Source organism: Xenopus laevis, chromosome 1L (assembly GCF_017654675.1).
Source record: "Xenopus laevis strain J_2021 chromosome 1L, Xenopus_laevis_v10.1, whole genome shotgun sequence".
In the NCBI taxonomy this organism is placed as follows: Eukaryota; Metazoa; Chordata; class Amphibia; order Anura; family Pipidae; genus Xenopus; species Xenopus laevis.
In genome coordinates, this window is record NC_054371.1 from 6,995,875 (window position 1) to 7,067,963 (window position 72,089).

A 72,089-nucleotide genomic window follows, 5' to 3' on the forward strand; every position below is an offset into this window, starting at 1 on the left:
GAGGATCCAGGACAGGGCTGTATGTGTAGAACAGAGTAAGGGGACTGGCTAATCCAATCCTCATTTTATAGAGAACAGACTGACAGTACAAATAGACACAGGCACCAGCTTTTTACTCTTAAACATGATATCCATAAATATCTGCTGAACAGAGAAGGAATCACAATAATTATCATCTGATTGTTGTACACTCCAGTGACCAAGGTGACTTGGGAAAATAAAGTTTATATAAACCAGATGATAAATATACTATGCTAGCTATACTTATAGTTCAATTTGTAGCAAAGTTTGGAAACACTCACAAACGCAGCTTAACTGCAGTTAGGCTTTTATTCCATTGCCACACAACATGTTTCGGGCACCTGGCCCTTTCTCAAGTGTGAACATCAGATAGTGTAAAAAGACATTTTATAACACCACAGTTGTTAACCCGCCCACCAATTACCAAGTGTGTCATTTATTAACCCTTCAGTCCTTGTTCTTGGCTTAAATGGTTGTTACATAAAAACGTGCCGTTATTTTGTGTCCATTGTGAGAATTGTCCCAGTCCATATTATCTGGGTTTTTTTTTTTACTTTTTCAACCATAGCCAGAAATCACAGCACAATTTCTACAAACTGTAAAAAATCAATATAATTCAGTATAATTCATACATTATTAATAATACAAACACATGGTACTGCTTCACTACTGAGCCTACCACAAATTCACTTAGAGAATTACATGTATATTATTTCTTATAATAACTTTTACTTATCTTACCATTAGCTGGTCTCTAGTAAATTGCTATTCTATACTGGACATCCTTTCAGTATCCGTGGAGGAAATTACAAAATTTGTTATCCCAAGAATGGTGTAATACTCCAGTGGTCATTCATTCCTATTGGGGCCATTGTATTTATCTTTTTAATCCAATAGGCTTCCTTTTGGGTCAAGATTTTTTTAATATCTCCACCCCTGCTGGGCATTTTTATTTGCTCCAGAGTCATCCATTTAAGTTGACTAACATTATGTCCCTTAATATGAAAGTGTCTAGACACACATGTATCAGTTGCAGTTCCCGTTTTAAAGTTTCTTATGTTTCCCCTGTGTTCTTTTATTCTTTCCTTAACTGCTCGAGAGGTTATAGTTCATTATTATTCAGTAACACTTATAGGGATATATGAAATATATTAAATGCTTGTGTTTATTTTTATTTACTCTACACAAATTTTATTTAATATATTAAAAAAAGGACAATTGTACATCTTTGGCATCTTTGAATTTAGTTGTGTGCTAGAAATGTTTTCTGCCAGAAACAAATTGTCAAGTAATTGTGAGAAAAAATGTTATTTTACAGTAAAAAAAAGGGGTGGACAGTGTGGATAGAACTAGTGCTACACAAAAGATATTTTAAGCTCTTTAGTTACTAGGCACAAGTCAAAAATTGAATAAAGTATATATAGAGAATTCTACTTGTGTATGTAGTACAGTGCAACTATATGACTCTGCTGGGACTTGATCCCAGACATCCTGGTTGTTAGTGTTTCTCCTTAACCACTGGGCCATGTAAGCAGCCAGCATGTGCTCCTCTCCCTTCCACCTGCTTCCCTAATGGTGTTCTATCACCCCAGCAGCCTTATTGGTTGTGTGGGGTCAGCCAATCAGGGCTGATTCTACCCTGTATAAGCCTTGCCCTCCTCACAGCCTGTGCCTGAGCTGTTGCATGTCCCTAGCTCTTCTGTTCTTTGCTCTGGCTCCTCCTACTACTCTTAAACATGTTCCTACTCTACTAGGTTTACTAGTTTTGTTCTTAGTCCTGCCCTTGTTCTAACTCCTGCACCAGTCTTGCTTCTGTTCCCTACTTAGTCTTGTTCCCTGTTCCAGTTCTCTTCCAGATTCTTCCTCTTCACTTGTATTGTGCAGTCACCAATTCTCCACCTGCTCTTTTCCAGTCCTGACTCTTCACCCTTGTCTCTCGTCTGAAGCACTTATTCCTTATAGAATCCCTTACAACAGAAGAACAATACAATAACAGACATGGGTCAATACAATCATAAAAATAAATAAATGTACATTTACACTTCAGATCAAGTGCTAACAGTTCATCCAAGAGGAAGGAGGTCCTGACCCATAGATCCTACAATCTAAATGGGTGGATAACTTACAGACACAAATATGAGGATAATAAGTAATGCAGGGTACTGTCAGGCTCTACCTGGGATCAAACTCTGAACTATACACTCACAAGCTCCTGTATTATTTCATTGAGCCACTGGAGACCTTTGGAACCTGATGCTACTGGTATGATTAAAGACCTTCTACCTTATACGTTTGCTCACCTCCTCCTCCTCCTCCTTGCTCTACCAGGTGTTGGTAATTTGCTAATTAAGGGGCTTTATAAGCCTGTTGCTAATGATACCCCGGGGCTTGATCATTGAAGCTCCCAAGCTAGATCCGGCATACTCCTTGTGCCTGTGACTCCTTGTTCCTGTGACTCCTTGGGGCAAATTCACTAAGCCGCGAAGCGCCGAACGCTAGCGTTTGGCATTTTCGCTACTGCGCAAATTCACTAACGAACGCTGGCGTAGTTTCGCTAGTGTTACTTCGCAAACTTAGGCCAGGTGAAGTTTCGCTAGCGACGTAACTACGCAAATTCACTAACTTGCACAGTGTACTGAACGCTACCTTTTACGCTAGACTTCCTTCGCCACCTCAGACCTGGCGAAGCGCAATAGAGTAGATAGGGATTGTTTAAAAAAAAGTCAATTTTTTTTCTAAGTACCAAAAAACGCTGGCGTGTTTTCTACATGATGGCTGATAGGCTGAAAAAGATCGAAAATTTTTTGGGGCTCCGCTTCCTCCCCCCTACATTTCCTGACTCATGGCAACTTACCTAGACAGTGGGCACATGTGTAGGGCAAAATAAAATTTTTATTTGCTGATTTGAAGGTTTTCTAGGCATTTGTAGTGCAGATACGTGTTCCTCCATTGAAATTTGAATTTCGCGCCGTATGCAAATTAGCCTTCGCTAGCGTAACTTCGCTTTATATAGCGAATCAACGCTAGCGCAACTCCGCAACCTTACGCTACCCCTGTGCGCAACTTCGGATTTTAGTGAATTTGCGGAGCCCTGGCGAAACTACGCCTGGCGAAGTGCGGCGAAGTTACGCCTGGCGCAACTTCGCATCTTAGTGAATTTGCCCCCTTGTTCCTGTGACTCCTTGTTCCATGTTCCCTGCTTCCATTTACTATTTGATCTCCTGGTATTTGACCCCAGCCTGTCTCTTCGACCATTCTCTGCCTTCTTCCTGCCCCTGACCTTGGCCAGATTACTGGACTCTCCAAGTTTGCCGCCAGTTCTGACCTTTTGCCTATTCTTTGGATCACTCTTGCCTGCAGCCTGCCTCTGACCACTGAGTAATAAGACTTTTGTTTTTCTTGAAAATAACCAGTTGTGTTGCCTGCAGTTAAATTTAATAAATCTTCCACGCTACAACATGTTTCCTGTGTATCAGCACCTCAAATTCCCGCTGTTTCCATGTTACACAGCACCTAGGCTCTTACCTGTAAGCCAATCACCTGTGGCCGAGCCTGACAGTTACAGTGGTTGCCACTGCTTCATAAATGACTCCCCAAAAGGCAGTCCTTAAGTTCATTTTATAAGAGACTGAGTATAGATTCTTTCTTTAAGAATTCAGGGATGGCATTCCCAATGTAAGGAGATGGAAAAGAGAAAATGTTTAAGTGGGAAATAGCAGTGAAAGTGAAGTGAACATGGAGAATAACAGATACTCGGCCAGGAATGTACAGAAACACAAGGGGTGTAGTGAAATGCAGGTGTAAAAGCCATGATAAGCAGTTTATTCATTATTCTTTGCTCTATGGGAATTCCTGATGAAGATTTCAGCAGGAGAGGGAATAGTTCAGATTTAGATGAGAGGAGAGGAGAGGAATTCTAGAAGTAGAGAATAAGGCTTACTATAATGAAAAGTTAAGGAGGGATTTAGCTTATATTGCCAAAAAGAAGTTATGGGGCAAATTCACTATGATGCGAAGTTGCGCCAGGCGCAACTTTGCCGCACTTCGCCACACTTCGCCAGGCGTAGTTTCGCCAGGGCTCTGCAAATTCACTAAAATCCGAAGTTGCGCACAGGGGTAGCGTTAGGTTGCGAAGTTGTGCTAGCGTTGATTCGCTATATAAAGAGAAGTTATGCTAGTGAAGGCTAATTTGCATACAGCGCGAAATTCAAATTTCAATGGAGGAACACGTATCTGCACTACAAATGCCTAGAAAACCTTCAAATCAGCAAATAAAAATTTTATTTTGCCCTACACATGTGCCCACTGTCTAGGTAAGTTGCCATGAGTCAGGAAATGTAGGGGGGAGGAAGGGGAGCCCCAAAAATTTTTCGATCTTTTTCAGCCTATCAGCCATCATCTAGAAAACACGCCAGCGTTTTTTTGGGACTTAGAAAAAAAATTTACTTTTTTTTAAACAATCCCTATCTACTCTATTGCGCTTCGCCAGGTCTGAGGTGGCGATGGAAGTCTAGCGTAAAAGGTAGCATTCAGTACACTGCGCAAGTTAGTGAATTTGTGTAGTTTCGTCTCTACCGAAAATTCGCCTGGCGTAAGGTTGCAAAGTAACACTAGCGAAACTACGCCAGCGTTCGTTAGTGAATTTGCGCAGTAGCGAAAATGCCAAACGCTAGTGAATTAACGCTAGCGTTCGGCGCTTCGCGGCTTAGTGAATTTGCCCCTATAGGTTTTGACAGTGGTGTTAATATAACATGAGTTTATAGGCATTGTCATGTCTCCAGCATATGCCTGTACCTTGCTTTTGGATTTCCTTATTCCTTTGCTGTGGGCTCCCTCCTATGGACACTTTCTGTAAGTGCACAAGGTCACTTATTCTTCACCCATAGTGCTTTCAGCAGTATTCTGAACTAATTAGGCCACTGTACTGCCACCATGTGACCTAATGCAATGCCTTGTGGGAGCCAGGACTCCATTTTACACCATCCATGCTGCTGAAAAGACACAGTTCTGCATCTCCCTTATGATAGAATTGCTGGTAAGGTAATAGTTGCACCAAAACACTTTGCTGCATAGACATTTATGCCAGTATATATATTTTATGCTGCAGTTATATGTTCGTTTGCATGTTTTTATATAGTTCATTGCAAGCACACTTATTATATTTCTGCTGTTTGTATTACAGTTTCACCTCTTATTCCACTTGCTTATCCAGTAAAATCTACAGACTCCAAGCTTAGTCTCTTCATTGGATTGTGGGAAGGTTTAGCTGCATGTCAAACTACACACTGCCCCAGGGTAATACGTAGCGAGGACAGAACAGTGAAACAGCGCTACCTCAAAGGCGGGATTGAACTGTATCTCACTGCATGCGCAGTAAAACAACAGCCATCACACAAGTGATCAATCCGGCTATGCTGCAAGCGCAGATAACATCACATTATAGTGATCCAGATATGGCCACAGCTATTAACTCATTACAGCTCAGAGAAGCCTCTGCAGCTAAAACAGGCAAAGGCTTATCCAGTGTCGCATTATGTCACAGAAGAAGTCATCTTCACTAGTGACCAGGTCCCAAGTTTCAGGCTCCTCTCAATGCTCATCTGTTACTAATGCTGCCGCCATTGCCCGCGCAAAAGCAGAAGCAGCAAAGGCCAGTGCCGCCTTCACAGAGAGGGAAATGGAGGCAAAGGTAGAGAGTGCATGCTTAAAAGCATCCCTAGAAAAACTGGCCACAGAAAGAGAAGCTGCAGCGGCGATTGCAGAGGCAGAAGCTCTGGAGTTGATTGTGTACCCTGACAGCGAAAGATACAGCAAAGTGCCTGATCTGGAGATTGAACCCCAACATCCACTACAATGCACCAAAGAGTACGTCTACCAGCACTCCAAACAGGATACAGATTCTGTTTCATCACAACAACCAGACCAACATGCTGCTCCAGGGCCAGACCATGGACGTCATACACCTCCAAAGGCTAGCAGCAAGTCACAAGGGCACCAAAGAGACTACGCTGAGCAAAGTGATCCTGCCTACAACACCCACTTCAGCCAGGTACCCAAGCCTAGGGTTAACCCTGCGCCTACCTCCTCAGTTGTGTCACAACGGTATGTCACAGTCCAGCCTAAGAGAGAACTTCCAGACAGGTATGACTATTCAACACCTTCTCACTATTACACTCATCCACCCTCTTATCCTGGTAGTAACCAGGTAACAATGGACTTTGACAAGTTCTTTGCACGATGTGAGCTAGTCACAAAAGGACTTGAAAAGTTCAACGACTGCACAGAAGGCTTTAGTGCCTGGCAATCCTCCTTCCAAAACACTATCAGAGACTTAGACCTTTCATACAGTGAGGAAATCAACCTCCTTATCAAATACCTAGGAACTGAGCCTGCAGAGCATGCCAAAAGGATCAGAGTCATTAACATTAATCACCCAGAACTGGTCTCAGAATGATCTGGCACAGACTTAATGAGTGCTATGGCTCAGCAGAGGTTGTAGAAAATGCACTCTTCAAGAGAATTGATGACTTCCCTAAAATAACCAATAAAAGTTACCAAAAACTTAGGGAATTAAGTGACTTGTTAATGGAACTACAAGTAGCCAAAGCTGAAGGAGACTTACAGGGGCTTGCATTCCTAGACACAGCCAGAGGTGTCAACCCCATAGTACAAAAATTGCCCTATAACTTACAAGAGCGGTCAATGTCACACGGGTCAAAATTCAAAGAAATGCACAATGTTCCATTTCCTCCTTTCACCGTATTCATGGACTTTGTATACCAACAAGCCAAGATGAGAAATGACCCCAGATTTGATTTCACTTTGCCACATACCAACCCTTCAGTACCTAATACTCGCAAAGCAGCAGTAACAGTACACAAAACTAATGCTTCCTCTTTAGATTCCTTTCACAGATCTGCAGAACCTTCTCATGAGGGGACAAGGAAAAAAGACCCTGGGAAGCAGTGTCCTTTACACCAGAAGCCTCACCCCCTTCTGAAATGCAGAGCCTTCAGAGAGAAGTCCATAGAGGACCGCAAAGCTTTCCTAAAGGAAAACAACATCTGCTACAGGTGCTGTTCATCAACATCTCATCTTGCCAAGGACTGTAAGGTCAGTGTAAAATGCATAGAATGTGACAGCACACATCACAACACAGCTTTACACCCTGGGCCAGCCCCATGGACTGTACCTTACACCAAGAGCGCCAGCAAGCATGGCGGGGAGGAAGATAGCACTGTCACAAACACACAAGAAATCACTTCCCAATGCACAGAAATCTGCAATGGTGCCGTAGGAGCCAGATCCTGCTCCAAAATTTGCCTGGTCAGAGTATACCCGACAGGCCAAACATATAAAAGCATTAAGCTCTATGCAATCCTGGATGACCAGAGCAACAGATCTTTAGCCTGCCCAGCCTTCTTTGATGCATTTAAAATCAAGGGCCCAAACACTCCTTACTCTCTAAAGACATGCTCAGGAGTTGTCGAGACAGCAGGAAGAAGGGCATCCGGATATCAAGTAGAGTCCATAGATGGAAAGGTATGCCTACCCTTACCAACTATAATTGAATGCATCCAGATCCCAGATAAGAGATCTGAAATCCCTACACCGGACATAGCTAAGCATCATGTACACCTGAAACGCATAATGCACATAATTACCCGAACTCGACCCTAAGGCTCAGATAATGCTTCTCCTTGGAAGGGATATCCTGCAGGTCCACAAAGCAAGGGACCAGATAAATGGCCCTTACAATGCATCTTATGCCCAGAAGCTAGACCTCGGAAGGGTCAAAATTGGAGATGCTTGCCTTGGAAGTGTACACAAACCAGCCTGCGTAAACAGCATGCTCACAAATACATTAGAGAATGGACGCCCCTCCATTTTTCCACCATGCCACAATCAGTTCTTAATAAAAGAAAAACATTACAGCACCAGCCTCAGACACACACCCCTGCACCTTTCTGATGATAGTTTCACCCATGACAGTGATCAGGATCATTTAGGATGCACAGTGTTCCAGAGAACAAGAGAGGACAACCAATTAGCAATGTCTATTGAAGATAAACTCTTTCTAAAAATGATGGAATAAGAACTAGTTAAAAACAATTCAAACAGTTGGATTGCCCCCTCTACCCTTTAGGCCTCAGAGACAACGCCTACCTAATAACAGAGAGGAAGCCCCAGTACTGTGACCACCGTTTGGCTTCTTGAAAGAGCCCTCAGCTTACTTGGGTGCCACCTGGACTTAACGAGGGGTGCAAGGCGAGATGTTCTGGCTGGCAAAGGGGCACGGCTCTTTAGCAGAGTCTTTAGGCCGAAGGTCACGGTACAGAGGTCAAGGCAAGAGGATGGTCAGACAGGCTGGGTCGAGGCAGGCGGATAACAGAATCGTCAGGCAGGCAAGGGTCAAAACCGGGTATCAATCAGGCAAATGGGATCAGGCAAAGAGTGGTCAAAGTTCAGGCTGGGTCAATATACAGAGTTCAGAGTAGTCAGAATACAGGCAGGGTCAAACACGGATTAACAAACAGATCTAGGCTCAGGAACAGAAAGCACAATGCTACGCGCACCAGGATAACAATCCTATCACGGGCAGCAAGAAGGAAGCAAAAAAGGAAGGTCCCTTTTAAACTTTCAAATTTCGCACCATGCGCGCTGACGTCATCACGCCAGCGTGCATGCGCCTACTAAACCCGGAAGTGTGCGCCGCGTGCTCACTAGGCAGAACCAGGCGCATGAGAAGAGGAGTGGCGGGCGTCCCCGCCTATGGTGCGGCGGGTATCCCCGCCGATGGTGTGGCGGGTGTCCCCACCTCACCACTAGACCACCAGGGTTAGTAATATTCCTTACACGTTTCTCTTCTCTAAAACGCAACTTTCAAAGAAAACCAGAGATGAGAGATCACTTCTTTTCTTTCATGGAAAAAATATTTGAGAATAACCATGCAGAGATAGCACCCACCCTCAAAGACTCAGTGGAATGCTGGTACCTACCAATATTTGGGGTGTACCACCCAAAGAAACCAGGACAGATTAGAGTGGTCTTTGATTCCAGTGCCAAATTCAAAGGTGTTTCCCTAAATGATGTTCTCCTCACAGGCCCTGACCTCAATAATAAACTTTTGGGCATTCTCCTTCGTTTCCGCAAAGACCTCAATAATAAACTTTTGGGAGTTCTCCTTCGTTTCCGCAAAGACTCTTTTGCCTTTATTGCTGACATTCAACAAATGTTTCATTGTTTTCTTGTCAGAGAGAAAGACAGAAATTTCCTGAGATTCCTTTGGTTCAGAGATAACGATCCTTCTAAAGACATCACAGAATACTGCATGAGGGTGCACATCTTCGGCAACAGTTCTTCACCCGCAGTTGCAATCTACAGGCTCAGGTGCTCTGCTCAGGAATGTGAGGTAAGGTACGGGTCAGATGTTGCACAGAGTAAACAGAGAAGAAAACCCTTCACTCGCAGAGGTATTCTGTCCACAATAAATAGCCTGTGTGATCCCCTAGGAGTCGCTGCTCCTGTCACAATACAAGGTAATGCACTTTTAAGAGACTTAACCTGGAAACATCTGATTGGGACACCCCACTAGCTTCTGACAAAGGTAATTTGTGGGGAGAATGGAGAAGTTCCCTAAAGGCTCTCGACAACCATCCATATGCCCCGGTACCTTCTACAGAGGTACAAAGCCAAAGACTTTGTGTGTTCTCTGATGCTTCGGTTAAGGCCATAGCTGCTGTAGCATACCTTAAATCTGTGGATATCTATGGACAATGTCACATTGGGTTTGTTATGGGCAAGGCAAAACTGGTGCCAATCCCAGAACACACTATACCCAGACTAGAACTCTGTGCTGCAGTCTTAGCCGTAGAGCTAGCAAGGCTCATCACAACCGAGACAGGCATAGAACTGAAAGAGACTGTATTCTACACAGACAGCAAGGTAGTTCTAGGCTACATCTATAATGAAACCAGAAGGTTTTATGTTTTTGTCAGCAATAGTGATGGGCGAATTTGCGCCGTTTCGCTTCGCGGGAAAATTCGCGAAACGGCGAAAAATTCACAAAACTTTTTTGACGCCCGTTTTTTGGCGATTTTTTTCTGGCCGAATTTTTGCGGGCGTTTTGCGAATTTATTTGCTGGTGGGAATAGTGCAAATTTGCCGCAAATTTGCACCTGGTGAATAAAGCCACCCATCACTAGTCAGCAACAGGGTGCTCAGAATCAGACGATCCACTCATCCAGGACAGTGGAACTATGTACCCACGGACTGCAACCCTACAGATCATGCAACTAGAGCTGTTGCCTCAAGGCAGCTTAAAGACACGTCTTGGCTCACAGGACCAACATTCTTGTACAACATAGAGCAAACTAATCCTGAAACCGAGACATTTGAACTAGTAGATGCCAACTCAGATGGTGAAATTTGTCCACAAGTGTTTACATGTCATACAACGACCACTGACAACCAACTTAAGTCCAGCAGATTCTCAACTTGGAAATCACTCATCCGAGCTGTCACTTGCTTAACCCACATAGCTCACTCCTTCAAACATACTTCATCTACAAATGTAAGTACCTGCAAAGGATGGCATTACTGCCAGAAAGTCTACACAATAGCAGAACTTCAGAAAGCAAAATATGTCATCATCTGCACTGTACAACAAGAGACCTATTCCAAAGAGATTGACTGTATCAGAGGAAACAAGCCTGTTCCCAAAGATAGAACTTTAAGGAAGCTTCACTCATTCCTTGACCAAACTGACCTATTGAGAGTAGGAGGCCATCTTGCAAATACCTTCTGGGACAGATGGAGAAAGCAATACATCTCTTTTTTTTTTTTTTTTTAAATTATAAAAAATCAAAGTTTATGTAATATACATAAAAAATCAGATTACAGTAGCAAAGTATGGACCCTGGCTGTTCGCTTAACGCATTTTGTGGCGTCCTGCCACTTCATCAAGGCTTTATCTGGCCTTTAATAGATTGAGTGAGAAAGAGCACATGTATAGTAGCTGAGGTTGTTATTTAAATTGATCATATTGCTATATAATACACAAAAGGCCATGAATATCTTGTAAATGATATCCTTATAAATGATCAGTTCTGATGTCATCAGTTATAAACGGTGAGTTCTGATGTCATTTCTGTCACATGACTCACTGAAATTTGTGTATTATAATAAACAAAGTACCCCCAGTTGCAAACCACGAGGACACTAGAAGTTACCTCGGAGTTCCATGACCTGTAGAAAAACACTTGGCCTGGAAAATGCTGTAATCTCTACTTTGCAACCACTTTGCAAATGGCAAACTACCAAGCCCAACCTCAAACCTAGTAATGTTGTTCTGTTGAAAGACTGTCAATCACAGAGAAAAGAATGGCCCATAGGTCTGGTCACCAAAACATTTCCAAGTGAGGATGGAAGAACGGTTGAGGTCAAAACCTCCAAACAACGAGAAACAAAATTGATCTTCAGACCAGTAACAGAACTACCTCTGTGGTGGTTGTGAGCAAATTGCCACTTTGGAGGCTCAAGTTAGAGCACTAGAGCAACAAATTGCAACACTGCGGTCGATTGACAATCTTGAAAGGAGTCTTTTGCTCACTGAGCAGGACCTAGCGGGGTCAGATAGTTTGGGGGGAACAGAACAGCAGCAGGATGTTGAGGCAGCTAGCTGGGTGACAGTTAGAAAATCTAAGGTGGGCAAAAGGAAAATGGAGGCTGATCCGGAGATTATACATCGCAACAAATTTGCCAGATTGTGTGAAGATGATGGGAGTATGAACTCTGGATTGGCAATTCTAGATGGGGCTGATCTCTCTAACAGCCGGGAGACCAGTTTCTCTAGTAGTGGTGGGGGGGAGAGTAGAGTCAGGCCTAAGCAGATTGTGGTTGTAGGGGACTCAATTATTAGGAAAGTGGATAGGGTAATTTGTCGTCCGGATCGCTACAACCGAACAGTTTGCTGTCTACCTGGTGCCAGGGTTCGGCATGTGGTTGATCGGATAGACAAATTATTGGGTGGGGCTGGGCACGACCCAGCTGTCTTAGTGCATATCGGTACTAATGACAAAATAAATGGTAGATGGAAGACCTTAAAGAATGATTTCAGGGATCTAGGCTCTAAGATCAAGGAAAGGTCTTCCAATGTAATCTTTTCTGAAATTTTGCCTGTGCCACGTGCAAGTTTAGGAAAACAGCGGGAGATTAGGGAGCTTAATGCGTGGCTCAAGTCTTGGTGCAGGAAGGAAGGGTTTGGGTTCCTAGAGCACTGGGCTGACTTTTCGTTGGGGTACAACCTATATAGCCGTGACGGTTTGCACCTCAATGGAAGGGGGTCCGCGGTGCTAGGGGAAAGAATGGCTAAGAGGTTGGAGGAGTGTTTAAACTAGGCAAGAGGGGGGTGGGTGAGATAAAGGATTATGGGGAAGCTAGTGTAGACGGGGTAGTGGGGTTAGTAAGGGGTCATGGGGGAGGAGTGAGGGGGGCATACAGTTTACCAGCTAAGGAGGTCCCTCTGTTACAAGGAAAACAGAATAATACTAACTTAACGTATAATTCTTCACTAAGTAATGCACATTTCAAAAGTAAAAGTAGTAACCTCCGCTGTATGCTGGCAAATGCACGGAGTTTGTCAGGTAAAATGGGAGACCTAGAATTAATTGCATGCTCTAAAAATTATGATATAATTGGTATCACTGAGACCTGGTGGGATGAAACATGTGACTGGATTGTGAATTTAAATGGTTACACCCTTTTTAGGAGGGACAGAGGGATTAAAAAGGGTGGAGGAGTGGGTTTGTATGTAAAGCCTGAATTAAAGCCATGCGCTAAAGAAATAAAAATAGCTGGCACTGGTGAGGGTGTAGAATCACTCTGGGTAGAGATTTCGACTGGGCAAAAGGTATCAAAAAGAATTATCATTGGTGTATGCTATAAACCACCTCGTATAAGTGTCGAGTATGAAGCCCAGCTACTCTTGCAGATACAAGCGGCTTCACAGCTGGGTCAAGTTGTTGCTATGGGTGACTTCAATTATCCAGACATTGACTGGGGTAATGGGGTTGCTAAGACAGAAAAAGCTAGTAGGTTTGTAAATATGCTGAATGACAACTTTTTATTCCAGCTCGTTCAAGAACCTACTAGGAATAACTCTCTTTTGGACCTTGTAATAACTAACAATACTGAACTCATCTCTAACATTTGTGTGGGTGAGCATTTAGGGAATAGTGATCATAACATGGTCTCCTTTGAGATTCTGTTGCAGAGTCAATTCTATAAGGGAGTAACTAAAACACTAAATTTCAGACGTGCAAACTTTGATAGTATAAGGGCATCTCTGCAACATATTAAGTGGGAAATGCTTTTCACAGGGTTAAACACAGAACAAAAATGGGAAGTCTTTAAAATGCTGCTTAATAAATATACTTGTCAGTATATTCCACTTGTAAGCAAGGAACGTCGTTGCAAAGCAAAACCTTTTTGGTTCAATAGAAGCGTTGGTGTTGAGGTGGGTAAGAAAAGACGTGCTTTTAAGGCTTTCAAGTTAGCTGGTACAGCCGAAACATTTATAAGGTACAAGGAGGCCAATAAATCATGCAAAGAAGCTATAAGGCAAGCTAAAATTGCTATAGAAAAGGATATTGCAGCAAGAAGTAAAAAAAATCCCAAATTATTTTTTAAATATGTCAATAGTAAAAAAATGAAGCAGGAAGGGGTGGGACCCTTACTATCAGAGGGGGATCAGCTGGTTGATGAAAACAAAATAAAAGCGCAGATTCTGAACTCGTATTTTTCATCTGTTTACACAAATGAAGAACCAGTAAGTGAAGGTTTCCTTCTTAACACTCCCAATTCTAGTAATACAACTAATGATGCATGGTTCACACAAGAAGAAATTCAAAAGAGACTTGAACAGGTTAAGATTAACAAAGGTCCAGGGCCAGATGGTATTCATCCCAGGGTAATTAGCGAGCTTAGCTCTGTGATTGCCAAACCTCTTTACTTAATTTTTCAGGATTCATTGAGATCTGGTATTGTGCCAAGAGACTGGCGAATTGCTAATGTGGTGCCTCTATTCAAAAAAGGATCCCGTTCTCAGCCTCAAAACTATAGGTCAGTTAGTCTGACGTCAGTATTAGGAAAGCTTTTCGAAGGGTTAATAAAGGATAAGATACTGGACTTCATAGCAAATCATAATACTATGAGTTTGTGCCAGCATGGTTTTATGCGTAATAGATCTTGCCAGACTAACTTAATTTCTTTTTACGAGAATGTAAGTAGAGACCTCGATTCTGGGATGGCAGTGGATGTGATTTACTTAGACTTTGCTAAAGCATTTGATACAGTGCCACACAAAAGGTTACTGGTTAAATTAAGGAATGTTGGCCTGGAACATAGTATTTGTACCTGGATAGCGAACTGGCTAAAAGATAGACTACAAAGAGTGGTGGTAAATGGAACATATTCTAATTGGACCAGTGTTGTTAGTGGAGTACCGCAGGGCTCTGTACTAGGTCCCTTGCTTTTCAACTTGTTTATTAATGACCTGGAGGTGGGCATTGAAAGTACTGTTTCTATTTTTGCAGATGATACTAAATTGTGCAGAACTATAGGTTCCATGCAGGATGCTGCCACTTTGCAGAGTGATTTGTCTAAACTGGAAAACTGGGCAGCAAACTGGAAAATGAGGTTCAATGTTGATAAATGCAGGTTATGCACTTTGGCAAAAATAATATAAATGCAAGTTATACACTAAATGGCAGGGTGTTGGGAGTTTCCTTAAATGAGAAGGATCTAGGGGTCTTTGTAGATAACACGTTGTCTAATTCTGGGCAGTGTCATTCTGTGGCTACTAAAGCAAATAAAGTTCTGTCTTGCATAAAAAAGGGCATTAACTCAAGGGATGAAAACATAATTTTGCCTCTTTATAGGTCCCTGGTGAGGCCTCATCTGGAGTATGCAGTTCAGTTTTGGACTCCAGTCCTTAAAGGGATACTGTCATGGGAAAAAATTTTTTTTTTAAAATTAATCAGTTAATAGTGCTGCTCCAGCAGAATTCTGCACTGAAATCCATTTCTCAAAAGAGCAAACAGATTTTTTTATATTCAATTTTGAAATCTGACATGGGGCTAGACATTTTGTCCATTTCCCAGCTGCCCCATGTCATGTGACTTGTGCCTGCACTTCAGGAGAGAAATGCTTTCTGGCAGGCTGCTGTTTTTCCTTCTCAATGTAACTGAATGTGTCCCAGTGAGACATGGGTTTTTACTATAGAGTGTTGTTCTTAGATCTACCAGGCAGCTGTTATCTTGTGTTAGGGAGCTGTTATCTGGTTACCTTCCCATTGTTCTTTTGTTTGGCTGCTGGGGGGGAAAAGGGAGGGGGTGATATCACTCCAACTTGCAGTACAGCAGTAAAGAGTGATTGAAGTTTATCAGAGCACAAGTCACATGACATGGGGCAGCTGGGAAATTGACAAAATGTCTAGCCCCATGTCAGATTTCAAAATTGAATATAAAAAAATCTGTTTGCGCTTTTGAGAAATGGATTTCAGTGCAGAATTCTGCTGGAGCAGCACTATTAACTGATTCATTTTGGAAAAATTTTTTTTTCCCATGACAGTATCCCTTTAAGAGGGATATAAATGAGCTGGAGAGAGTGCAGAGACGTGCAACTAAATTGGTTAGAGGGACGGAAGACTTAAATTATGAGGGTAGACTGTCAAGGTTGGGGTTGTTTTCTCTGGAAAAAAGGCGCTTGCGAGGGGACATGATTACACTTTACAAGTACATTAGAGGACATTATAGACAAATGGCAGGGGACCTTTTTACCCATAAAGTGGATCACCGTACCAGAGGCCACCCCTTTAGACTAGAAGAAAAGAACTTTCATTTGAAGCAACATAGAGGGTTCTTCACAGTCAGGACAGTGAGGTTGTGGAATGCACTGCCGGGTGATGTTGTGATGGCTGATTCAGTTAATGCCTTTAAGAATGGCTTGGATGATTTTTTGGACAGACATAATATTAAAGGCTATTGAGATACTAAACTCTATAGTTAATATAGGTATGGGTATATAGAATTTTAATTAAAAGTAGGGAGGGGTGTGTGTATGGATGCTGGGTTTTCATTTGGAGGGGTTGAACTTGATGGACTTTGTCTTTTTTCAACCCAATTTAACTATGTAACTAACTATGTAACTATGTAACTATGTAACTATGTAACTTTATTGTTGTCTCCCGAAGAAAGTGGTGACATCCATAGATGCCAAACAGGGAGTGTCATGCCTCCAGCCTGTACCTTGCCTTTGGATTTCCTTATTCCTTTACTGTGGGCTCCCTCCTATGGACACTTTTTGTAAGTGCACAAGGTCACTTATTCTTTACTCCATGGTACTTTCAGCAGTATTCTAAACTAATTAGGCTACCGTACTGCCACCATGTGAACTAATGCAATGCCTTGTGGGAGCCAGGACTCCATTTTACACCATCCATGCTGCTGAGAAGACAGTTTGCATCTCTCCCTATAATAGAATCGCTGGTAAGCTAAATAGTTGCACCAAGCACCTTTACAACTGCCAGCACCCCTCAGAGACATTGCTGCATAGACATTTCATGCCAGCTAACATTTGTGATGTTGCATGTATATGCATATATGTTCATTTGCATGTTTTTATAGTTCATTGCAAAGCTTACTCATTATATTTTCTGTTATTGTATTACAGTTTCACCTCTTATTCCGCTTGCCTATCCAGTAAAATCTACAGACTCCAAGCTTAGTCTCTTTATTTGATTGTGGGAAGGTTTAGCTGCATTTCAAACTACACTGTACTGCCCCAGGGTAATACGTAGCGAGGACAGAACAGTCTCCTTTGAGATTCTGTTGCAGAAGCAATTCTATAAGGGAGTAACTAAAACACTGAATTTCAGATGTGCAAACTTTGACAGTATAAGGGCATCTCTGCAACATATTAAGTGGGAATTGCTTTTCACAGGGTTAAACACAGAACAAAAATAGGAAGTCTTTAAAATTCTGCTTAATAAAATGTCAGTATATCCCCCTTGTAAGCAAGGAACGTTTTATTTTTAGTTCAATAGAAGCGTTGGTGTTGAGGTGGGAAAGAAAAGAAGTGCTTTTAAGGCTTTCAAGTTATCTGGGACAGCCGAATCATTTATTAGGTACAAGGAGGCCAATAAATCATGCAATAAAACTATAAGGCAAGCTAAAATTTATATAGAAAAGGATATTGCAGCAAGCAGTAAAAAAAATTCCAAAATTATTTTTTAAATAGGTTAAAAGTAAAAAAATGAAGCAGGAAGGGGTGGGACCCTTACTATCAGAGGGGGGTCAGCTGGTTGATGAAAACAAAATAAAAGCGCAGATTCTGAACTCATATATTTCATCTGTCTACCCAAATGAGGAACCAGTAAGTAAAGGTTTCCTTCTTAATAGTCCCAATTCTGGTAATACAACTAATGATGCATGGTTCACACATGAGGAAATTCAAAAGAGACTAGAACATGTGAAGATTAACAAAGGTCCGGGGCCAGATGGTATTCATCCCAGGGTAATTAGCGAGCTTAGCTCTGTGATTGCCAAACCTCTTTACTTAATTTTTCAGGATTCATTGAGATCTGAAAATAGTGCAGAGAGACTGGCGAATTGCTAATGTGGTGTCTCTATTCAAAAAAGGATCCCGTTCTCAGCCTCAAAACTATAGGCCAGTTAGTCTGATGTCAGTGGTAGGAAAGCTTTTTGAAGGGTTAATAAAGGATAAGATACTGGACTTCATAGCAAATCATAATACTATGAGTTTGTGCCAGCATGGTTTTATGCGTAATAGATCTTGCCAGACTAACTTAATTTCTTTTTATGAGAAGGTAAGTAGAGACCTCGATTCTGGGATGGCAGTGGATGTGATTTACTTTACTAAAGCATTTGATACAGTGCCACACAAAAGGTTACTGGTTAAATGAAGGAATGTTGGCCTGGAACATAGTATTTGTACCTGGATAGAGAACTGGCAAAAAGATAGACTACAAAGAGTGGTTGGTGGTAAATGGAACATTTTCTAATTGGACCAGTGTTGTTAGTGGAGTACCACAGGGCTCTGTACTAGGTCCCTTGCTTTTCAACTTGTTTATTAATGACCTGGAGGTGGACATTGAAAGTACTGTTTCTATTTTTGCAGATGATACTAAATTGTGCAGAACTATAGGTTCCATGCAGGATGCTGCCACTTTGCACAGTGATTTGTCCAAATTGGAAAATTGGGCAGCAAACTGGAAAATGAGGTTCAATGTTGATAAATGCAGGTTATGCACTTTGGCAAAAATAATATAAATGCAAGTTATACACTAAATGGCAGTGTGTTGGGAGTTTCCTTAAATGAGAAGGATCTAGGGCTCTTTGTAGATAACAAGTTGACTTATTCTGGGCAGTGTCATTCTGTGGCTACTAAAGCAAATAAAGTTCTGTCTTGTATAAAAAAGGGCATTAACTCAAGGGATGAAACATAATTCTGTCTCTTTATAGGTCCCTGGTGAGGCCTCATCTGGAGTATGGGGGCAGTTTTGGACTCCAGTCCTTAAGAGGGATATAAATGAGCTGGAGAGAGTGCAGAGACTAAGTGCAACTAAACTGGTTAGAGGGAGGGAAGAGTTAAATTATGAGGGGAGACTGTCAAGGTTTGGGTTGTTTTCTCTGAAAAAAAGCGCTTGCGAGGGGACATGATTAGACTTTACAAGTACATTAGAGGACATTATAGACAAATAGCAGGGGACCTTTTTACCCATAAAGAGAATCACCGTACCAGAGGCCTCCCCTTCAGACTAGAAGAAAAGAAGTTTCATTTAAAGGAACAGAGTAGGGGGTTCATCACAGTGAGGACAGTGAGGTTGGGGAATGCTCTGCCGGGTGATGTTGTGATGCTGATTCAGTTAATGACTATAAGAGGGACTTGGATGATTTCTTGGACAGACATAATACAAAGGCTATTCTGATACTAAAATCTATAGTTAGTATAGATATGGGTATATATCATTTATGTGACAGTAGGGAGGGGCGTGTGTGTATGGGGCTGGGTTTTCATTTGGAGGGGTTGGACTTGATGGACTTTGTCTTTTTTCAACCCAATTTAACTATGTAACTATGTAACAGTTCATTTAAATGTTAACCTTATTATTAAAGAACTTGAATCAAGAACTATTTAGAAACATAATTAAAAACTATCTGGTTTTGATTCCAAATATATGGGATTTTACACTGATTTCTAGTCTATACTAAATGATATAAAATTTGGCAGAAATATACAGCCTATAAGACTGACTTGATGTCAGAACAGCAAATATCTCCACTCACTCCGGTTTTTGCCTTCGATCTTAATGTTTTTTCCCTCTTCTACTTTGCCGGACTTTGTCTCAATTGGTGCTTTTTTTCCCATAGAGCAGTGCTTTTTTACAGAATTCCAGTATCAGTGCAATTTATGTCTATTTTTGTATCTTTTTTTATCAGAGCCAGCTGGGTGGGCATACTGGTGCTTCCCAAAACTTCTACAAGTGCAAACAGAGTGCATGGATTTAATACATGTTTATGAAAAGCTGCTATATCTGCTCATTATTATGTTCCTCCACTAATATTTCTGTGCTTTATTGGTCAATAGAAACTCTTTCCACTCGCTGATAATTCCCCCAAACACAGACATATTTCTATTTAGATTACTTGGAGAAGGAACTTCAATTGTGTCATTTATTATGTAGGTTGTAAGGTTTTGTTTCCAAGTAAATGGGATTTTGTGTTCATCTCATGTCTAAATAAAATTAAAAAACACTTTGGCAGAAATATACAGAATAAAAGTCCAGCACTTGAGGTGAGTATGGCAAATATCTCCACACACACAGTGTTTTTGCCTTTGGTGCTCAGATAGGCCGGGATCATTGTGATCCAAACACTGCAGAAGAGCAGCATGCTGAAAGTGATGTACTTGGCCTCATTAAAACTGTCCGGTAATGTCCGAGCTAAAAATGCTAAAACAAAACTAACAGCTGCCAGAAGCCCCATATACCCAATAACTGAGTAAAAGCCAATAGCTAAGCCCTCATTGCACTGAATGATGATGGTTCCAGGGTAAGTGTGAAGGTCCAGTTCCTGAAAGGGAGGAGAAATGGCCAACCAAGTCATGCAGATTATTATTTGAATGGATAAGCAGAAGAAGACTACAGAATTGGACAGTTTGACTCCCACCCATTTTCTCCATGAGCTCCCTGGCTTGGTGGCTTTGAAAGCAATGTAAACCATGATAGTCTTGGCCAGGAGAGAAGAGACAGCTATGGAGAAGGTGATTCCAAAAGTGATGTTACGCAGCATGCAGGTTATATCCACAGGGCGACCAAGGAACAGAAACACACTGAGGAAGCTCAGCTTGATGGAGACAAGGAGGAGGAAGCTGAGGCTCCTGTTGTTGGCTCTCACAATGGGGGTGTCCCAGTATGAAATGAAAACTCTTAATATTAGTAGATTTATAATGAAAAGAAGAATAGAACTAGATGATATAAACACAGAAATGTGATCATTTGTGTATGAAAGAAAATCTTCCTTGCGCGCAATACAATGATTCTTCCCCTCATTGGGCCACTCCATGTCTGGGCATTTGAAGCAGCTTGTGCTATCTGTAATGATGGAAGATACACAAATTAAGAACAAATTATATTGCTAAAAATATTCTGTAAATATATTATGAATATGAACAAGCTGTAAATGCTGAACTAATAAATAATAATAATAAAAAAGATATGGCTGGACTGGTCAGTAATGTAACTAGGGATGAACAATTTTTTTCTCCGTGTTTCGCCGTGGAAATCAAACCCATAGACTTAAATTGCGTTGCATATAGAACTCAATAGGATATGTATATGTATAGAACTAACAGGAAGTGACATCAGAGTGAGATACCATAAGTGACTACAGCAGTAAAGTACATAAAAGATGCAGTAAAGTTATTCACATTCAAGGTAATGTTTCATTATTACAAAATTAAAGGAACTCATTTGTTAAAATTAGAATTATTTGCTTTTATTGGAAGATGGCTTTCCCTTAATTCTGAACTTTCTGTATAAAATATGAAGTAGAAAAAAAATATTATTTGCTTTTTTAAACTGATCCTGGTACTGCTTGATGAGTGCTATAAAAAAAAACATTTCCCCTGTATTGCTTTAAGTGTATGACGAAATAAATAATGCTGATGCAATAGGAAAATGTTTTCTGTAGAGCCCCTCTTACTATATTGTCAGTCTAAATTGTGATGTATATTTACTGTATATACCGGTTATATTGGAGATCTCTCCCTCAGAACACAAGACACAGTCATAACAGCAGGATTGGGCTGTGGAACTTGGTGCCTTCCTGAAGCCGGGGAGACAACTGTCTGAACATTGAGCTCTTGGGATCTGGAAGGATTAGAATCAAAATGAAGACACAGATCAGCATTACAGCACTAGTTATGTTGTCATGGTGCTTAGCAAGACAATGAAAAAATATTTTATAAGTGTAGGGGACCCGTAAATTAGTCTCCCAGTATTATTTGGCAGGCAGTTCCCTAGTGTTATAGACTCCTAAACTGGGTCCTAAAATACTGTTAAATACAGGAGGGGGACATGTTTACTGATCCTGCCTTTAGTTATGCCCCTGTAGGTCAACCAGTCTCCAGTAGACGGCACTGTGCTAAACTATATGGTCCTGAGCAGCCATGGGCTCAGGGCCATTTTGTTAAGCCCTTGTCTGAGAAGGCAGGAAGGGTAAAGTGGAACCTATGTCTAGTAAGGATAGGCTACTCACCTTAAAAGGTCACTCTAGGAGAGACAGAAAGTCAGACTATTTAGCAACCTGAGGCTCCTACGAGGAGTGTGATATTGAGTACCTGGATACTAATTGCCCAGAGTAGGGACTAAGGGGTATATTTATGGAGATACACCCAACATTCAGCCTTTTTCTTATGGGAATTACGACATCCCTAAGTCTATACACTTAGGGGTATATTTATCAATGTGTGTAGTTGGAGATTGCCACAGTCCTCATTTCTATGGGATTTTGAAAGGTGTATTTATCAAAGGATGAACATTCACTTTCGCCCAATGATAAATACTCTTTTAAAAATCCCATAGAAATAAATGGAGGGATGTAGTAATTCCCGTTAAGGAAAAGGCTGAATGCTGGGTGTATCATCATTGCTGCTGTTTATGTTCTGTTCCCTGTTTGGACTAATACTGATGACTGGTACTTGTGATTGTGAGTATATGCCTATTCATTGTTTCTGTATGTTCCTGCTTGATCTTTATGTACATTCCTTTGTCAATTATTCTGTTCAATGAACACATTTTCTGGTTAAGTTGTAAGAACCACTGGAGCCCAATTATTGTGCACTACTGTACAATAACCTGTCTCTACACCATTGTGAGGACTTACCCTCTGAGAATTAAATTCTCCTCCAGCGCAAAGTATTAAGGTAAAGCTCATAGTTAGAGAACAGTGCCACTCAATTTACTATAGTGTTACATAAGAATAAAATTATTTTGCAGTCTCCTCTATAATGGTACAAAACATTAATGGATTAGTTAAAAATATGTCTTTGTGTGGAACTGCAAGCAAAGAATATGAACTGTACTATAATATAATCTTTGGGTGCCATGGGGGTGTTGGGAAACTTGAGTTGAAAAGGCAAAGCAGTACCTGTTCAAGAAAAATGTGAGGTGGATGCTTAAGTACATAAAGATGGCACTAGGGTATGGTATGGGAAATGACAAATTCTTTTGGTAGATGGGAGTCAGAGCTAAAAAAGCTCAGGGAGACAAGTATTTAGCAAAAGATAATATAGTGTAGTATAGTGTATATTTATATAGCCCAAACTGACCCAACTGTATATAACCACCAGGTGCTGAATTCTCAGTAAAATCAAGCTGTATAGTTTATATTAAAACACCACGTGCATTTTATCTCTGGTGGATACAAATGTTTAGCATTATTAAGCACATATCAATTAACTCAATTTGGTATCCAGCAAACTAACTTGGGTTAAATGATGTGCGCTGAATAATACTAAACATTTGTAAGTACCCACCAGAGAAAAAATGCACGTGGTGTTTTCAGTCTGTGTGGCTATAAACTATACAGCTTGATTTTACTGAGAAAACAGATTTAGATATGCCAGTACTAATGCCATCAACCATATATGGAATAAAATAATGAATTCTTACAGTATTGCTCTTCCATGTAGGTGAGGACTCACCAGTGAGGTACCTAGTCACCAATCCATTAGCAATTATGTAGTTATATATCAAGTGTCTAGTGATATATTCCCCATTTTCATTGAAATAGAAAGTCGGACCATCGGAGGAGTTATACGTAAGTGTTTTTAAGTATTGGTGTAACTGTTAATGATAAAAAATAGAATTTATTAGAATAAAAATTAGCTTAAAAGTACTGAAGTGTTTAATTTTCTCAAGTACAAACCACTCATTGCATATGTATGGCTGTAAAATCTGTGGGGTAAATGTAAGGACTTAATTCTCAGACAGTCACTTGACTCTCCTGGGTAATGCACACACTGGAGGTAGGAGAGTGCCCAGTTGTAGTTAAAGGACCAGTAACATAAAACATTTTTTTTAAAAAAAAAATCGTTAGTATAGGTCGGGCTTGGACAACTCCATCTCTACTGAAATCTGGGAAGCCTGTAACATGGACATGAGTGTGATGAATGGTACAAATCCAAATTTGCCAACCCCTGCAGCTGCTCCTTCTCGTTGGTGCGAATGATCTTGTACTCGTTATTCACCGCTGAAGTTTGAGACAGATCGACTGCTTCTGTGCACAGGTATCCAGCCCCCCTGGAAGCCCTCCTGTAGGAAGAAGAAGGGACATTGCTGCAGGACTGGGAGTGGGACCTATAGCTGATGGTAGTTCTGGAGGAGCTGGTCAGTCCCAGGCGAGCAGTCACAGATACGGCCGCTGCTGTTGGCTGGAGCTGTAGCCCAGAACCCCATTGCTGGAGGGAGATGCGCTCATATAGGTCTGGGCTCTGGGCAGCGGGCTGTACTGCAGGGTGCTCATGTCATAACGGTGCATATGCACTGGGTGCTAGTTACTGGGGCAGGAGCAGTGAGGAGTCTGGTGGGAGCAGCGTGTAGGGAACGTTTCTTGATTTCTGTGGCCACCTTCTGTGGAAGCTGTCAGTAGAATATGGGAGGAGAAATCGAGCACCACACAATGGATCATCGTCGTCACCCTTTTGCCTTTTCTGAAGAGGAAAGCGGAGTTTCTGTAAGTTATTTCTTAATAAAGGCTTCACTATTTTAAAGTTTAATTTGTCTTGGTGTTTTTATTTCATTCTATACAAAGAATTTTTTAATTTTTTTTATGTTACTGGTCCTTTAAAGAACTCCCAGCCGCCACCACCATGACAGAAATGAAGTGGTGTTATCAACAGTAGTTCAGTGAAAGGTGGATAGTTTACAGCCTGTAATAAAGGTGCCTTGCAAATTTGAATAAAGGGGGCACAGAAAAATGACTTACCTCTAGTGCAAACTGTAGAGAGTCCCAGCTGGAAATGTGGGGATAATGACACATAATTAAGGCTTCTAAAATGTGCTTGGGCAGTGCCCGTCCATACAGAGTGTACCTGAATGTATCTGAGTGCTCCATTGATTTACCACAAAGAGTAATATTAGCTCATGAAAAATCGGTTGAGAAAACTTTTTTGAATTTGTACAAAGTGTAATTGTTCTTTTGCTTGTTACATCTATTTGCAATGTAAATAGTTTAACTTAGAAATAAAAAGTAAACAATAAAATCAGGACAGAATCCCTTTAACCCTTTCCCTGCCAAGAGCGTAAGTACTACGTTATTGTAGGAAAACCCTAACTGGCAAGCACGTAGTACCTATGTTCTTGGCTGTAAAGGGCTCCTCTCTGCATTAGCAGTGATTACCGCTTCTATAGAGGACTCTGGTGCTCTCCGAACCCCCTTCGCAATGAGCAGGGCAACCAGAGGGGGAGGTCACATGGGTCCTGCGACATGTCCATCGCAGGACCCTCTTTTGATTATGCAGACACATGTCTGCTACTGTGCTGCATCTCCTCTCTGCCTCCTCCAGCCAGATCTCAAATTTCTGCTGCGTGGATTTTGCTGTAAGACCCCTCATGGCTTCAATGGACCCTCCTTGACTTCAGAACAGTAAGTGGCCTTTATGTTAATTGGTCTGTGTTTCACAGAAGGCGAAAAGACAGCAGAGAAAATTCAAATGCACTCATTTTATTTGGGGTCCGCACATGACAGTTGCTTTGATATATCTATGCATATTGGGCATCAAACTGTTCAGTAGACCCTTGGTGTCAATATTTAGGGTGTTTTACAATTGTATGTATGAAATTAGGTAAGATAAATGCGGCCAATTGCAAAAATTTTAGACTATTTTCAGAAATTCAAAAAACGCTGCCTTCAGTGTAGCTTTGCAGTATGGTAGTTTGGAGTAGAAAGACATTATTAGCAATTTTAGATTCATCAGAATGTGTACTTTCCAAAAATATATGGTTTTCTGGGGTGAACATATATTTTTGTACTTTTGCCCCTTGATAAAATGCTATAAATGTGCTGATTTTGCAGTATCTGTAATTACAGAACTGATAACTCGTATGGGGTGTCTTCGTTCTGGGGCCCCTATACTCCACCTACTTAGCCATACCTATGCATACTGGGCATTAAACTGTTCAGTGGACCCCGGGCTTTCAGATTTAGGGTGTTTTATCTTGGTATGTAATGTGGGAGATACAATGTTTCAGATTTGGAGTAATAAGGAGATTTTGCGGCTTGGTGCTTTGAAGTAGAAAGACATGCATACCCATTTTAGATTTGTCAGAATGTGTACTTTCTAAAAATAGGGATGGGCGAATTTTTTCGCCTTGTTTCGCCACAAAAATGATGCCCATAGGCTTGTATGGCATTGTGCATCAAAAAAATAAAATTAAAAATAAAAAGTTTTTTTTGCCGCCCATAGAATTCAATGGGCGTCAACGTCATTTCGCCGGTGGCAAATTTTTGGGGAAACAAAACAGGTCAAATTCGTCCACCATTCCGATCCCTATTGAGTTAGGCTTTTCACAGGGTTAAACAAAGAATTAAGAAGGAAAGTCTTTAAGCTGTTGCTTGATAAATATACATTCCCCTTTGTAATCAAGGAAAACATACCAAAGCAAAACCTTTATGGTTTGATAAAAGTGTTAGTGTCAAGGTTAGTAAGAAAAAACATGTAAAGATAAATAAAGGTCCATGGTCAGATGGAATTCATTACAGGGTACTAAACAATCTTAGCTCTATAATTGCCAAACCATTTAATTTTTTATGTATTCTTTGAGGTCTGACATGGTGCAGAGAGACTGGCCAATTACTAATGTGGTGAGGATATTCAAAAAGGGATCAAGTTCTCAAAACCACAAAACTATAGGAAACTGGTATTTAGGGATCAGATACTTGACTACATTGATCATCAAAATATGATTGATGATATATGAGTTTGTTTTTGTATAGAGTAATTGCCTTTTATGAGGAGATTGAATTGAATCTCGATTCTGGGATGGCAGTGGATGTGATTTACTTAGACTTTGCTAAAGCATTTGATACAGTGCCACACAAAAGGTTACTGGTTAAATGAAGGAATGTTGGCCTGGAACATAGTATTTGTACCTGGATAGAGAACTGGCTAAAAGATAGACTACAAAGAGTGGTGGTAAATGGAACATTTATAAACTTAGATTTACTCTCCACCGCCAATTTTGATACCAGCGTTAAAGTCAATGGGCACAAACTTTGTAGGATTCCAGAACATGGAAAATGCAAATTCTCACCAGGCGAATTTATTTGCTCATCACTAGTAGGTGGATATTCATAGTGAGGACAGTGAGGTTGGGAAATGCACTGCTGGGGGATGATGTAATGCTGATGCCTTTAAGAGGGACTTGGATAATTTCTTGGACAGACATCATATCAAAGTCTATTGCTATATTTTAACCTACCACAAATAGAATAATAATATAGTTGTTGGTATAAATATATATATTTTATATTAAAATCTGTAGATATGTCAGTATATGCACTGAGGTTTATTTGGAGGGGTTGAACTTGAGGGCCTTATGTCTTTTTTCAGCAAAACCTAACCATATACATGTACAGGTATGGGACCTGTTATCCAAAATGTTTGGGACCTGTGTTTTTTCCAGATAATGGATCTTTCTGCAATTTGGATCTTCATACTGATAATATATTTTTTATATGACCACATTTATATGAGCACAGCCTATTCCAATGAGGGACAAATGGTTATGTGTCAGAGTGTAAGAATAATAAAGTCTAATAACAAATGTCCCTATCATTCTGACTAAGTAATAACCACATGCCCAAGGCAGGAAAGGTGAAGGGAGGGGTGATGTTCCCCATTTATTATTTCTCTTATTAATGACACCCAGTTATGAGAGTCCACTTTGTAAGTTACTGACAGAATTCAGAGAGTCAACAGATACTAGATGAGGCCCCTTGTACACAAGTGTTTTCTTCATTTACTGATTCCTCCCTGTGTCTGCTTTTAACAGATAAAGAATTGCAAGGCTGAGGGACAGTTGTAAGCGGGAAACTATTTTCAGTTCAAATATCTGTAGTTAAGAACATTCAGTCCTCTTCCAATATTTTGGGAGGGTTCAAGCTATATAACGTATGTATGTGTACTCCCATTTTAATCTATAAAAGCCTGTGAAAAGGGAAGTGTCTTTGGCAAAACGATCGTGGGACATTTCGGTGTAACATGATCATTTTCCCAAAGCAAAACCATTATATGTTCTTTGTTAAACTCAATAAACCTCATTCCATTTGAAATAGCCTTATCTCTGAGTTTTGCTTTCCATATAACGAGGTCATAGCAATAAAATTATCAACAATACCTACTAGAAAATCATGTAAACATTAACCCTTTAAGTGCCACAGATCGTAGAATCTACGTTCTGTGGATCAAAGGACCAAAGTGCCACAGATCGTAGATTCTACGATCTCCAGCACTTCCGGGTTCCAGTGCGCAGCGGTTGCATTTAAAACCGCAAGCGCACGTTAGATGCTGGCAGAACCCCCTAGGCAACGAGCAAAACCGGTCATACTCACCGGTCTCCCCACCGATCGTCGCTGGAACCAATAGGAGCGCAGGGCGCACGCAGGGCGCATGGCTGTGATGCGCTCCTGCTGCCCAAATAAATCCAGCCCTCCTGACGCCTCCCCTTTCACTCCTACTGCGCACTTGTGTCTGTTGGAGCCCTCCTGCTGCCTCCCTGCGGTTCTCCTGCTGGTTTGGTCGCCTTGATTGCCTGCCTTGGATTCAGTGAGCTGAACTACAACACCCTTACACCTTTTATTTTACTTGTTTCCTTCTAATCTCTCTAAATTTGGTTTGTTTTTTTTTGAATATTTTTTTCTTCTGTCTTTATCATTTAGCACACTTTTGTACACTCACACACTTACAGGCATCTTTGCCAAGCACACACTCACACTCACACACACACTCACACTTCTACACTTTTTCTTTCCCCTATACTTCTTTTCTTTTCTTTTCTTTCTTTCTTTGCTTTCTTTAGTAGTTGGTTTTTTTTTGCTAAAACTTTATTTCTACTCTTGTTCTATAATTATCTGCTTTATTTTATTGTATTTTTGCAGTTTTTTACCATTTTCATTGTTGCTTTGTGTTTTATATCTATTATATTGCATTTTCACTTTTATTTGCTGTTTGGTGCCTTTACAGTGACGTTGGTGGATCAAGGTTTCTAACCACCAATTTCATTCCAATAGCTGTTATTTTTATTGTCTTAGCTGATTTTTATTATATTTTGTTGTTTTATTCTGCTTTGCCCTTTGCTGCTTGTTTAGTGCCCCCAAAAAAGTTTGCCTTTGCAGTGACGCTGGTTGGTCTAGGTTTCTGGCCCCTGATTTCATTCCAATAGCTGTTGGTTTTTATTGCTTTAGCTGATTTTTATTACATTTTGTTGTTTTATTCTGTTTTTCATTTGCATTGCCTTTGCTACTTGTTTAGTGCCCCAAAAAAAGTTGTGTTTGCAGTGACGCTGGTTGGTTTAGGTTTCTGGCCCCCGATTTCATTCCAATAGCTGTTGGTTTTAGTGCTTTGGGTGATTTTATTCCAGACTGTTCCTTTGCCCTGTTTGCTTGTTTAGTGCCCCCAAAAGGTTCTTTTCCATTTTGGGCACGTGCAGTGTCTTGTCTGTAATCTATTCTGTAGATTTCTGGAAGGAGTTCAAGTTCTAGTTTTTTTTCTTCTTCTGATTGTTTGTATTAGCAGGGGTTAACTGTTGGTCAAATCTTGCTGCCTTCTTTTTTTTCTTCTTCTTGGTGTTTGTATTAGCAGGGGTTAACTGTTGGTCAGATCTTGCTGCCTTCTTTTTTTTTTTTTATTCTTGTTGTTTATTTTAGCAGGGGTTAACTGTTGGTCAGATCTTGCTGCCTTCTTTTTTTTTTTTATTCTTGTTGTTTATTTTAGCAGGGGTTAACTGTTGGTCAGATCTTGCTGCCTTCTTTTTTTTTTTTATTCTTGTTGTTTATTTTAGCAGGGGTTAACTGTTGGTCAGATCTTGCTGCCTTCTTTTTTTTCTTTTTCTTCTGGTTGTTTGTTTTAGCAGTGGTTAACTGTTGGTCAGATCTTGCTGCCTTCTTTTTTTTCCTTTTTCTTCTGGTTTGTTTTAGCAGTGGTTAACTGTTGGTCAGATCTTGCTGCCTTCTTTTTTTTCCTTTTTCTTCTGGTTGTTTGTTTTAGCAGTGGTTAACTGTTGGTCAGATCTTGCTGCCTTCTTTTTTTTCCTTTTTCTTCTGGTTGTTTGTTTTAGCAGTGGTTAACTGTTGGTCAGATCTTGCTGCCTTCTTTTTTTTCCTTTTTCTTCTGGTTTGTTTTAGCAGTGGTTAACTGTTGGTCAGATCTTGCTGCCTTCTTTTTTTTCCTTTTTCTTCTGGTTGTTTGTTTTAGCAGTGGTTAACTGTTGGTCAGATCTTGCTGCCTTCTTTTTTTTCCTTTTTCTTCTGGTTTGTTTTAGCAGTGGTTAACTGTTGGTCAGATCTTGCTGCCTTCTTTTTTTTCTTTTTCTTCTGGTTGTTTGTTTTAGCAGTGGTTAACTGTTGGTCAGATCTTGCTGCCTTCTTTTTTTCCTTTTTCTTCTGGTTGTTTGTTTTAGCAGTGGTTAACTGTTGGTCAGATCTTGCTGCCTTCTTTTTTTTCCTTTTTCTTCTGGTTTGTTTTAGCAGTGGTTAACTGTTGGTCAGATCTTGCTGCCTTCTTTTTTTTCCTTTTTCTTCTGGTTTGTTTTAGCAGTGGTTAACTGTTGGTCAGATCTTGCTGCCTTCTTTTTTTTCCTTTTTCTTCTGGTTTGTTTTAGCAGTGGTTAACTGTTGGTCAGATCTTGCTGCCTTCTTTTTTTTCCTTTTTCTTCTGGTTTGTTTTAGCAGTGGTTAACTGTTGGTCAGATCTTGCTGCCTTCTTTTTTTTCCTTTTTCTTCTGGTTGTTTGTTTTAGCAGTGGTTAACTGTTGGTCAGATCTTGCTGCCTTCTTTTTTTTCCTTTTTCTTCTGGTTGTTTGTTTTAGCAGTGGTTAACTGTTGGTCAGATCTTGCTGCCTTCTTTTTTTTCCTTTTTCTTCTGGTTTGTTTTAGCAGTGGTTAACTGTTGGTCAGATCTTGCTGCCTTCTTTTTTTTCCTTTTTCTTCTGGTTGTTTGTTTTAGCAGTGGTTAACTGTTGGTCAGATCTTGCTGCCTTCTTTTTTTTCCTTTTTCTTCTGGTTTGTTTTAGCAGTGGTTAACTGTTGGTCAGATCTTGCTGCCTTCTTTTTTTTCTTTTTCTTCTGGTTGTTTGTTTTAGCAGTGGTTAACTGTTGGTCAGATCTTGCTGCCTTCTTTTTTTCCTTTTTCTTCTGGTTGTTTGTTTTAGCAGTGGTTAACTGTTGGTCAGATCTTGCTGCCTTCTTTTTTTTCCTTTTTCTTCTGGTTTGTTTTAGCAGTGGTTAACTGTTGGTCAGATCTTGCTGCCTTCTTTTTTTTCCTTTTTCTTCTGGTTTGTTTTAGCAGTGGTTAACTGTTGGTCAGATCTTGCTGCCTTCTTTTTTTTCCTTTTTCTTCTGGTTTGTTTTAGCAGTGGTTAACTGTTGGTCAGATCTTGCTGCCTTCTTTTTTTTCCTTTTTCTTCTGGTTTGTTTTAGCAGTGGTTAACTGTTGGTCAGATCTTGCTGCCTTCTTTTTTTTCCTTTTTCTTCTGGTTTGTTTTAGCAGTGGTTAACTGTTGGTCAGATCTTGCTGCCTTCTTTTTTTTCCTTTTTCTTCTGGTTTGTTTTAACAGTGGTTAACTGTTGGCAGGGGCGATCCTGGCCCCTCTGCCGCCTGAGGCAGCAGCAGTTGCTGCTGCCCCCCCTCCCCTGGAAATTCGCTCTTAAAGTACCAGGAGCAGCATTTTTGCTGCCCCCTGGTACCAAGTTGGGCGCTGCCGCCTGAGGCGAGAGCCTCAACTTGCCTCATTGGCGAAGCACCCCTGACTGTTGGTCAGATCTTGCTGCCTTCTTTTTTTTCCTTTTTCTTCTGGTTGTTTGTTTTAGCAGTGGTTAACTGTTGGTCAGATCTTGCTGCCTTCTTTTTTTTCCTTTTTCTTCTGGTTGTTTGTTTTAGCAGTGGTTAACTGTTGGTCAGATCTTGCTGCCTTCTTTTTTTTCCTTTTTCTTCTGGTTTGTTTTAGCAGTGGTTAACTGTTGGTCAGATCTTGCTGCCTTCTTTTTTTTCCTTTTTCTTCTGGTTGTTTGTTTTAGCAGTGGTTAACTGTTGGTCAGATCTTGCTGCCTTCTTTTTTTTTTCCTTTTTCTTCTGGTTTGTTTTAGCAGTGGTTAACTGTTGGTCAGATCTTGCTGCCTTCTTTTTTTTCCTTTTTCTTCTGGTTTGTTTTAGCAGTGGTTAACTGTTGGTCAGATCTTGCTGCCTTTTTTTTTCCCTCTGGTTGTTTGTATTAGCAGTTGGTCAAATCTTGCTGGATTGGATTTAGGAGCTTCTTGCTTTGCAGTTGTTACTAGTTTTGCAGTGGTCTGTATTTTTCTGGCACAATGGCCAAACGGTTTTATACCGCTGCAGAAGCGGCTAGGTATTGTGAGGACTCCAGCTCAGAGGAATTTAGCAATTCTGATTCGGAGTATGTCCCATTTGATGACTCTACTGATGAATCAGAGGTTGGTGATAGCAGCACTATTAGCGCAGAGGCTAGTAGTGGCGGCACACTTACTGCTGAAGAAGTAGAGGAAGAGGGAGAGGCTGGTGGCAGTGTGCCAGATGCACCCATGGAGGTAGAAGAGGGTGAGGGTAGTGGTGATGCAGCAGTTGGAGCGCCTGTGTGGGGGCCTCCCTGTAATTATGCCCCTGAAATTCCCCCATTCACTGCAGTCACGGGCGTCAAGGTGGACACCACTAACTTTGAAATCCTAGATTTCTTCAATCTTTTTATCACAGAGGCCATCCTACAGGACATGGTCCATTACACAAATTTATACGCTGAGCAGTATCTTGCCAGCCACCCTATACCAGGGTATTCAAGAGCCCAGGCGTGGTATCCCACTACTGTAAATGAAATCAAAAGATTCCTGGCGCTCACATTGGCAATGGGACTTGTAGAACGCAACACCTTAGCTTCATACTGGGATACCACTACAGTCCTTTCCATCCCTCTTTTTTCAGCCGTTATGCCAAGAAACCGTTATCAAATTTTACTGCGGTTTCTTCATTTTAACGACAATGCAGCGGCTGTTCCCCCTAATGAGCCCGGTTACGACAGGCTTTACAAATTGAGGCCCCTTATAGATAGCCTGTCTCAGCGCTTCACAGAGGTCTACTCCCCCTCCCAAAATATATGTGTGGACGAGTCCCTTTTGCTCTTCAAAGGGCGCCTAAAATTTCGCCAATACATCCCTAGTAAGCGTGCTCGATATGGGATGAAATTTTACAAACTCTGTGAAAGCAGCTCGGGCTATACTAGTTTTTTCATGATCTACGAGGGAAAGGACACTAATTTGGACCCCCCCGGCTGTCCCCTTGACTTGACTGTCAGTGGTAAAATTGTCTGGGAGCTCATTACTCCACTGTTGGGCCAAGGTTACCACTTATACGTGGATAACTTTTACACAAGCATCCCCTTATTCAGAACCCTTTACTGGTTGGACACCCCAGCTTGTGGCACTGTTAGGCGTAACCGCAGAGGACTGCCCAAGGAACTGGTGGATAAGAAATTGAAACGTGGAGAAGTACATGCTCTAAGAAGCGATGAGCTCCTGGCATTAAAATTTGCAGACACCAAAAATGTTTTTATGCTTACTACTATCCACAATGAGAGTGTAGTTGTCCAACACAGAAGTGGTGATAGGCCCGCAAAATCAAAGCCACTCTGTTGTAAAGAATATAGTAAGCATATGGGTGGCGTCGATAAAACCCACCAAATCCAAACTTATTACGACGCCACCAGAAAAACCAGGGCCTGGTACAAAAAAGCCGCAATTTATATGATCCAAATGGCCCTTTATAATTCTTATGTCGTTTACAAAACGGCAGTACCAGGCCCAAAATTGAGTTTTTACAATTATCTGCTGCAGCTGCTCCCTGCCCTTTTGTTTGGTGATGTACAGGAGGTTCCAGAAATGCCTGGCAATGACAATGTTGCCCGAATGGTGGGTAAGCATTTCATTGCCCAAATTCCACCAACTCCTAATAAAAGATATGCCCAGAGAGCTTGTAAGGTTTGCCGTTCCAGGGGTGTTAGAAAAGATGTGCGGTATTTTTGTCCCAAGTGTCCTAGCAAGCCTGCTTTGTGTTTCCAACCCTGTTTTGAGGTGTACCACACTGTGGTACACTACGAGAGGGCTTGAATTCTGTGTTGTGTTGGTAGGTTAGGGCTCTCTGGGTTTGTTGGTGGTAAAAGGATTTAGTAAATCTGTATAGTAAACTTGGCATGCTCTAGGTTTTTATGCACATGCTAGCAGTAGCTGTTTAGGTGTGCTGGCAGAGTGATACTTTTCTTTTTTTTGTTTTTTTTTTGTGGAGTGGTTTTTCAGATTCAAGCCCCCCTATTGAGATCTAACATTTTGGCAGGTCCCTACTTCGCTTATAACTAGGTATAGATGTTGTTAATAAAAAAAAATCTGTATAGTAGTGATCTTTGATTTTTTTATATAGGATTTGGCACTGGGTGAGCAGTGCAATGTAGCAGTAAAAACTTGTATGTATGTTTGTTCTTAGTCTAAATCAAAAAACCACACTAGCACACGAGACTTGTATCTGCAGGGCAAGCCCTTGCAAAGGTTTTTACTGCCGTGGTGCCACCACAGTAAAAACCTTTGCTAGGGCTTGCCCTGCAGATACAAGACGTTACTAGGAGGCCACCGTATCCTCCATTCACTGTGCACCGAGCAAAGCTATATACCTGCACAACGGGTGTGCGAGTGTCTACTCCAATTGTTCTTAGTCTAGGCATTCAGCTTTTGTGTTGAGCAATGGTGTTTTAGACCAGTTGTGTTATGGATAGCACTTCTATTGCGCTGGTGGTAAATAGCAAAATGAGGTGCTGGTTGGCGAGAGGGCACACGATAGAACTTGTGGTGCGTGATGAATACGTGGGATGATGTGCATCTCTAATGCTGATGCTACAAGTCTTTTATTTTACTGGCACCTCAAAAGCTCGTCTATCAGCGCAGTTATCTATAGTTTTGTCTGTATTTCTGAGCAACATTTGCATTTGTTTTTGTAGATTTAGGTATCTCTGGATTTGTGAGTATTTCAGCTGCTAATGCCCCAATCCTCATTGTTGCCACCTAAATTCCTAAACTTCTTAGGACACTTGCATAATTTATGGGCCAAATTTACTATGGTTTCTGTTGGAAAATGTATTTGTAAATGTGGTACAGATTTTGTCATTGGCGAAATAGTGTAGGAAGAAGCAAAGGAATTCGTATCGTAACACCACAGGACAGATGGAACTCAAAGACACTCCACTACAATATATCCGAATAGGTGAGTGAAATATATTTTGGGGTAGTAGCACAGAGATGCAGATCCATAAAGTGGTCCCAAAATTCCCTGGGAGATAAATCTTAACTTTGTATACTATCTTTTCCTTTATTTCAGACCAAAGCAGAGTTCTACAATGCAGAATGTGGCCAAAATTCTCCACGCAGTAAAGCATGAATGGCATCTCTGAATAGTTGAAGGTGTTTATTTTCAAGAAATCTTAGTTTTTGGGGGTTATTTCAGATGATATATGGATACATGCACCTAAATTCACAGCCCCAATATTACGCATTGTCCCTGTTTTGGGATGTTTGGTGGCTGTGTCTCTATGTTTATGCATACATATGGGGTATCATTTTATTCAGGGGGACTTGCAGATTGTTATTGAGCAGGTTTTTGTTAGTTACCATGGAAACTTAGGGGGAAATCTAAGTTTGTATATCTTTTTTTCCTTTATTTCAGACCAAGTCTCGGATTTCTACGAAGGACTGCGGCCACAATTCTCCGTGTAGAAAAGTAAGAATGGCATCTTTGAATATCTAATGAATATCTAATGAATATCTACGAAGGACTGCGGCCACAATTCTCCGTGTAGAAAAGTAAGAATGGCATCTTTGAATATCTAATGAAGTGTACTTTTCAAAAATATATGGTTTGTGGGGGTTATTTAACAGAAAAGGTGCAGTTTAGGATTAGAAAAGTTGAGAACCTCATATAAATTCGCAGCCCCAATATTATGCATTGTCCCTGTTTTGGAGTGTTTGGTGGCTGTGTCTCTATGTGTATCCATACATAGGGGGTATCATTTCATTCAGGGGGACTTGCAGATTGTTATTGAGCAGGTTACCATGGATACTTAGGGAGAAATCTAGCTTTGTATATCTTTTTTCCTTTATTTCAGGCCAAGTCTCGGACTTCTACGAAGGACTGCGGCCACAATTCTCCGTGTAGAAAAGTAAGAATGGCATCTTTGAATATCTAATGAAGTGTACTTTTCAAAAATATATGGTTTGTGGGGGTTTAACAGAAAAGGTGCAGTTTAGGATGAGAAAAGTTGAGAACCTCATATAAATTCGCAGCCCCAATATTATGCATTGTCCCTGTTTTGGGGTGTTTGGTGGCTGTGTCTCTATGTGTATCCATACATAGGGGGTATACATAGACATTGAGCAGGTTTTTGGTAGTTACCATGGATAGTTAGGGAGAAATCTAGCTTTGTATATCTTTTTTCCTTTATTTCAGACCAAGTCTCCGTGTAGAAAAGCAAGAATGGCTTCTTTGAATAGCTGAAGAAGTGTACTTTACGGTAATATATGGTTTGTGGGGGTTATTTCAGAATTTGGGGGTGTTTAGACTGAAAAACCACAAGTAGTACACATAGAGCGCAGCCCCCAGATTTTCAACTGCAATTGCCCTTATGCATTGCTCCTGTTTTGGGGTGTTTGGTGGCTGCGTCTCTATGTGTATCCATACATAGGGGGTATCATTTCATTCAGGGGGACTTGCAGATTGTTATTGAGCAGGTTTTTGGTAGTTACCATGGATAGTTAGGGAGAAATCTAGCTTTGTATATCTTTTTTCCTTTATTTCAGACCAAGTCTCGGACGTCTGCGAAGGACTGCGGCCACAATTCTCTGTGTAGAAAAGCAAGAATGGCGTCTTTGAATAGCTGAAGAAGTGTACTTTACGGTAATATATGGTTTGTGGGGGTTATTTCAGAGTTTGGGGGTGTTTAGACTGAAAAACCACAAGTAGTACACATAGAGCGCAGCCCCCAGATTTTCAACTGCAATTGCCCTTCTGCATTGCTCCTGTTTTGGGGTGTTTGGTGGCTGCGTCTCTATGTGTATCCATACATAGGGGGTATCATTTCATTCAGGGGGACTTGCAGATTGTTATTGAGCAGGTTTTTGGTAGTTACCATGGATAGTTAGGGAGAAATCTAGCTTTGTATATCTTTTTTCCTTTATTTCAGACCAAGTCTCGGACTTCTGCGAAGGACTGCGGCCACAATTCTCTGTGTAGAAAAGCAAGAATGGCGTCTTTGAATAGCTGAAGAAGTGTACTTTACGGTAATATATGGTTTGTGGGGGTTATTTCAGAGTTTGGGGGTGTTTAGACTGAAAAACCACAAGTAGTACACATAGAGCGCAGCCCCCAGATTTTCAACTGCAATTGCCCTTCTGCATTGCTCCTGTTTTTGGGTGTTTGGTGGCTGCGTCTCTATGTGTATCCATACATAGGGGGTATCATTTCATTCAGGGGGACTTGCAGATTGTTATTGAGCAGGTTTTTGGTAGTTACCATGGATAGTTAGGGAGAAATCTAGCTTTGTATATCTTTTTTCCTTTATTTCAGACCAAGTCTCGTACTTCTGCGAAGGACTGCGGCCACAATTCTCTGTGTAGAAAAGCAAGAATGGCGTCTTTGAATAGCTGAAGAAGTGTACTTTACGGTAATATATGGTTTGTGGGGGTTATTTCAGAGTTTGGGGGTGTTTAGACTGAAAAACCGCAAGTAGTACACATAGAGCGCAGTCCCCAGATTTTCAACTGCAATTGCCCTTATGCATTGCTCCTGTTTTGGGGTGTTTGGTGGCTGCGTCTCTATGTGTATCCATACATATGGGGTATTGTTTTATTCATGAGAAGTTTGTCTTTCAAATTGTCTGTGGTTTCAACATTTATAACCGTGTTGTTTTGTCAGATTTACATTTGATCCTGCGTCTAAGTTTACATTTTAGAAAAAAACTAAAAATGCAACAAAAAAGCTCTAAATTTCATGATGCGCTGGTAAAATGTATTTCAATTTTGAGTAAAAAATACAGCACCCCTACAAACCTGAAGGTCTGTTGTTTCTAAAAATACCAAACTTGAAGGGATAATTTAAATTTACATATAAGTTATGCTGCATCAACTGTTACATGTGCTTATCTACTTTGTTCTGGTGTAAAATTCTAGAAAATGCTGATTTAGTTTGGTTACTCCTGGACAAAAAAAGTGGGTTACTGATACATATTTGGTATTGTTGGACTTGGCAGGATCACGGCTTTTACAAACACAAAAAAAATGCTCGTAAAATCAACTTTTCTGTGGAAAAAAAACTCAAGATATACTCCATTTTTTAATAATTTTATTTTTTTTTTACATATTTCACCCAAAATACACACTAAATCTCCAGAAAAGTTGCAAAATTACACTTGCATGTCAAAGTCCAATTTATAACGAAAAAAAAAATATATAATTTTCCTAGTTTCATGGAGGTTTTCCTACAGAAAAACCTTGTTAAACTGAACAAGTACCAAATGCTTAAAAAACGTCTGGCATTTCGCGTACCAGAAATGTGAAATTCTGCTGGCACTTAAAGGGTTAAATAAACCCATTAGGCTTGTTTTTCTTCCAATAGATATTAATGATATCTTAGTTGGGATCAAGTAAAAGCTACTGTTTTATTATTACACAGAAAAATAAATTTTTTAAAAAAAATGTGTATTATTTAAATAAAATGGAGTCTATGGGGCAAATTCACTAAGATGCGAAGTTGCGCCAGGCGCAACTTCGCCGCACTTCGCCAGGTGTAGTTTCGCCAGTGCTCCGCAAATTCAATAAAATCCGAAGTTTCGCTCAGGGGTAGCTTAAGGTTGCGAAGTTGCACTAGCGTTGATTCGCTATGTAACGTGAAGTTATGCTAGCAAAGGCTAATTTGCATACGGCGCCAAATTCAAATTTCAATGGAGGAATACGTATCAGCACTACAAATGCCAAGAAAACCTTCAAATCATCAAATACATTTTTTTTTTGCCCTACACATGTGCCCACTGTCTAGGTAAGTTGCCATGAGTCAGGAAATGTAGGGGGGAAGGATGGGAGCCCCAAAAATTTTTTCGATCTTTTTCAGCTTATCACCCATAATGTAGAAAACACGCCAGCGTTTTTTGGGACTTAGAAAAAATTTTGACTTTTTTTGAAACAATCCCTATCTACTCTATTGCGCTTTGTCAGGTCTGAGGTGGCGAAGGAAGTCTAGCGTAAAAGGTAGCGTTCAGTACACTGCGCAAGTTAGTGAATTTGTGTAGTTACGTCGCTAGCGAAAATTCGTCTGGCGTAAGGGTGCGAAGTAACACGAGCGAAACTATGCCAGCGTTCGTTAGTCAATTTGCACAGTAACAAAAATGCAAAACGCTAGCGAATTAACGCTAGAGTTTGGCGCTTCTGCGCTTAGTGAATTTGCCCCTATGGGAGAAGGGCATTCTGTAATGCAGACCTTTCTGGATAACAGATCTCATACATATATATATATATATATTGTAGCAAATCATAGATGGAAAGTATATCCCTCCCATAGGAGGCTCTTAGCAGCAGTGAGGGATGATTAGCCTCACCTGGAGTAAAAAGGTGAGGACTCAATTAAGGCTGCTCTCTGCCCTGTTCTGTGAGTGAGAGAGAAAGGAGAGCTACTAATGCTGTATGGGAAAAGATTTTTCAGTTGACTGCATGCCCCTGTGTTATTTGGCATGAGGAGTTTATTGCTGGATACATAAGGTTTTCCCACAAGGAGGAAAGTTCCCTGGTAGCAAGGACTGGCTACAAGCTACGGCCCTAAAGTGAGCTGCACCTGCTTCAAAGAGAAAGCACCAGAAAATCTGGAACTATTTTCTTTATTGCCTCCTCAAAGGCTATTAACTTTTATGTTTGTTTATAAGCTGCTGTGTAGAATAAACTCACAGGCAAAGTTTATCTGGAAACCCGTTGTACTGTCTCTTATCTGTGAGAAAAGGAGCTGCTGCTACTACCTAAAGAGTGATTCCCCCACAAATGGTACTCGGATTTGGGCAGCTCCTTAAAGAGACAGTAATCTTAAAGGGATATTAAGGAATCGTGGGCTACTACAGGAGATTTATCCCATATTTTGCCACTATCACAGCCCCACTCACAGAGTTAACTAGAGGGAGAAAGTCTACCATGGTTAGATGGAGCCCAGAAGCAGAGACAGCATTGCATACTCTAAAAGCTGTTCTGTGTAAATGCCCAGTTTTGATCACCCCTGTTTTTAACTGTGAATTCATAGTTCAAACAGATGTCTCAGAGGTGGGTCTAGGCACCAAAACAAACAACAGGCAGACCCTTAGCCATGATCTTTTTAATACAAGATTTACATGTCTGGAAGTAATAGATCATAGAAGTAGCATTTAGGGCTCATGATAACCAGGTAAATTGGTGAATGAAGTTTGGAGTGGAGGAACAGCAAGTTATATTATGTGAAACTCAAGAACCTGCAATAACATGAATTTCCTAATTCTACCAGTAGAATAATGGCAGGCTAGAGGTTTAAGAAACCCAACAGTAAGGCAGCTGAGTTAGAAGCTGGTCAGAGCAGAAGTGTAGAATTTAAGAATTTTTGGCAACGAAGACATAACGCACCAACATGGATATTAGTTTTCCTTGTAATATGAGAATGCTCTTTTTGATGACTCTAGGGCTCCTTTACAAATACAAGAAGAAAGTGATAAAAATCCCTCTAAATTTTGCATGCTAAAATTCTATTTATAAAAGCACTTGATTTTGATTGGAGCCTTTACATTTGCAATGGTAAGTCATATGCAAGTTGCAGTGTGCAACTCATTAAGTAGGGATACGGCTTCCTACAATATATGTTACTGTTCTGAAAGCAACAGATACTGAAACTGGCCCAACAAATGTTGTCACCCTACTTCAGCACTAACCATTTCACTACAATCTCAGAAATCCATAATTATGGCATTCTACTAGGGATAGGTGAATGGGCTAAATTTGCCCATCCCTTCATTATGCTCCTCCCATTTGAGATTCAAGCCTAAAGTATGCATAATTTGACCAGAGGCTTGCTTGTTTCCAGGATTTTGGCAGTTCAAGGGAACTTATTTTTCAATTTATTTAGAAATATTACAACAATAGTAGGTAGTATGGGTCTTCCAACACCTGATGTAGTTCTTCATTTTATAAAACTGTGCACAGAGAAAGAATTGGGTATCTAGGGTACACTTTTGATGGTTTACAGTGCTCCTGTGTCTTGCCTATGTATTTGCTTAGTATGCCGAGATCTTGGGAACATTTTTGAGATGTATAATTACCTGGTGCACATAATGATGCTTTTCTCTGTTTTTCACAGATTTCTCATTAAGCTGCATATTCATATCATGAAGTGCCTGAGACATTATATCTACAGCAAGATGCACTTGAGGAGAGCTGTTATCAGATGTAAAACATTGAAGATCTGTTATATGTTTCTGTGCAGTACAGTTCTGGAGCCTCTTAAGGTAGATATATTCATATAAATGATTCTTGTTTGGATCTTCTGACAAACACAAATGAAAAATCATCCAAATATCTTCAAGTAACATGTCCTTTGGGAATGTTGAAGGATGTAAATTCTCTAAAAAGCTCTTCATTTCTGGAGTATCTAGATGATAATGATAACCTGGCACAAACACCAAACTGCAATTAAATATTTGTTGTTCATAATCAAAGACCATATCATTGGCTCCCCAGTTGTTGGTTAGTATCAATGTCTTTTTCAGAAGTACAGATGTCACATGAGACAATTGTAGAATAAAAAATAAAGAAACTGTTCCACAAAGTAAAATAATGCTGGTAGATGAGAGGTAAATAATGGCAGAATCATGGTCTGTATACACAGAAGTGAGATCATTAATTTTTAGTCTTACGGTGAACTCTATGCAGATGCCTTCACTGTAGAGATATTTGCTCAGGTGCTGATGTTCTTCATCTCCACTGATATCATCAGATGTAATTATTCCAACCCAGGTCCAGCCAAACTGTCTCAACAACTTTCCTAAAGCAAAATAACTGCTTTCCTCACTCTGTACTGTCCGGAAAAAATATGGGAAGGTGATTCTCTCACTTAATGATGGGTCTGTAGCTCCATAACTGATCTGTAAAAAAACAAGTGTAATACACCAGCTGACAATCACAATTACACCAGGCTATTATCCAGATCATTTCATAAAGTTCCTAGCAATTATTATAATGCCATATTCACCCCCAAAGACCATCCCTTAAATTCACTTTGTACTGTTTTTACACTGGTTACCCTGCCTCACCATAACTAAACTAGTCCTTCAATTAAGGTAAATCTGAATCCTCAAAATGTGATGATATTCATTTGAATCCCAAAACGGAATCTTGGCTTCAGGTCTGTACCTCGAAGAACCATGGAGATTATATTATAATATAATAATATTTCATGTTTAATTAATTGTCTCAAATTTTAAAGATTCCAATATGTTTTCACATACAATATGCAAAGCTTTTCTCACCTGGGAATATCCCAAAATTGTTAGAATTTGAGCTATGGGCACAGTTGTTTGTGATGAAATATCCCCAATAAATCCAGCAATGTTTCTCTTTCCCACACAGGAGTAATTGGGAACCGGCTCCCTGGTACCAGATAATATTTGGAATACACTCCTCACAGCCTTCTTTGGGTTCCCACAGGAATCGTATATATGGTATCCCAGAGTCAAGTTGGGTAACCGGGTGGGATCTTTGTTAGTTTGCTCAACTACAAATCGAAAATCAATAAAATGCCTAAAATTCTGTGGGATGGGACTGGAAAAATTAATAATACAGCTCAAAATCATCATGTGACTTAGGCTAAAGATACAGAAGACAAATGTAAATTAATAAAAAAATTCTTAAAGTTTTCTAATAACTGATATGATTAATTATGCATTTCAGATCTCGCATTTTCATAGTGTGGATTAATGAATGTATGTAAATGTAAAAATGCAGGCTACACCTTTTCAGTTCATTTAGGTTTGTAGTTTATGACTCAGATGTTTCTTCTTCAAGGTATTCTGCTAACATCATCATTACTCTAATTTCAGACATGGGGCTTTTCTCCAGTGGTAGTGAACTGGTGGAGGAAATCTCTGTATCCCCCCATGTGTACAGTGAATGGTGGATGCCATTAAAGTCAATGGAAAGAGACATGGGTAGTATGAGCATTGTCTACCAATGAAGAAAAAAAGTGCCATTATCCTAACCCACTGGTCAATTCTGAGAATATAATGAGAATGTGAAATATGTGTAACAGACATGAAAATGTGTTGAAGCAGGTAAAACACAAAAAAAGTGTTAACATTTTGCTAAATGGAAACATGATTCTATACATTTTATTAGACTTGTATAATAAGAATGGAACAAACATAATCCCTCAACGTTCATTTTGAATTATCAGTTCAAAGTTTTTTTTTTCAGAAAATATATTTCAGTTGAAAATATATTTTTCTATGCAAAATTTGATTTAAAAAATCAAGAAAATGAAAGCAGGGTGGGACAGCTTATGTTATCCCTAAATATTACTTTCCTAAAGTGCTATTAAGTTTTTGTTTTTTTAACAATTATTTTTATTGAGTTTTCCAAGTGCATCTATATCTGTGTTCATGCTCAATAAACTTTGACATATTCAAATATCGGTGTCTATCTATCATTGACATACATTTCACACATTACAGAGGTTGCAATGGATGTTCATTGAAAACGATAACTCAGGCGTTACATGTCATTACATCAGCAAATGTCATTTTGAAACATGAATTTACATTCATTGTTGAATACACAAGTATATGCACCCAATACATTTCCCCCAACCTAACCCAAACTGGCGGCCAACCATACCTAAACCGAGAGGTGTAATACCTTCGTTATGGATTAGACTCTATTTGTTAAAAAAAAAAAACTCCATTCTAAGCTCTGGGTTACCTCCACGTGGGTTTCACATCTACCTATTTTGGGGAAGGTGTGCAGGCCCGGACTGGCAATCTGTGGGTTCTGGCATATGCCAGAGGGGCTGCTATAAGGTGCCATAGAAAGTCAGTATTTAGTGGGCTGGTGGGGGCTGTTTGGGCCTCTGTGTACCTGAAATGCCAGGGCCTATTTTAATTCTCAGTCCGGACCTGAAGGTGTGTATCCATCCAATCATTCCAAATAGCATCAAACTTAGCCAGACGACCTCTTTAATTTATACATAGGAATATTGTTATTCACCATATTTTTCCATTGCTTTTTTGTGGGCGCGGCAGTAGCCTTCCAGTTAATAGCTATCAATTTTTTTGGCATAGACAAATAAAGCCAACAGGAGACTTCTTGTTTTACATATAGGGGTTATACTTTCAACATAATTGAGAAGAATAGGTAGAGGATCCAGAGTCAAAGGGATAGAAGAAACCTCCATACATTCAGCTAGGATCTCTTTCCAAAATATTTGGAGCTTACAACATGACCAGACCATATTCATAAAAGAGGCTGGAGTTTGATAACATTTTGTCAGGGCCCGAAGGCTCTGTTGTAGTGTGGACCAAGGAGGAGACAACAACACCAAGTTCGCGGTACAAAAGGATTTATCAGAAGAATAGTCGTAATCAGGCAAATGGTCAGTACAGGCAGCAAGGATCAGAATCGATGAAAACAGGCAAGAAATCGGTACACGAATAAGCAGAATATCAAGAATCACACCCAGGAACTATACAAGATAGACCTATAATTGGGCAAGGACAGAAAGGGCAATTGGAAATAAATAGTCCAAAGTTGGCGCCAAAACTTGACGCAGTGACGTCATGACGCCGGCGTCCTCCCGTTGGCGTCCTGACGCCGACGCACATTCTGACGCCGGCGTCCATTCCGTCGCCAGCGACAAATCCTGGGGCGACACGTTTCTGATGCAGTCATATTACAACCAGGAAGAGCCGCATGGTGGAGCAGGAAGTCGCCATCTTGGATGTCTCGTGGGGTAAGTTCTTCACTTTCCATTACAGTACCCCCCTCCTTAGGGGGGCCTCAGGACCACCGAGGCTAGGGGAAGAAGGAAAAAGTCTGTGGAACTTACGAACCAGGACAGGTGCATGTACGTCCGAGCTTTTCACCCAAGAACACTCCTCTGGACCGAACCCCTTCCATTCGATAAGATATTGAAGAGAGCCCCTGGAAATACGAGAGTCCAAGATTCTTTTGACTTCAAATTCCTTGTGATCGTCAACCAAAACAGGAGCTGGAGAGGAAGAAGACAAGACATAGCAGGTTTAAGCAGGGAAACATGAAAAACATTAGGTATCCGCAGCTCAGGAGGAAGTTGAAGACGAACAGCCACAGGGTTGATGATTTCGATGATAGGGAAGGGGCCGATGAATTTAGGACCAAGCTTGGGTGTAGGAATCTTGAGACGAATGTTGCGAGTGGAAAGAAAAACTTTATCACCAGGAATGTATGGAGGGGAAGAAATCCTTTTATCGGCAAACTTTTTCTGCACCAGGGAACTCTTCTCTAAGTTTGCTGCAGTAGCATGCCAAATAGCCAACATGTGAGCAGCTTGGTCATTGGCCGCAGGTACATTGGTAAGAAGAAAATCTTGGGAAAAAGCCAAAGGATTGAGACCATAAACACAGAAGAAAGGAGACTTTTGGGAAGAAGAATGCAGAGCGTTGTTGTGGGCAAATTCAGCCCAGGGAAGAAGATCCGACCAATCATCCTGGCACAAGGACACATGACAACGAAGAAACTGTTCCAAAGCCTGATTGACCCGTTCTGCGGCTCCATTAGACTGTGGGTGGTAGGCAGAAGAAAATTGAAGGGAAATGTTAAGAGCTTTGCAAAGAGATCTCCAGAACTTGGAAATAAACTGGGAACCCCGATCAGACACAATCTCGGCAGGAAACCTGTGGAGACGAAATATATGTTTGATGAAAAGTTCAGAGAGTTCGGGAGCAGAAGGCAGTTTCCGAAGAGGCGTGAACTGAGCCATTTTGCTGAATCTGTCGATCACCACCCAGATGACAGTGTGACCAGACGAAACAGGGAGATCGACAATGAAATCCATCGCCAGGTGAGTCCAAGGTCGAAATGGAATGGGAAGTGGCAAGAGTAAACCCTTGGTGGGGGAATGTCCGGACTTGGAAACAGCACAAGTGGAACAGGACAAAACAAAGTCTTTGACATCTTTCCTTAGGGACGGCCACCAGACCAGACGAGACAGGAGCTCGGTTGTCTTCTTAATCCCTGGATGACCGGCCTGTTTGGAACTGTGAGATTGGGATAAAATGGCATGACGAAATTCCGGAGGGACAAAGGCAACACCAAGAGGAGTCTCTACAGGAGCCGAAGACTGAGCAGAAAGTAACTGAGAGGCACAGGAGGGAAACAAGGCAGCAATAATCTTGGTAGAGGGCACAATGGGTACAGGATCTTCAGGGCAGGAATCTTCAGGAGCAAAGCTTCTGGACAGAGCGTCAGCCTTCCTGTTTCTGGAGCCAAGACGAAATGTGATAATAAAATTAAAACGAGAAAAGAAAGTGCCCACCTGGCTTGCCGGGGATTGAGGCGCTTGAGGGATTGAATAAATTCAAGGTTCTTGTGGTCGGTAAAGATTGTCACCGGAATAGAAGAACCCTCAAGCAAATGTCTCCATTCTTCCAAGGCCAACTTAACGGCAAGTAGCTCCCGATTGCCCACATCATAGTTCTGCTCAGGGGAAGAAATTTTTTTGGAGAAAAAGGCACAAGGGTGGAGTTTACTGTCAGAAGAAGATCTTTGGGATAGAACTGCTCTAGCTCCTACATCAGAGGCATCGACTTCAATGAAGAAGGGTTGAAGGGGTTCAGGGTGTCTAAGAATTGCAGCAGAAGAAAAGGCTTCCTTGAGGGTCTTGAAGGCTTCGAGAGCTTGAGGGGGCCAGCGTTGAGGTTTATTCCCTTTACGGATCAGGGCAAGGATTGGATGGATCTTGGAAGAAAAGTTTTTGATGAATTGTCTATAATAGTTGGCGAAGCCAATAAATCTCTGAACTGCCTTGATGCTGGTAGGAAGGGGCCAATCCAAAATTGCAGAAACTTTGGCGGGATCCATCTTAAAACCTTGTGGAGAAATGATGTAGCCAAGAAAGGGAATGGAAGAAACTTCGAAGGTGCATTTTTCCAATTTGGCAAAGAGATTGTTTTTCCTCAACCTGGAAAGAACTTCACGCACTTGGCAACTATGATCAGAAAGGTTTTTGGAAAAAATAAGAATGTCGTCTAAGTACACGACCACACACTGTCCCAAAAGATCACGAAAAACGTCATTGACCAATTCTTGGAAGACCGCAGGAGCATTGCAAAGACCGAAAGGCATGACGAGATACTCGTAATGGCCATCACGAGTATTAAAAGCGGTCTTCCATTTGTCTCCCTCACGAATCCGAATAAGATTGTAGGCCCCTCGTAGATCCAACTTAGTAAAGAAACTAGCCCCCTTGAGCTGATCAAAAAGTTCAGAGATGAGAGGAAGAGGATATCTGTTCTTTACGGTGATTTTATTTAACCCCCTGTAGTCAATGCAGGGCCGCAGACTACCGTCTTTCTTTTCAACAAAGAAGAACCCTGCTCCGGCAGGGGAGGTAGAAGGACGAATAAAACCTCTCTGAAGATTTTCCTGAATATAAGACTTCATAGCAGAAGTTTCGGAAGGAGAAAGGGGATAAGTGCGGCCTCGGGGAGGCATGGAGCCGGGTAAAAGTTCGATAGGACAATCATAGGGACGATGAGGTGGGAGAGTCTCAGCGGACTTCTTATCAAAGACATCGGAAAAGGCTTGGTACACAGGAGGGAGAGAAAAACTTGAAGATACTGAAGAAACTTTGACAACAGGAACAGCAGGTAGACAGTTGTGTACACAAAATGGACTCCAATGGGAAATTTGAGAAAAGGACCAGTCAATGACCGGATTATGAACACACAGCCAAGGCAATCCCAGGACAACGGGAGTTGAAGGGCAATCGATAAGAAGAAAAGACAGTCTTTCCAAATGCATAGTGCCCACCTTGAAGGAGAGTTCCTGAGTAGATTGCGAGATGATGGCAGAAGAAAGGGGACGATCATCAATCGCCAGGACTCGAAGAGGGGTTGCCAAGGGTTGGAGCGAAATGGCATGGTTATCAGCAAAGGCACGATCCATGAAGTTGCCAGCAGCCCCAGAATCAAGGAAAGCCTGAGAAGGGATCTTCTTGGAGCCGAACTGGATTTGAACAGGAAGAAGAAAGCGTTGAGCAGAGGAATGGGGAGGAGAACAAATTCCACCCAGGTAAGTCTCCCCAAGCTTACCTAGGTTTTGGAGTTTCCTGGCTTCACTGGGCATTCCTGGACGAAGTGGGCTTTTCCCCCACAGTAGAGGCATAACCCAGCGGCCCTCCTCCGGAGCTTCTCCTGTTCGGAAAGGCGTGCCCGCCTGATCTGCATTGGTTCTTCAGGTGGTAAAGAAGAAGTAGCAGGTGCCGCAGGAGGAGGAGGAGAAAGGTTGGAAGCCGGACTGGGAAGTAAGGGTCTTTGGAAGCGTGGAGCCAGGGTGGGTTGGTACCTGGAAAACTTCCTAGCACTCTCCCTGTCAAGTTCAACTTGGAACTCCCTCTGTCGGGTGTCAACCTTCACAGCCAACGCAACAAGGTCCTCCCATCGAGAAGGAATCTCACGAGATACAAGATCATTCTTGATGCGCATCGCCAGGCCGTTGTAGAAGGCAGCATGGTATCCGTCATTATTCCACGAAGTTTCTGCCACGAGAGTTCGGAATTCGATGGCATTCTCCGGAACAGAACGAATCCCTTGCTGCAGCTGGAATAAACGAGCCGAGGCAGAAGTAGCCCGACCTGGAGCATCGAACACTGTGCGAAGGTCCCGGATGAAGGCCTTGGCATCGTCGATTACCGGATCTTCCTTCTCCCAAAGAGGAGAAGCCCACTCCAGAGCTTTCCCTTGCAGGCGGGTGATAATATAGCCCACTTTAGCTAGCTCCGAGACAAACTGACCTTGAAGCAGGGTGAATTGGATCTCACACTGGTTGATGAAACCACGGCATGATTCCGGATCACCGCTATACAGAGGAGGTGCAGGGATGCGAGGTTCGGAAACCTGGAGCGGAGTAGCAGGAACCGGCATAGGGACTGGAGCCACAGGAGATAAAGCAGATAATTTCTCCAGGATTGCTTCAAGTGCCTGGCCGAAGTGGGTTTGCTGGGCTTCATAGGTGTGCATACGGGAAGCCAATCCACGAACGGCTCTGCCGACATCAGTAGGAACTTGGGGCTCCTCAGAGGGGTCCATGGCCCAATTATACTGTCAGGGCCCGAAGGCTCTGTTGTAGTGTGGACCTAGGAGGAGACAACAACACCAAGTTCGCGGTACAAAAGGATTTATCAGAAGAATAGTCGTAATCAGGCAAATGGTCAGTACAGGCAGCAAGGATCAGAATCGATGAAAACAGGCAAGAAGTCGGTACACGAATAAGCAGAATATCAAGAATCACACTCAGGAACTATACAAGATAGACCTATAATTGGGCAAGGACAGAAAGGGCAATTGGAAATAAATAGTCCAAAGTTGGCGCCAAAACTTGACACAGTGACGTCATGACGCCGACGCCGGCGTCCTCCCGTTGGCGTCCTGACGCCGTTGCACATTCTGACGCCGGCGTCCATTCCGCCGCCGGCGACCAATCCTGGGGCGACACGTTTCTGACGCAGTCATATTACGACCAGGAAGAGCCGCATGGTGGAGCAGGAAGTCGCCATCTTGGATGTCTCGTGGGGTAAGTTCTTCACTTTCCATTACAAATTTAGGGCATTCATCAGAAATGAAGATATTAATATCCCTTGGTCAATTATATCACCAATGTACTTTATTTGATATTTCGCCCAAAGTTGAGGATCAGGGAAGTCGCCATCTTGGATGTCTCGTGGGGTAAGTTCTTCACTTTCCATTACAAATTTAGGGCATTCATCAGAAATGAAGATATAAATATCCCTTGGTCAATTATATCACCAATGTACTTTATTTGATATTTCGCCCAAAGTTGAGGATCAGGGATCGTTAACAATTGAGGTAAATTCGGATTGAACCATAAGGGAGAAAATTTCGAGCAGTAAGTTTTTTCCTTGCGAAAACATTTTTGGGCTAGTTTCCAGTCAGCAACAGTTGCTTTTTTTAATGGTGTAACTCCTCTGTTTACTCCTGCTCCCTGTATAAAAGGTTTTTTAAAGCTTCTGAGGACCCTAATATATGAGATTCCAAAATGGTAGCTGCGTTGCACCCGGAGGGAGACACCCACCACCATGCAGTCACTAGTTTAGAAGATAAGTAATATGAGCACATATTAGGATCGGCCAAACCACCAGCTTCAGAGGGTAATTGAAGAGTAGACAGAGAGACTCTAGGGTGATTATTCACCCAATAAACAGTAGTAAGAAGGGAATCCAGCCTTTTAAACAATGAGTTTGGGATAGAAATCGGGGTCTGTCGAATAAATTAATTTTACCCAGGACTGTTAATGGAATCTGGGACCACGCTTTTGTTTTTATTTCCAACAATGTCAAGAGTGGGCTCAGATTCAAATCTAGAAATTTGTGTAAATCTTCATTTATCCAAATTCCTAAATACATAAACGTATCCACCCATTCCATATCAGTTTGCATAAGAGAGAGGTCCGGGAGAAATTGGTCTAACCGAAAAATTATAGACTTTGACCAGTTAATCTTAAGGCCTGAAAAGGCAGTGTGAGCATTAATAAAATCCAATGCTTTCGTAAGCGGTAAGTACGGGCTTTCCGAAAATAACAAGGTATCATCTGCGTACATTGCAATTTTTTCAACATGGGATCCAACTCTTAAACCTGATACTTCCACGTCTTCTTTTACCAACATAGCCAACGGCTTCATTGCTATAGCAAATAGCAAGGGTGAAAGTGGGCAGCCCTGCTGAGTTCCCTTAGCAACATCAAATAATTCAGAGATATTTTTATTGGTTTTCACCTTGGCTTTAGGTTGATGGTACAGCGCCTTAACCCACTTCAAAAAATGATTTCCCATGCCCATAAACTGTAATATTTCCCATAAGTAGTTCCATTTGACAGAATCAAACGCTTTTTCATTATCAAGCGCTACTATTACTCTATGGCCACTGTTATCGTGATTCACTGCAATTTTAGTATACAAGCATCTTAAGTTGATATCTGTGGACCGGCCCGGTCTAAAACCTGTTTGATCAGTTGAGATTACAGAGTGTATAACTTGATTAAGGTGTTTGGAAAGTATTTTTGCCAAGATTTTGGCATCGACATTTATCAACGAAATGGGCCTGTATGATGAACAGTGCAAGGGGTCTTTTCCTGGCTTGAGAAGTAATGTAATCAATGTTTCACTTATGGAACTCGGCAGTGCTACCCCCTCCAAAACAGCATTAAACAACTTTTTTAATTTTGGCATTACCAATGTCCCATGTATCCCATACCATTCTGATGTCAAACCATCCAACCCTGGTGACTTCCCTGGGGGGAAAGCAGATATAGCATCCAAAATTTCCTGATCAGTAATTGGTTGATTCAGAAACTCCCTTTCCTGGGTCCCTAACTGGGGCAACGGAATATCTTGTAAGTAATTGAAAATGTCCTTCTGGCTATGCTTAATTTTGGATGAATAAAGTTGTTTATAGTAGGAAACAAACACCTCATTAATTTTATCCGGGGCAGTAATCACACTATCTTGACTATCCTTGATGGCAGGGATAGTAATACTGTCTCTATCTAGTTTAGTTAACAATGCCAATAATTTGCAGTTTTTTTCCCCGGAAGCGAAAACATTTGCACGATGATATAACAATTGTTTATTGACCACCTCAGTGTGGGCTAGCGCATGTTTTTGCAACATAAGCTGGAAGTCTTGTTTGGTTTCCGGGGTAGGGTTTTGAATAAAGAGAGTTTCTGACAGGGATAGCTGTTTTTGGATGTCTGTTATAGTATTAAGGGCATTCTTATAATACTGCTTTATACACAATATATATTTCCCTCTAGAATATGCTTTAAGGGTGTCCCATTCAATGCTATTAAGTCTTTTAATGATGGCGCATAAAGACATTGACCTTTACATCATTTTCCCCTTCTCTATTAGGCACCTATGTAGATCAAACAACGCCTATTTCTGCAGGGAAAATAAATGCAATGCAGGCAGAAATCATTCCAAATCTTTCTCCTTGTTTCTGTGTCTATATCAAATATATAAAATTTCCCTATTTTCTGATAAATATATAAGGGCCTGGTACTTACTCAATGCACAGGAATCTCTCAGAATCAGTCAACGGAAATGTAACATTAATCATATCTAAATGTGCAGTCATCACTCCTCCAATCATAATGTCTCCTTCTTGTATATATTCATGTTCCTGAACTACTTTAATGATCTCCAGATGACAGGATGGATTGATGGGCTGATTCCCAGGTCTGCAGGGTCCCACACACAGGACTATCATGTATATCAGTACTGTTATAGGATTATGGACAACCAGGTCTCCCAGAATTGCACCATAGGACAGTAATATGTGCATTATTATATGATGGAAGGTTAGATCATTTCCCAGCAGCAGTCAGTAGCACAGAGAGACACAGAGGATCCAGTACAGGGCTGTATGTGTAGAACAGAGTAAGGGGACTGGCTAATCCAACCCTCATTTTATAGAGAACAGACTGACAGTTCAAATAGACACAGGCACCAGATTTTTACTCTTAAACATGATATCCATAAATATCTGCTGAACAGAGAAGGAATCACAATAATTATCATCTGATTGTTGTACACTCCAGTGACCAAGGTGACTTGGGAAAATAAAGTTTATATAAACCAGATGATAAATATACTATGCTAGCTATACCTGAAGTTCATTACTATTCAGTAACTGTGCTGCCCCAGCAGTTAAAAGTTCATCACATTAGTGTATATGTTTAATGCTTATATGCTTAACCTTTATTATGCTGCCACCTAGTGACCAAAGCTATTCGGAAGGCTCTGTATTTCCTTGTTTGTAAACCCTCCTCTTATTCCTTCCTCATGTGTGATGTCAGTTCCTGCCATCATCCTCTTGTGTTCCTGCCTTTCATCAGAGAGGAGCTGCAGCTCAGAGGTTAGAAAAAGAATATTCTTTTTGACCTGCAGCACTTATACATCCACTGCTTTATTAGTCCATCCACCTCAAATAAGCTTAATGCAGTCTAACAACTCCCTGCAAGCACCAAGCTTAATGCAGTCTAACAACAGAAGTTTGGAGTTTGCTATAAGTGCTGTGCCTCCTCAGACCATTTTGTTATTAAGTGTACTGAGTAACAGCAATGCATCCAACACCTATTTGTGACAGGTCACAGCCTCCAAATCTCATCTCAAATCATGGTGGGGAGGAACAAGGATGTGTTCCAGGTTCAACAAAGATTTCAACTTCATGTACTGAAGACTGTGGAGAAGGCTATAGTCCCAAGTGCTGTGCCAAAGTATGCCTAGTCCAGGTATATCCTGAAGGTCAACCAGAGAAAGCAATAAAGACTTATGCAATGTTTGATGACCAAAGCAACAGATCTCTGGCAAGGCCACAGTTCTTTGAGATTTTCAACATCAAAAATGATGCAGAACCCTATACCCTCTGTACCTATACTGATCGTATAGATATTCTTGGCAGAAGAGCTAATGTGCACATTGTCTCCTCAATCAAAGATAACATTCATCTGCCTCTACCTATGCTAATTGAATGTGATGAGATACCTAATAACAGGGAGGTGATTCCCACACCAGAAGCTGCATACCACCAACCCCACTTAAGGCACCTAGCTAATCAGATTCATGCCATGGAAAAGGATGCTGAAATCCTGCTCTTGTTGGGGGAGAGACATACTCAGAGTCCATAAGGTATACCAACAGTGCAATGGACCTCATGATGTCCCTATGCACAAAGACAACTTACATAGTCATTGATCTCTTTATGACCCCTCTATGTTCACTCACCCTTATTGTGAGTTGTCTAAGCCATGTTTGGTGTTTGATCAATTAGAATCAGTTGTAATTCCCCAGACCTGTGTGCAGCAGCTCCCAGCTTTTACTCTCCCTATTTATTAAGACCTCTTTAGGGGAGAGCATTTGCTAGGGTGAGGATTTGCAAGGGTGCTTCATTTAGAAGTGATTCATTTACAAGTGATTTGGAAGAGTTTAACAAGGAGTTCAACAAGGAAAGCTACAAGGAGAGACAATACAGAGGACTATGTTAAGGACATAACACTGTTACCTGCTAGAAACTGCAATGGCAAAGTTAATCATTTTTGCTCTGTTTGCATGCACACTGCTCCCTAAGGTAGTTACTTCCTTTAACCATCCTATTGTCTGTCAGTATTCTATTTACATATCTTCTTCTCTACTCCCTTCCACATTCTCCAGCTCCTATACACTTTACAACTACTTGCAACACCTTTGTCCTCCAGTTACTAACAAGACCCGGATATGTCGTCACTTCAAATCCTCTTCCCACATCTTTTCCCAGTTTTACCTACTTTTGCTAGCTGCAGGGGATATCTCTCCAAACCCTGGACCCTGCTGCATACCAACATATATTCAACCTCGTTTTCCTGCAACTTGCGCAAATCTTCTCGTTCCTCTACTTTCTCTAACCTTATTTTGATTCTTCCTTCTGCCTGTCTTCCCTTTTCTTGTGCGCTTCTTAACACCCGCTCTTTAGTGTAGTGAGGATTTTTGTAAAAAATGGTATGAGATCCTGACCAGGTGCTCTATCGACTTAATTAAGCTAATCAAGGAAACAGAGGCCGCATTACTGGAACAGGCTAACACTCAAGTAGAGAATACCCTTAAACTGATTAAAGAATTTAAGGTTGATGATACATATCGCAAATACGAAAGTGATATTCAATCCAACATTGATAAACTAGCGGCAGAACTTAAAAATAGAAAATGGAAAAAGTTGAGCCGCGACAGGGCTGACCATGCTTCTGGCCGGATGTATTTCAATAAACCCATCCATAGTAGCAATAAATTCAATAATTTCCAAATATCATCCTCAGAGAGTAACTATTCATCGGAAAGTGAATGGAGTGATGGTGCAATAGCTAGTAATAAAGGGAATAGAACCACTAAGAAGTCTACCTTTTTCACAAATAAAAACAATAGCCAGCCACAGAGTACCCAGAATTCTGACTCCACTGTACCTTTTTTAGGACCACCCAGGCCGGAGGGCCAAATACGGGGGAGACAGAGGTGGGGTCACCGGCAATACTGGGTCTAGATAATGATACATTTCAGGTCTTTAACCTCTCATGCACTATCATTGACAAATACCAGATGAAAGCACTACAAAAGGGATTATCTTTTGCCCCCACTAGTTCTCTAAATCTTTTCAATTGGATCAAGGATTTAAATTTATTTGGAAGGAAATTATTATTACACAAACATTTCAGTAAAGACACCAAAAATGGTTTATCTGCTGAGGAACAACAAGCGTTAAGAGACCTCTGCCATTTGCTAGAGGACAACGAACAGTGTAGGGAAACTGTTAAGGGCCCATTCACCTCACTAAGACCAAAAAGTAGCTTCACACCCCCCAATACAATGTGCCCAAAGGTCAAGGTGTTTATTGAAAGCTGCACCACAGATCTTAAAAGGCTTCACAATAAGTTTAAAGGGAAACTGAGTAATTCCCGCAATCTAACCTGGAAAGAAAGGAAAGGTCTGAAGGAGTTAGAGAACAATAAAGAGATTATCATCAAACCAAGTGACAAGGGGGGCAATGTGGTAATTCAAGACAGAGCAGTATATGTACAGGAATGTCTGCGTCAGTTAACAGACAAAACATGTTATGTTAAATTAAGAGGTGATCCTACTACAGTGTTTCAACGCAAATTATTTAATATCTTAAAGGGAGGTCTGGACAATGAATTAATCAATTAAGATGAATATGCCTTTTTAAAGGTTAATTTTCCTGTTATCCCTACATTCTATACTATACCCAAGATCCATGAAAACCCATTAGCTCCCCCAGGCCGCCCAATTGTTTCAGGGATAGGCAGCCTTACTGAACCAGCGAGCATCTATGTGGACACCATTCTCAAACCATTTGTAGAAAATCTACCATCATTCGTCCAAGATACAATGGATGCCTTAAGACATCTACAGGACATAACATTAAACGGTCATGATTTCCTTGCATGCCTAGATGTGGAGTCACTTTATACCAGTATCCTCCATGAAGTAGGTTTAACTGCAGCTAAAGACACTCTAAGACAAAGAGGTCCGTCATATGAAAAACATAGTGCCTTTGTGATTGATCTTCTAGAATTTATCTTGAGGCATAATTACTTCACTTTCAACTCACACTATTACCACCAAACGAGGGGGACCGCAATGGGTAGTACATGCGCCCCCAGTTATGCAAATATCTACCTAGGGTGGTGGGAGAGTAATTTGGTTTTTGGAGATGAACTCATTGAATATACGCAACATATCCCTATGTGGTTACGCTACATAGACGATATTATACTGATATGGTCCGACACTAAGGACAAATTCTGTGAATTCATTGATAAACTAAACATTAACGAAATCAATCTGAAAGTGACCGCTGACATCAATAGCAATGAGATAAATTTCCTAGATATTAAGATCTTTCGAGGGGCTGACAACAATATACAGACCACTTTATTTAGAAAACAGACAGCCACAAATAGCTTGCTACATGCCAGTAGTCAGCACCCTCAAAACACCATCAGGGGCATCCCAACTGGGCAATACCTAAGGGTAAGGAGACTGTGTAGCACTGTGGAGGACTTTAAGGTGGAAGCTGGAAAGTTATATTCCAGATTTAAACAATGAGGATATAGCCATAACTCCCTTAAAAAGGCATACAAAAGAGCACTTGAAACAGAAAGAAAGACACTATTAATCCCAAAAAAACACATTTTGGGCAAGAAACAAAATGAAAATCCAAAGGTCATTAGAATAATAGGAGACTTCAGTGCAGAACATGGAGAGATAAAACGGATCCTCACCAAACATTGGCACATCCTGGAGCAGGACCACGACCTTAAAACAGCAATCGGGGATAAACCAACTATCACCTTTAGACGCAGTAAAAACTTCAGAGACAGGCTCATTCGGAGCCATTACTGCAATACACCCAATGCCACCTGGCTGTCCAATAAAACAAAGGGCTGCTATAAATGTGGGACCTGCAAAGCATGCCCATGGATAAGAAAAGCAACTAAAATTGAAGGGAGATCAGATATAAAGGAGTATTTCATCAAGGATTTCATCAACTGTAAGACAAAAGGGGTCATCTACATCATGAGGTGTGAATGTGGCAAAAACTATATGGGAAAACCAAACGTTAACTGAGACGAAGGATCTTAGAACACGTAGGCGACGTGATACACAAAAGAAATACATCAGTCGCCAACCACATTAACGAATATCATGATGGTAACACCTCGGCTATGAGATTTACAGGTGTAGAACACATTCAATCCACCACGAGAGTAGGGGATATTAACAAAAAGCTTTTACAATGCGAGTCACGGTGGATATACTGGTGTCAAAGCAAGTCGCCAAATGGTTTGAATGAGTGATTCACATTTGCACCATTTCTTTAATGCAGTCAAAATAACTGCATTGATCTGGGAATAATCTGTACTTTACTTAAAAATTTATATTTATATTGTTCTCTTCAATTTAATTTTGATATTATATATACTCAGAACTACACTAATACTTTTTGATTTAGGACACTGGCACAATTCGCCTCCTTTCTCGTATCTCTAATCATGTCCAGGCTCAGGTTATAGATATTTATATAAGAAACTACTATGAAATTCATTCTGGAGCCGATCTTGTCACCTTATTAAGTTTGAAACCCCAGTAATGTTAAGGGTTCAGCAGCCGGACCCATACAATGTAAGTATTGGGGTAATGTACTGGCAACCGCCTGCTGTCTCACTATGAGGTGAACCAACAAGACACGCACTTCCGCCAGCACATAATAGGGACACGGGCGTAATACCGAAAGTGACGTCACGCGAACACGTGAAACCGGAAGTGACGTCACGGACATGCTGAATGCAGAGATCAGCGCTAGTAGCCTATTTAAAGGGGAAAAAGGAGCGCGACCAGCACTTATGCCCCTGACAAAGCTGCTTGTCAGCAAAACGCGTAGGGCGGCGTAGGTGGAAGGTGGTGTGAATAGCTCCCACTCTTCCCAACGTAGCTAGGCAGAAAACTTTGCTGGGGGAAGGGTGGGAACCAGCACTATTGGGGTAATACTGAGGAATATCCCTATTGAGCAGGTACTGACAATGGGTATTTAAACCTGCTACTAAATATTTTGCACATACCCACCACCTTTCCAACCTACGCTCTGAGTTTTTAATTGTGTGTTATTTTAGGGACATGGTCCCGCACGGCGTAGCATTTTTTCACGCTGTGAGTATGTATGCTGGTGTGGCCAAATGAGCAATTCTTTTAAAACAGTTTGAATTAAAAGTTATATTTTAACATTTTGTAGCAATCTTGGCTTGAACTGGTTGGCTGGCTGCAGCTGAATTGGAGGGGTGTGTCACTCTCCAGCACTCAGTGTAGCTGTTTTGTGCCTTTTTGTTCATTGAGATTATTACCAACCTGCGGGCTAAAGGCTACATTTAACTTAGTTGGCTCCGACTATTTTTCTATACACCCGCTCTTTAACTAACAAATCCACATCAATCCATGATCATTTTTGCTCTAATTCGCTTAGTCTTCTTGCACTAACAGAAACCTGGCTCTCACAGAATGATACCGCCATTGAGGCTGCACTCTCTCATGGCGGTCTATCTTTCTCTCACACCCCCAAACCATTGGACGTGGTGGGGGAGTCGGAATTCTCCTCTCCTCTCGCTGTCGGTTCAAATCTATTCCTATTCCTCCAGCCTTCTCATTTAACTCTTTTGAGGTGCATGCCATTCACATCTTCCACCCTCTCTCTGTGCGTGTAGCTGTCATTTACAGACCCCCATCAGCCTCCTCCTCTGCTGCCTTCCTTTCTGACTTTGACACCTGGCTTTCTTTCTTCCTCTGCACTGACAGCCCTGCAATCTTTCTTGGGGATTTTAACTTCCACATTGATGATGCTTCACAACCCTGGCCCTCTCATTTTCTTCGGCTAACCTCCTCCTTTGAGCTCCAGCAGTGGACAAACACCCCTACTCACAAGGATGGCCACTTTCTGGATCCAGTGTTTACTAAAAAAAACTCTCTCTCTCTGGTTTTAACAGTGAACCCTTTCCCCTTTCCGATCACAATTTGGTCATGTTTTCCATCTCTCACTCTCCGTGCCCACCTGCTTCTTCCCCCACTGTCTTAGTTCGGGATACATGTGACATTGACCTTCCAGCCTTAGTTCAGTCTTTCAGGTCCAGTCTCATTTCCCTTAAGGAAATGTCTGATCCTGATATCCTGGTAAATGAGTATAATCACATACTATCCTCAACCATTGGCTCATTTGCCCCATTACAGGCTAAGCATTCATGTGCTCTGAACCCACAACCCTGGCTGAATTCACAAACCAGATTCTTATGCTCCTGTACGAGATCTGCTGAACGTATGTGGAAGAAATCCCATACGCAAGCAGACTTTATTCATTATAAATTTATATTGTCCTGCCTCAATTCTGCCTTGTCAAAAGCCAAACAAGAGTACTACAGTACCCTTATAAACAATCACAAATCCAACCCACGATGCCTGTTTTCTCTATTTAATACTCTTCTCCATCCCTCATCAACAGTATCAGTCAACCAGAAAAACTCTCCTCAGGACTTTGCTGATTTCTCTAAAGACAAAGTAGAGTCCATCTGCAATCAAATCCCTACCTCTACTAATGTAAACCAGCTCCTCCTTCCTAAGCCCCCTTCTGCATGTCTTAATTCCTTCCCTCCGGTAACAATGTCTGAAGTCTCCAAGCTTCTTTTGTCCTCCCCACTCACAACTTGTCCCCTTGACCCTATGCCCTCTTCTCTGCTCAAACACTGTGTTGCAGAGCTTACACCATTACTTACTCACATCTTCAATTCTTCTCTAGCTTCTGGAACCTTCCTTTCTCCTTTCAAACAGGCCTATGTAAAGCCTATTCTTAAAAAGGCCATGCTTGACCCAGCCTGTCTATCAAATTACCATCCTGTCTCCCTTCTACCACTTGCCTCTAAACTCCTAGAGCGTACTGTGTTCTCCCGTATTACTAACTTTATACACCCCCATGATCTGTTGGACCCTCTGCAATCTGGTTTCCAGCCTACTGAGACTGCTTTGTGCAGGGTTACAAATGATCTTCAGGTTGCCAAAGCAACCAAAGGTCACTTCTCCATCCTTCTCCTCCTTGACCTATCATCTGCATTTGATACAGTTAATCACTCTCTCCTGATGCAGTTGATCACTCTCTCCTGATGCAGATCCTCTATTCGCTTGGCATCCGTAACCAGGCTGCATCTTCGCTCTCTTCTTACCTTTCTAACCGATCATTCACTGTCTCCTATGATAACAAAGCCTCATCTCCAATTCCACTTAATGTGGGGGTGCCGCAAGGCTCTGTACTTGGTCCGCTGTTGTTCTCCCTGTACACTCTGTCTTTGGGAGATCTCATCTATTCATTTGGCTTTAATTATCATCTGTATGCTGATGATACCCAAATTTATTTATCCAACCCTTCATTAGCAGCTGAAACAGAGGCTCAGATCTCTAACTGCCTCCTGGCTATCTCAAATTGGATGAACCAGCGCTACCTCAAACTCAACCTAACAAAAACTGAACTCATCATCTTTCCACCTAAGCCTGGTCCTACTCCCCTATTTACTATCTCTATTGATGGCTCATTAATCCTGTCAACTCAGCTCGCTGTCTGAGGGTAATCTTTGACTCCTCTTGCTCCTTCTCTGATCATATTAACACCACTGTCAAAACCTGTCACTTTTTCTTACACAATATTGCCAAAATCCATCCCTTCCTTTCACCTGATACATCCAAGAGACTCATGCATGCTCTCATCCTATCCCGATTAGATTACTGTAACCTTCTACTAACTGGCCTCCCTAACACCCATCTCTCCCCTCTACAGTCTGTATTAAACACTGCTGCCAGAATTATCCTCCTCTCATCCAAAAGGTACAGGCCCCTCCGCTGCTGAAGTCCTTATCATGGCTTCCTATAAAACAAAGAATAACTTATAAACTCCTCCTCATAATATTCAAAGCCCTTCATTCCTCTGCACCCAACTACATCTCATCTCTTGTCTCTCTATATGTTCCTGCCCGAAACCTCCACTCCTCTCAGAGCAACTGCTTGGTTGTACCCCCCCACTACTACTGCTGTTTCCCGTATTATACCCTTCTCTCTTGCGACTCCTTATATTTGGAATGCCATTCCTGAATCTCTCAGGAGAGAATCCTCCTTCAATGTTTTTAAAATAAAACTCAAAGACTACCTCTGGGAGCACATGGATAACACCTGAACTGGCACTTATATGACAGTGTAACAAACTGTAATGGACAGCACCTTAATACCCCTCTGAATTGTGTCTGTATGTTACCCTCCCATTTAGACTGCAAGCCCCATGGGGTAGGGTCCTCTAGCCTTTTGTTTCCTTGACACTGAGCACTTAATCTGTATTGTAATTATATTTTTTATATTTATGTGAATTGTATTTCTAATAATGCACTTATTGTTACTTTTTATTCCAATGACCCCTTGTTTGTTACTACTCACTTATTGTTTTGTTGTACAGTGCTTTGCCCTCAAGGAGCGCTTTACAAATAAAAATATACATACATATGTAGGGATGTGAAAATCGTAGACACCCTTACACATTTTTAGACAAGCACATCCCTAGTAATATGGACACCTCTGTGGGTCCTTATGGGGACCTTGTGCTTATGTCATCCCTGAAGTTCTCACAGTGGATGCTAGATGGCACTGTGATATAATATAAAAGGGCTTGAAAGCCATGAGGTAGGGGCCATTGCTGCTGAACCTTTCCTCTGTCAGGCCACAGAGGTTAGGGGTGGTGGAACTCAGCCTGAGTATAGGAAATGATAGTTATACCCTTTAATAGATCACTTTAGGAGTGATAGATAGGGTATGTAGTTGAGCAGCTCAAAGCTCCGATGAGGATATTAGAGGGATTAAGATCCCGGGTATTACTGACCACAAAGTAGGGCCTAATTGTTAGGCTCAGGGAAGTAGGTAGTTTTCTGAGTTCCACCTAAGGTAATCCTGAAGATTGGGGAAATACCTTCTAACAAGCTGCCTAGCTCTCTACGTGTACTCTTTACTCTGCATCATTCTATGTTTAATACAGTGAGTATACCTTGTTACATTGATTGATCTATGCGTTACTCTATGTTCCATGCTTCATTGTGAACTCTGGTTTTGGATAATAAACTCAGTTTATTGTTTAAGCAAATAAAACTACTGGCGCCCAATCTCTTGTGCATTGCACACAGTTACAGTTACACTACACCCTGCCTCCACCCCGCTGCGAGGGCTTACCCCTCAGAAAGAGAGCTCATCTGTGGTATTAGCCCACAAAGGAAAGTAGCTATAACTGCTAAATACAAAGCAGTTTACTATAGCGCCACACATACACACAATATAATATAGATTACATATACAACATAAACCATGTGCCACATAGCATGATTTACAATTATAGAACTCTCTAATACTATTAGGCTATTCACAATGTCTACAACTGATCACCCTACACTTATGGACATACTTACAATTCACATATTTTCTACACCTAAACATCCCATATAGGGGGGATAAAGTATAGATATTTTTTTTATTTTCCTGTATTATCCCTCAGTCTCAATGAGGCTATAATCTCATTAAAGCTACAAGCTTGTCTAGAAATTATTATTGGTTTATCTCCTATAATGGATGATGAAGGATGATGTTTTAATTATTATTGTGTTAATGTAATTAATAAACAGAATAAAATCTTGGTACTAATAAATTACTGTGTAAAAACCATGAAAACCTCTAATACAAAAATTCAACAGGTAAAAGTTGTTGAGATCCTATAGAAGTCAGTGGGAGTTGTGCTGGTTCCATTAGACTTTTTTAAATCAATTTTAAGATCAATTTTAAATCAAGGATGTTAGAGGTTTTCTCGTGTTTTTTTCACTATGAATTGTCTGAAAACTCACTTTTTAAGAGGTTTTATAGGTATTTGTATTTTTTTAAAACCTTTAGTGCTTTTTTTATTTATGCTTTTTAAATTTGGATATTTTAATTAATTCCATGACATTCATGGTTATAGAGAAAGTGAGTTTAGTTGTGGTTTCAAAAACTTAAAATGAGTTTTGAATAAATTTTGTTTGTAACTGTTGACCAAAAATCCAGCGAGACTTCCAGATATTCAAAGCTGCTTAGCTTTCTTAATATATAAACTCCTTGATAACATATAACCAATTGTGCTTTTCTACCCTTGCTACCAATTCCCTTCCTTGAGGCAATTTTGATTGGCAGACAGTATAGGTAGAAACTTCTTCCTTGCCTGTACTATCATATTGTACTGTATGCTATATCCTGTAATAAAATATATTTTACTGTTTCAATGGTTATTCTGTCATTTATTTTCATATAACCTACCTAACTACTAGTTGATCCAGTTAAAGCCTCTCCAATTTGCCTTAGAGGTGGAAAAAATTCATCCTTGACTCCAAGATACAATAGGACCTCTGTGGTTTTTAAACTTAATAAATCTAACATTTTTGGAGTGTTAGAGAAATTAAATAAAAAAAACTAATTTTTAAAGATAAATGAAAAAAATAGAAGTTATAGTTATTAGTAAATAGGCCCCTTTAGGGAGTTATTATTTCGAACCTCTCAAAAAAAAAAAACCTCAAATGTCAGGAAGGCAATCAACATGTTGAAATGGTTCAACGGAGGTGGGAGGTATGTTGATCCTATTGGACCAATTTTAATCAATTCATACTTTTAGGGGCAGATTTATCAAGGGTCGAATTTCAAATTGAAAAAACTTCAAAATTCAAAAAGACCAACTGAAATTTAGTCTAAGGTTTTTTTGAGTCAAATCGGTCCGTTTTCGATCGAATCAGTCCGTATTTGGCCGAATTTTAATAGTCTGAAACGAATGAATACTGCATTCGAATGAATTTGATTCAAAGTTTTTCCCCAAAAAAAATTAGAAGTCCAACGAATTCTGTTCACTGGGACTGGAAAAATTAATAATACAGCTCAAAATCCTCATACTCATATGACATAGGCTAAAGATAAAGAAGACAAACATAAATAAAAAACAAATTTTTAAAGTTTTCTAATAATTTATAGTATTAATTATGCATTTCAGATCTTGCATTTTCATACTGTAGATTAATGAATGTATGTAAATGTAAAAGTGCAGGCTACACCTTTTCAGTTAATTTAGGTTTGTAGTTTATTTTTCTTCTTCAAAGTATTCTGCCAACATTATCATTACTCTAATATCAGACATGGGGCTTTTCTCCAGTGGTGGTGAACTGGTGGAGAAAATCTCTGTACTAAGTGCTAACAGTTCATCCAAGAGGATGACCCAAAGATCCTACAATCTAAATGGGTGGATAACTTACAGACACAAATATGAGGATAATAAGTGATGCAGGTTACTGTCAGGAGTTACCTGGGATCGAACTTTGTACTATACACTCACATGCTCCGGCATTATTTCATTGAGCTACTGGAGACCTTTGAAATCTGATGCTACTGGTATGATTAAAGACCTTCTACTTTTGCTCACCTCCTCCTCCTCCTCGTTGCTCTACCAGTTGTTGGTAATTTGCTAATTAAGGGGCTTTATAAGTGACTCCCCAAAAGGCAGTCCTTAAGTTCATTTTTTAAAAGACTGAGTATAGATTCTTTCTGTAAGAATTCAGGGATGGCATTCCCAATGTAGGGAGATGGAAAAGAGAAAATGGGAAATAGCAGTGAAAGTGAAGTGAACATGCAGAATAACAGAGCACTCAGCCAGGAATGTACAGAAACACAAGGGGGCAAATTCACTAAGGCGCGAAGCGCCGAACGCTAGCATTTTTTCGCTAGCGTTCGGCATTTTCGCTACTGCGCAAATTCACTAACGAACGCTGGTGTAGTTTCGCTAGTGTTACTTCGCAACCTTACGCCAGGCGAATTTTCGCTAGCGTCGAAACTACGCAAATTCACTAACTTGCCCAGTGTAGCGAACGCTACCTTTTACGCTAGACTTCCTTCGCCACCTCAGACCTGGCGAAGCGCAATAGAGTAGATAGGGATTGTTTCAAAAAAAGTCAACATTTTTTCTAAGTCCCAAAAAACGCTGGCGTGTTTTCTACATGACGGGTGATAGGCTGAAAAGGATCGAAATTTTTTTGGGGCTCCCCTTCCTCCCCCCTACATTTCCTGACTCATGGCAACTTACCTAGACAGTGGGCACATGTGTAGGGCAAAATAAATTTTTTATTGGCTGATTTGAAGGTTTTCTAGGCATTTGTAGTGCAGATACGTGTTCCTCCATTGAAATTTGAATTTCGCGCCATATGCAAATTAGCCTTCGCTAGCGCAACTTCGCTTTATATAGCAAAACAATGCTAGCGCAACTTTGCAAACTTACGCTACCCCTGTGCGCAACTTCGCATTTTAGTGAATTTGCGGAGCGCTGGCGAAAATTCGCCTGGCGAAGTGCGGTGAATTTGCCCCAAGGGGTGAAATGCAGAGGAATATGCGGATGTAAAAGCCTGTTGATAATTGTATTGCTATGAATTCGTTATATGGAAAGCAAAACTCAGAGATAAGGCTATTTGAAATAGAATGAGGTTTATTGAGTTTAACAAAGAACATATAATGGTTTTGCCTTGGGAAAAACAGTCAATGTGACACCGAAGTGTAACCTGAGGCTTTGCCAAAAAACACTCCCCTTCTCACAAGCTTTTATTGATTAAAATGGGAGTACACATATATACGTTATATAACTTGAACCCTCCCAAAATGTTGGAATAGGACTGAATGTTCTTATCTACAGATATTTCACTGAAAATAGTTTCCCGCTTACAACTGTCCCTCAGCCTTGCAATTCTTTATCTGTTAAAAGCAGACACAGGGAGGAATCAGTAAATGAAGAAAACACTTCTGTACAAGGGGCCTCATCTAGTATCTGCTGACACTCTGAATTCTGTCAGTAACTTACAAAGTGGACTCTCATCACTGGGTGTCATTAATAAGAGAAATAATAAATGGGGGAACATCACCCCTCCCTTCACCTTTCCTGCCTTGGGCATTTGGTTATTGCTGAGTCAGAATGATAGGGGCATTTGTTATTAGACTTTATTATTCTTATACTCTGACACATAACCATTTGTCTGTCATTGGAATAGGCTGTTCTCATATGAAAAATATATTATATCCTCTCTTGAAATGCAGAAATGTGTTTCATATTGCCTTGTCGTTAGCATTTTAAGGGTTACTGAGAGGGCCCCTGAGAACAAGGGAGGGTTTGTCCTAATGAAAACAGTGGTCTTGTGAGTTACAGTTAAACATCATGGCAGCACCAGTCACAGAAGTGAAAACTTCAAACTGAGATCAGATAAGAAAATCAGGAGGCTAAAGGGTCTAAAAGTAATTCCTGTTTTGATGAAGTAACTTGGCTGAGATATAGTTGGCAACAGGAAACCTCCCAAAAAATATTTAAATGTGGCTATCTATATGCTGTCATGTTATATAAGGCTTAAAGAAAATATATAAGCAAAAACATATTATACGTTTGAAAGAAACTTTGCATATGGATAAAAACATAACATTAAGCAAAAATGAATTGAGTAATACTGAGCATATTCCATCTTTAAAGTAAAAATTATTCTTTTAAGATGAAATTATTCTATATTTTTTTCAAACCTCCCCATAATTATAGCACAAAGCAGAATTCTAACAGAGAAATATAGACCAAGTATTAATGCTAAGATGATGTGTATAGACTTAATGAAACTTCCAATGGAGTTGTTTAAACTTTACCTAATCATTTGGAATAACTGAACTCTTCTATAAAAATTGCACTTATTGTCGCAGCTCTAAAACTTTGGCTGTAAAACATTCAACAAACATTTCAGAAACAATATGAGTACAACCTTCTTTCTCCTATCAAAGCACATGATAATCTAAAGTCATACTATGTTGGTCAGCTACTCTATTTATTTGGACAACCTCTATGTTTATGATGGTGATAGATTTATAGATTTTAATATTATGGATGGAGCTAGTCTTGGAATCCAGACTCTATTCAATACTAATATTCGCAAAGGACAAAGTTCTATTATTATGGGATCTATCATTATGTTTATGTCAGTGCCGTTTACACACAACCAGCTACATAGAGAGCTGAGGACCTGGGGCAATAATACGATTAAGTGATTACAGGAAACTTTCCTTCTAAAACCTTTTTAAACAAATACAATTTTACCTTTGTTGTTTTCATAACTAATCTATAACTAAACATACAGAGAAAATGTTATATTATCAATTCCCATTTTTTCTTGTCAATTTCACACAATTTAACTATATCACATTCAATACAGTATGAATCTAAAACTTCAAATTAACCCATTTCAATATCAGTCCATCAGTTCATTATAGAGGAAAATCCAATCAGAGAGACATCATGGCTGTGGATAGACATATGAAGTAATATTCAGCAGTCACTTGTATTCAGTTAATGCAGCAGTCTCTGTACAGTTCTTAAGAGTTCATAATCAGTCCATAGATCTGATATTAGGATATGCAATAGATGTAAAGGCATCACAGATATGAATGGAAAACTTTTGAAATGGCTCTTTGTATGTATGTAGAGTTTCCTTCAATGAGTGGTGGGATCAATGATAGCTGTTCTATTTGGAATAGATTGGAATATAGTGAATAATCTCAACAGCTACTGATGGAGTTTTGCTCAGATCACCAACCTGGAAACAAAGAGACAATGTGACAATATCTGGTGTTCTGGTAATACTGACTTATCTAGTGTACTAGCTAAAGAACTCTAATGAAACTACTGTATGAACTGTCAGTAATGAGAAGTGGTTGTACATTTATGATATGAGTGAAGGACATTTGTTTTCTTGTGGTTAATTCAAATGGAGAAAGTCCACAACAGCTGATAGGATTGTTGCAGAGAATTGACAGGACAGCTGGGAGTAAATCCAACCAAATGCTGCCAGTAATTGTGTTGTTGGAAGTGGGATGGTACAAAGACACAACTCCACTTAATATCAGTGTCATTTACAAATTTGTAACAGAATTGAAAATGTAATTGTGTAAACTGTCAAATACAACCTGTACTGTTTCCTTCTTATAACAAAACAATTTTTTAATTAATCATAACTAGGAAAAAACATTTAATAACATTTTTATATATTTAGCCCAAATGAGAATGACATAGACCCATTTTAGTAGCATCATTTATTTCTACAAATTTGGTAGTGAAATTACTGGTTATCAGATGAAATGAACAATAAATCCATTAAGTCACTTCAGCATTTTCTTACACTTACAGACGTGTGATACAAGATACACAAGTGCAATGATACTGGAGAATTTTTCTTCGTAGCAGCGGTACAAGCACATCAGCTGCATTTTTATGAACTGAAGCTTATTTAATTAGAAAAAATAGTAAAAACAATTATACTCCCCTCTTGTTGTGCTGCAAATGCAGTACAATAATAATATATGAAATATTACCTTCATGTTGGTGAAAAGATCCAGATTGAGGAAATAAAGAAAAAACTACAGATGAATATGAAACGGCACAGTTAAAAAAATATATATTTGCTGTAGTTAAAAGATACTGAGTCAGTGAGAGAAGTTAAGCATCTGAAATATTGTGCAACCAAGAATTATGGGAAATGTAGTTTACAGCAGATAAAATCCTTTATCAGTCACAGCAGAATTTCAAGTTGTGAGAGGAGAGAAAACTATCGTATTCTGGCCTGGAAAACGCAGTCTTGTCCCCTCTACTGTGACACTTAACAAAGGCTTTGAAATTAAAATGTTTTGGCCACTCAACTGGAATATCTAGGAATATTGTTAGATATGGAAAGTGGTTTTGTTTCAGATCACAAGTACAACATAATACACTTAAAAAGATTTCTCAATCTGACCCATAAAGATAAAAAATAGAAGTAAAGTTAGTTTGGGACAAAAAACTATAACAGAGAACATTTAAAGAGACAACACTAATATTTCTGTTTACACTATAAAGACAATTGAAGTGTATTAACCTTATTCACGAGTAAAACATTCACAAACGAAAATACACAAGAGAACTAAATAATAAAGAAGACAATGTTAGGATAAGATAAGAATAGTGACATGATAGTCAAAGACAAAATGACAATATTGTAGTGACAGACACATAGAACAAATAGTATATTACAAGTGGTACCTATTAAAACATATAAACATTAACCCTTTAAGTGCCACAGATCGTAGAATCTACGTTCTGTGGATCAAAGGACCAAAGTGCCACAGATCGTAGATTCTACGATTTCCAGCACTTCCGGGTTCCAGTGCGCTGTGGTTAGATTTAAAACCGCAAGCGCACGTTACATCGTCGCAGAACCCCCTAGGCAACGAGCAAAACCGGTCATGCTTACCAGTCTCCCCACCGATAGGCGCTGGAACCAATAGGAGTGCAGGGCGCACGCAGGGTGCATGGCTGTGATGCGCTCTGGCTGCCCAAATAAATCCAGCCCTCCTGACGCCTTGCGTTTCACTCCGACTGCGCACCTGTGTCTGTTGGAGCCTTCCTGCGGTTCTCCTGCTGGTTTGGTTGCCTTGATTGCCTGCCTTGGATTCAGTGAGCTGAACTACAACACCCTTACACTTTTTGCTAAAACTTTATTTCTACTCTTGTTCTATAATTATCTGCTTTATTTTATTGTATTTTTGATGTTTTTTTTACCATTTTCATTGTTGCTTTGTGTTTTATATCTATTATATTGCATTTTCACTTTTATTTGCTGTTTGGTGCCTGTTATTACTAGTAAAACATTTGCCTTTACAGTGATGTTGGTGGATCAAGGTTTCTAACCACCAATTTCATTCCAATAGCGGTTATTTTTATTGTCTTAGCTGATTTTTATTATATTTTGTTGTTTTATTCTGCTTTGCCCTTTGCTGCTTGTTTAGTGCTCCCAAAAAAGTTTGCCTTTGCAGTGACGCTGGTTGGTCTAGGTTTCTGGCCCCCGATTTCATTCCAATAGCTGATGGTTTTAGTGCTTTGGGTGATTTTATTCCAGACTGTTCCTTTGCCCTGTTTGCTTGTTTAGTGCCCCCCCCAAAAGGTTCTTTTCGATTTTGGGCATGTGCAGTGTCTTGTCTGTAATCTATTCTGTAGATTTCCGGAAGGGTTTAGGAGTTCAAGTTCTAGGTTTTTCTTTCTTCTGATTGTTTGTATTAGCAGGGGTTAACTGTTGGTCAAATCTTGCTGCCTTCTTTTTTCTTCTTCTTCTTGGTGTTTGTATTAGCAAGGTGTGACAAGAGCTCTGATAATGCTGGAAGCTGCAGGCCTGAAGGGGTGGGGCAGGGAGATCACATGGTGAGGAAGCTGTTTGCTCAGAGAGGTCAGGAGGAAGTGGAAGTGCATGCTGGGAAAGAGGTAACAGAAAAGACTTGCTGCAGTGTGGGCTGGTGGCTGCACAACAGAGTGGGATAAGCTGCGGCGTCCCCTCCATTTGGACTGTGATTCGTCAGAGCTGCACCCCATGTTATGTTACTGGACTGTTAATCTATAAGCCTGTTATACACAAGTGCAGCTGGAATTCTCACACTCACTTTCCCTCTTGCTGGACTGCCTGAAAGAGACTGGAGGTGAATCTTACTTTATATGAGAATCTGAGACTGAAGGGACTAGGCCACAAATATACACTGACTTGTGCTCCTGTTGAGCAGTTCTTCCCTACCAGATACATAAAGGGATTGTTTGTTATTAAAGTTTCCTTGTACTGTTACCTGCCTGTGTGCTTCTTATGTGCCCATAAACCAGTCCCGTGCTCTGGGACGTCACAAAGTGGTGGCAGCGGTGGGATAACACACTGGGCACCATGCGCAGGCAGGAACTGGAAGAATTAACCCTTGCTACGCTAAGAAAGTGGTGTCGCAATCGGGGTATTGCCCCTGAAGGGAAGAAAAAGACAGAAATCATTGCTTTACTACTACCACTCCTACCTTCAGATGCAGAGACTGTTACATCTGAGAGTGCAGTTGCTGGGGGCCCCGAAATGGTCCAGGGGCCACCCACTAATCCTACCCGGGATCGGGTTGGAGAGGTGTTTAAACAAAGGCTGGAGTTATTCAGTGAGGAGCTTACCGTTGCGGAAAAGATGGAGCTGATAAGGATGGTACAGGAGGAGGTAGCCCGTGAAAGATCTGATTTAGGGGAGCACGGCAGGCTATCAGTGTCTTCAGTGGAGAGTCTTCTTTGGATGTTCAGTGGAGAGTCGGGCCCGAGACATTCTAAAGTTAGCCACGGCTTTCCCTACATTTCAAGAAGGGCAGGACAGCATTGATGCCTTTCTAGAGACATTTGAGATTATGTGCAGGGCCCACAACATCACAGAAGAGGATTGGCCCCGTATCCTGTCTGGCAAACTAACAGGAAGGGCCAGCGCAACATTCCGGGCCTTGTCCGATGAACAAAGACTGGACTATGAGGAGATTAAGCAAGCTTTACTGATCCGTTACGCTATCACCCCAGAGTTTTACCGGCAAACTTTCCGGTCACTGCTAAAGACCACCCAGGATACCTACCTGGAGTTTGGAAATAAGTTGTCAAGGGCCCTTGATCAGTGGATTAAAGGGACTGGGGCCGAAACCATGGAGGACTTAAGGCAATTATGCCTGAAAGAGCAATTTTTGGAGAGGTGCCCCCTAGGAGTGCGGGAGTGGATTATGGACCGTGAGCCACAGACAGTAGAAGAAGCTGCCCAACTGGCCGACAAGTATACAGAGACCAGGACCCCCACCAAAATGGCAACCCAAGCACAAAGTACTACAGGTGCCAAGGCTAGAGAGTATCCAGGCTCTCAACA

At 40.8% G+C, this 72,089-nt stretch overlaps 1 protein-coding gene across 1 annotated transcript; it reads right to left on the reverse strand.

The window, feature by feature from the left end:
* Positions 1 to 19,778: 19,778 nt before the first annotated feature.
* Positions 19,779 to 52,450, reverse strand: LOC121400413 (vomeronasal type-2 receptor 26-like). The gene is made up of 6 exons (XM_041583441.1): positions 52,248 to 52,450; positions 42,446 to 42,737; positions 41,240 to 42,061; positions 23,797 to 24,063; positions 21,349 to 21,472; positions 19,779 to 20,695 (listed from the first exon to the last, which is right to left on the reverse strand). The coding sequence occupies exons 1-6, from the start codon at positions 52,448 to 52,450 to the stop codon at positions 19,779 to 19,781; spliced, it is 2,625 nt and encodes an 874-aa protein (XP_041439375.1).
* Between the last annotated feature and the right edge of the window lie 19,639 nt (positions 52,451 to 72,089).

What these genes read in the sequence shown, in the direction of transcription:
- LOC121400413 (XM_041583441.1), bottom strand. Translation starts at nt 52,450, where the DNA reads ATGATAGTCCTGTGTGTGGGACCCTGCAGACCTGGGAATCAGCCCATC. An exon ending in AGCATCATTATGTGCACCAG is followed by an intron (nt 24,064 to 41,239) that starts GTAATTATACAT and finishes ATCTCCCTCCAG; the next exon opens with CAATGGGGTTCTGGGCTACA. An exon ending in AGGAGCAGCTGCAGGGGTTG is followed by an intron (nt 21,473 to 23,796) that starts GCAAATTTGGAT and finishes TAATCCTTCCAG; the next exon opens with ATCCCAAGAGCTCAATGTTC.